The sequence below is a fragment of the Balaenoptera borealis genome (assembly GCF_965194805.1).
Source record: "Balaenoptera borealis genome assembly, chromosome: 6".
NCBI classification, from domain to species: Eukaryota; Metazoa; Chordata; class Mammalia; order Artiodactyla; family Balaenopteridae; genus Balaenoptera; species Balaenoptera borealis.
The window spans coordinates 21,565,395-21,637,483 of NC_138863.1; the positions used below are offsets into that span (position 1 = coordinate 21,565,395).

General features: G+C 38.1%; 2 long non-coding RNA genes across 2 annotated transcripts; one reads left to right on the forward strand and one right to left on the reverse strand.

Annotated features, from left to right (window-relative positions):
- The first annotated feature begins 15,406 nt into the window (after positions 1-15,406).
- On the forward strand, positions 15,407-35,718 carry LOC309631383. The gene is made up of 2 exons (XR_014246238.1): positions 15,407-15,545; positions 15,759-35,718. It is a non-coding gene; the product is annotated as an uncharacterized lncRNA (long non-coding RNA).
- A 27,493-nt stretch (positions 35,719-63,211) lies between these two features.
- LOC309631376 lies at positions 63,212-72,009 on the reverse strand. The gene is made up of 2 exons (XR_014246230.1): positions 70,420-72,009; positions 63,212-66,216 (listed from the first exon to the last, which is right to left on the reverse strand). It is a non-coding gene; the product is annotated as an uncharacterized lncRNA (long non-coding RNA).
- Between the last annotated feature and the right edge of the window lie 80 nt (positions 72,010-72,089).

Sequence of the window (72,089 nt, forward strand, 5' to 3'; positions counted from 1 at the left end):
CTCAGATGATGCTGAATTTGTTTGCCTGTGGACCACACTTTGATATCGATGTAGATATAGAACAGATAGTTTTGAGTGCTGGAGGACAAAGTCTTCAGGATTTTGGGCCTCTTTTTGATTTTTGATTGAAAGCTCTATTAAAGTACATTAACTGAGACAGCTTAACTTACTCTGATGCTGCTCAAGACAACATGCTTGATTTCTATTCTCAGTTCTATCTTGTTTTAATTCTCTGTTCCTCCGCTTACTGTTTTGGAATGCAGTGCTCGGTATGAAATCAAAAAGAACAAGAAAGTGACTAGGTCAGTACTTGCTGAACCAGACAATTCATCTCAAGTGAAAAGCACAGCAACATATTTTCCAGTTCTCTAATTTTCCCAGATTTCTCATTTCTTTTTACAGGTGAAAACTTGGGGTAATCAATTAAACGGTATATCAAATATTGTGATCCAAACACTGTCTGACTCACAGCTTGGGACACACACAAATGCAGCAGACTTAGGGCCAACATTGTATGTAAGCAGTTAGTTGCTGTTTATATCAGCGGTCAAACACTGGTGCTCCAGTGCTAGCTGGAGGACATATTTTGTTTGTTTTGTTTTGTTTTATCTGAGTTTTCTATTTGATGACTGTTATGGACTGAATGATTCTGCACCCCCTGCCCCCCAAATCTCCAAATTCATGTATTGAAGCTCTAACCTCCCATGTGGCTGTATTTGGAGATGGGGCCTCTAAAGAAGTAACTCAGATTAAATGAGGTCATAAGGCTGGGGCTCTGATCCTATAGGATTAATGTTCTTTTTTTTTTTTAATTAATTTATTTATTTATGGCTGTGTTGGGTCTTCGTTTCTGTGCGAGGGCTTTCTCTAGTTGTGGCAAGTGGGGGACACTCTTCATAGCGGTGCGCGGGCCTCTCACTATCGCGGCCTCTCGTTGCGGAGCACAGGCTCCAGACGCGCAGGCTCAGTGGTTGTGGCACATGGGCTTAGTTGCTCCGCGGCATGTGGGATCTTCCCCGACCAGGGCTCGAACCCATGTCCCCTGCATTGGTAGGCGGATTCTCAACCACTGCGCCACCAGGGAAGCCCCCTAATGTTCTTATTAAAAGAGACATGGGAAAGCCCCCCCCACCCCCCCACCCCCCCACCCCCCCACCTCCCCACCTCCTCTTCCTTTCTCTTTCTGGCTCTCTTTCTCCACGTGCATGCACTAAGGAAAGACCCTGTAAAGTGAGAAGGTGTCTGACTGCAAACCAGGAAGACAGCCCTTACCAGAAATCAACCATGCAGGCATCCCAGTCTCAGACTTCTGTCCTCCAGGGCCATGAGAAAATACATTTCTGTTGTTTAAGCCACACAGTCTATGGTATTTTGTTATGGCAGCCCAAGCAGACTAAGACAGTGCTTGCATCCTATTGACCCAGAGTGCTTTTTTAAACTCTGGATTGGTCATTGTGCTTAATATCTTCCATTTGCTCCTGTAGATCTACTCTCCACCTTTCTCCTTCCTCCTCCATTTAGGCTAATTTGGATATTCCATCTGTTTTCTATTAGCAAAACTGATGATATGATTATCAACATTTTAAAAATTGAGAGATTTTGCATGAAAATAAATCTGGATTTTCAGATTCTCATGAGAAAGTTAGATCTGGCAACAGTGTTGGCAGTAATACACTGGCACTTCACTTTTCGACTGGGTGTTAGCTCTCAAGTTGGCCGTGCTTCACTCAATTACTTTACCAGGTTGGCCTCTGTGACTATCTGAGAATACTATCCCTATTTCTCATGAGATAATGTGAAGAGCTATAAAGTCCAGATGCTTGGAAATCTCTTTTACTGGCTGCTGTAGGTGTTGCTGGTAACAGCTCACACCCTTTTCTGGAGTATTGTCCTTGGGGTGATTGAAACCACTTGGCTTGGGAATCCCTAGGAATTTGCCTCCTTCCCAAGACAAGACCAGCAATAAATTCTAATATGGACACCTCCATTCTGGAAGGAGCAAGTATTTATCCTGACCAGGATTGATATGTCTTCCAGAGACGGGCTTGCCTTTACTACCCACAGTGCCTCAGCCAGCCTCAGTCTGGTTCATTGAGCAAGTATCCTGCATAACCTTACATTGAATCAAGGGACCCACTTTATGGTCAAAGAGGTGCAATGACGAGCACATGACCATGGGGTCTACAGGTCATGCCACATACCACACCACCCAGAAGCTACTGGCATGACAAAGCAGTAGAACAACTTCTTAAAGACACAGCTGAAACACCAGCCTAGAGATGACATTTTGTGAGAATGAGTCACTACCCTTTAGGACGCAGCATAGAATTTTAACCTATAATCTATTTTTGGCTATTGCATTGGTCCTGTGTCTTTAATAACTAAAAAATATGGGTCCAGTACCCAAGCTGTAGAAGTAGGAATGACCCCATTCACCATCACTCCCAGTGATCAACTTGAGCAATCTTAGTCTCTGGTTCCTGGAAGGGAAATGCTTCCCCCCAAGAGGCCACCATAAGATTCACTCTAAACCTAAAGCTTTGGTGGCCACCTGGTCACTTCTTGGGCCAGAAGCTCAGTAGGCAACAAAGGAGCTCACACACTGGTGAGGGAAGTTGACCCTGATCACTGCAAGAAGGTAAGACTGTCACTACATAAAGGGGAAAAAAGGAATATGGGTAGTAGCACTTCGGGAATTCACTTCACCATCTCTGGTGCTCCCAGACCCAGTTTTACTGTGGCTAGCCGCCATGACCATGACCTAGTAAGTCTTGGAGTCCAGAGGCTCAAGACCCTTAGGAAGGAAGGTTTGGATCTTCTATAGTTTCCCACTGCACAAGGATCCTCATCTCAGGCCCTTTTTCTAGCTTATCCTAAGATAATATTTTACCCCAAATTAGTGTTCCTCTCCCTGATACTATATTGCAACTGCCCATCTCTCAGCTAACACTTTAAGGGGGATTATGCGAGTTTGCTGAGAGTATGATCTTACAGGCATCTAGAGGAAAGAAAGGTTCACTTCATGCCACTGAGCATTTTGCACATGAGCCCTGAGGCATCTGTATATTTTGAAGACCCTGAAGGCCTATCAAGCTTTAGGAATAGAGTTTACTCCTAATGCAAGCAAAATTAATAAGGTAGTTTAGCTAATTATCCAGAATTCCGAATGTATTCTAAACAAATACCAAAGATCTAAGGTACATGTGTTTTAAAGTTAAATTACCCAAATCACTTCTTTTTTTTTTTTCTTTTTTTTTTTTTCTTTTTTTGGCCACGCTGTGAGGCTTTTGGGATCTCAGTTCCCTGACCAGGGATTGAACCCAGGCCCCAGGGAAAGTGCCAAGTCCTAACCACTAGACCACCAGTGAATTCCCTCAAATCACTTCTTAGGTTCTCTACTTCATACAGCTTACATAGATCTGAAATCAGAAACTTTTGAAATTTGTGGTAACACTCTGCATACTCGTCTTTTTGTCTTTTTTTTAAATTTCAGAGCATGACAGACCTGAAGAATGTGAATTTAATTACTAAGTAAGAATTTTCCAAGTAATAACTATTAGTTTAACTCCTTTCTATGCCAGCTTACAAATAACTTCCAAATTGTGGTATTTTTTCTTTTCTTTCACATTTTAGTCATGTCCCAAATCTTAATTATTTCTTTGAGTGAGAGAAAACTTTGGAATACAGAGAGAAACTCTTTTCTTAAATATATCTTGTTACGTTTGTGTCTAGAATTGCTAGGACATTTGGAAATGACACTTTCTGCCATTACAAATGACTTTGTATAAGCACAAAGCACACAACAAAGAAAAGAGTGACATTTACAATTATGGAGAGGGGAAAAATTCTAATTCTAAAAATGATTCTTTATTTTACTGGTAATAAAAGTAATAGGTGGTGGTGTTTTTCTCCATAACAGTTGCCCGAACTACTCAGTTTTTATATCAGAGTGACATTTATTTTCCTCTTAGATTTCCTCTGGAAAAATGCAAGCATTCCAAAAGTGTTTCTACTTTTTCTTAAAATCATAGCACATTACTTGGAAAATAAAGATTTTCAATGCTTAATATTCACTGTTTTGAAAAAGTTTGTAAATTGAGTTTTTAAAACTATACAAAATCTCTTTAAAGTTTAGTTGAAAACATTAAGTATACTGTCTCCAAAATTTTTGTTTAATTTTAGAGGTTTTTCTCAGTTAAGTCATGGTACTCAATTTCATACATTTTGCTTTATATTGTTAGCCTTGAAAGTATTGTGAACTCAATTTGATTGTTCTATGATATGATTTTTTTTAAATCACCTTTTCCCCTGTGTGATATTACCCAGCTTCAGAATATTTTTTTCAAAACCTCTCTTTCTCCCTGTCTTGCTCTTCCCCCTTCCCTTCCCTCTCCTTTTTCCTTCCTGACCAATTTTATCTGAATACTGTTAGGTGAAGCTGACAAAGGGAGTCATGTGTTCTAGGGGAGGTGGCAGCCATGATGGCCCAGAGCAGCTAGCTGAAGCCCAAGATGGAGAGGAGGACATCCACATGTACAGCTACCCACAATGGGATGCTGGAGCCTGAGTGGGGTGAGGGGCACCTGTGCAAATGCAGGGCCCTCCAGGGGATGTTAGAGGAGCCTTAACAGTGTGAACAGGGCATTTCCTTGGAGAATGGTGGTCCAGAGTTGGGTAGTAAACCCTGAGCTGAGTCAGAAGGATGTCCATTCAGGGGTCGACCTAATACGGAGCACCAAGGGAGGACAGTGTCTACACGATTTGGAGGGTGGGAATGACTGACACATAGTGTTGGAGCCTGGGCAAGTTGGAAATGGTGTCCACAGCTGAGGGAGTTGGAGAGGTTAACATCACTGGCTTGGTCTGGACTATCAAAGTCTGAGTTGGTGTCCATGCAGGAGTAACCCATTACAGGGTGTTGGAATCCAAATAAGTGAGGAGGAGGGCAACCACATGGTGAGTGGGGTGTTGTCTGGAGCCGGGTGGTAGAATCCAAATGGACCGAGGGAGTTATCTGCTTGGGTTACATTTACAGTAAAGAAGTCTGGCAGACACTACCTTAAATGAGGGCTTAATGTAAATAGCACTAGAAATGAGATAAATAAAAATTATGAACCATCTGATAGAATGCAATGAGAAGAAAATGACATCTTCTTCATGATATTAATGTCACAGATGCACAACCCGAAAATCTAATCATGAGGGAACACCAGATGAACCTATGTTGATGGATATTTTACAAAATAATTAGCTTATAGTCATCAAAAGTGTCTAAGTCATTCTCACAAACAGTGCACAAGTTTCTCTTTTCCCCTCATCCTAGCTAACATTTATCTCTTCGCTTTTTGTTGATAGCCATTCTAACATTGAGGTGATGTCTCCTTGTGGTTTTGATTTTCATTTCCCTGATGATTAGTGATGTTGAAGATCTCTTCATGTACCTGTTGGTCATTTGTATGTCTTTGGAAAAATGTCTATTCAGGTGCTTTGGCCATTTTTTAAATTGATTTGTTTTCTTGCTATTAAGTTGTATGAGTTCCTTACATATTTTGACTATTTAACCCCTCATCAGATAGATGATTTGCAAATATTTTCTCCCATTTCATAGGTTTCCTTTTTATTGTTTCTTTTGCTGTGCAGGAACAGCTTTGGTTTGACGTAATTCTGTTTGTTTACTTTTGCTTTAGTTGCTTGTGTTTTGGTGTCATATACAAAAAATTGTGGCTAAAACCAATATTAAGGAATTTTCCCCTGTTTTCTTCTACAAGTTTTATAATTTCATGTCTTACATTTAAGTCTTAAATCCATTTTGAGTTAATTTTTGTGAATGGTGTAACACAGGTGTTCAATTTCATTATTTTGTAGGTGATTGTCCAGTTTTACCAGCATCATTTATGGAAGAGACTATCCATTTTCCATCGAGCATTCTTGGCACCCTTTTCAAATATAAGTTGACCATATATATGAGAGTTTATTTCTGGGCTCTTGATTCTGTTCCATTGGCCTATATGTCTATTTTTAATGCCACACTGTCTCGATTACTACAACTTTGTAATATAGTTTGGAAGGCAGCTATGTTCACCACTATACCATGTAATATAGTTTGAATTCATGAAATCTGATGCCTCCAGTTTTGGTCTCTTTCTCAAGATTGCTTTGGCTATTCAGGTTTTTTGTGGTTCCATACAAATTTTAGAATTGTTTTTTCTATTTCTGTGAAAAATGTCATTGGAATTTTGATAGGGATTGCATTGAATCTATAGATAGCTTTGGATAGCATGGACATTTTAATAATATCAGTTCTTCTAATCCATGAATACAGGGTATCTTTCCATTTATTTGTGTCTTCTTCAATTTTTTCATTAATATCTTACAGTTTTCAGTGTACAGATCTTTTAGCTCCTGGGTTAAATTTTGTCCTATTTTGTTGTGATTGATGATATACAACAGAAGAAGTATCCTATTGTAAACAGGATTCTTTACTTCATTTCTTTTTCAGATAGTTTGTTGTTAGCGTACAGAAGCACAACTGATTCCTACGTGTTGATTTTGTATCTTGCGACTTTACTAAATTCTTGGATTAGTTCTAACAGGTTTTTTTGTGGAGTCTTTAGGATTTTCTGTGTACAAGATCGTGTCATGTGTAAACAGAGACAATTTTACTTCTTCCTTTCCAACTGGATGACTTATTTATTTTTCTTGACTAATTGCTCCAGCTGGGACTTCCAATACGATGTTGAATAGGAATGGTGAGAGTGCGCACCCCTGTCTTGTTCCTGATCTTAGAAGAAAAGTTTTCAACCATTCACCATTGAATATAATGTTAGCTGTGTATTTGTCATATATGGCCTTTATTATGTTGAGGTGTATTCTTTCTATACTCAATTCATTGAGAATTTTTATCATGAAAGGATGTTGTGTTTTGTCAAATGATTTTTGTGCATCTATTGAGGTGATCATATGATTTTTATCTTTCATTCTATTAATGTGGCATATTACATCTATTAATTTGTATGTTTTAAATCATCCTTGCATTCTTGGGATAAATCCCACTTGATCATGGGGTATGATCCTTTTAGTTGTTGAATTCAGTGTGCTAGTATTTTGTTGAGAATTCCTGCATCTATATTCATCAGAGATATTGGCCTTTGGTTTTCTTTTCTTGTAGTAATCATTTCACAATATATACATGTGTCAAATCATCACATTGTACAGTTTAAACTCACACAATGTTGTATATCAATGATATATCAATAAAGCTGGGGAAAAAGGTGTCTGGATCATGGAAGTCAAGGAAAGACCAAAGAACTGTTCTGATTTGACATAGCCTATGGATACATGAAAACTAAATCCAACATGGGATTCTGACTTGGATTTTCTGTACAGAAAGTTATCAGGACAATTGGCAAAACTTGAACGGAGTCTGAGAATTAGAGCATAGTAAAGCAAATTAGTTTCCTAATTTGATGATTACATTACAGTTATGTAAGGGAATGTTTTTGTTTGTAGGAAACGCACAATAATGTTTTTTGAGTGCAATGGAGCATCATGGCACCAACTTCCTCCCAAATGGCACAGGACAGGAAAAAAAAATCTTTATAATTGTTTCAGAGTGAGAAAATTTTTTTAAATTTATCTCTCATAAATTTTATTTTTTTGTCTTTTTTTTAAATTAATTTTTATTGGAGTATGGTCGCTTTACAATGTTGTGTTAGCCTCCACTGCACAACAAAATGAATCAGCCGTACACATACAGATATCCCCTCCCTTTTGGACTACTCTCCCATTTAGGTTACCGAAGTGTATTAGGTAGAGTTCCCTGTGCTATACAGTATGTTCCCATCAGTTGTCTATTTTATACATAGTATCAATCATGTATATGTGTCAATCCCAGTCTCCCAATTCCTCCCTCCCCACCCCTTTCCCCCTTGGTATCCATACATTTGTTCTCTATGTCTATGTCTCTATTTCTGCTTTGCAAATAAGATCATCTATACCATTTTTCTAGATTCCACATATATGCATTATTATATGATATTTGCTTTTCTCTTTCTGACTTACTTCACTGTGTATGACACTCTCTATGTCCATCCATATCTCTACAAATGACCCAGTTTCATTCCTTTTTATGGCTGAGTAATATTCCACTGTAAATATGTACCACATCTTCTTTGTCCATTCCTCTCTTGATAGACATTTAGGTCGCTTCCATGTCCTGGCTATTGTAAATAGTGCTGGTATGAACATTGGGGTACATGTGTTTTTTTGAATTATGGTTTTCTCTGGGTATATGCCCAGTAGTGGGATTGCTAGGTCATATGGTAGTTCTATTTTTAGTTTTTTAAGGAACCTCCATACAGTTCTCCATAGTGGCTGCACCAATTTACATTCCTACCAATGGTGTAAGAGGGTTCCCTTTTCTCCACACCCTCTCCAGCATTTATTGTTTGTAGATTTTTTGATGATGGCCTTTCTGACCGGTGTGAGGTGATACCTCACTGTAGTTTTGATTTGCATTTCTCTAATAATTAGTGACTTTGACCATCTTTTCATGTGTTTGTTGGAGAAATGTCTATTTAGGTCTTCCATCCATTTTTTGATTGGATTGTTTGTTTTTTTGATATTGAGCTCTATGAGCTACTTGTATATTTTGGAGATTAATCCTTTGTCAGTTGTTTCATTTGCAAATATTTTCTCCCATTCTGAGGGCTGTCTTTTCATCTTGTTTATGGTTTCCTTTGCTGCGCAAAAGGTTTTAAGTCTCTCATAAATTTTAATACAAAAAGAATTCATTTTATTACAACTAGAACATTCTGATTAAATTGTCAAAATAATGTTTTTTTCAGGAGGCTTTGTGATAAAGATATCCTGGATCTACCCACTTTTCTCAGTCTTTCCTGTTACTGCCTCTGTCTGAGCCAGGAACCTCCTGCTGTTGAACATGGGCCTGCCTGCTTCCTCCTCTGCCCGCTTATGACCTGGTCTCCACATAGCAACTAGAGTGACCTTCCAAAAATAGCCAGATCTTATACCTCTCTCCTTACACAGCTCATCTAGGCTTCCTGTAACTCTTAGAATAAAATCTTAGGTCTTTACCACAGCCTTTACATCCCTCCCTGGAGCCTCAGGACAGTCTCCTTGCTCTCCCCTCCCACTACTCTTTCTCTCATTCACTGGTGTTGCCTCAGAGCGTTTTGGCTTACTCTGCCGGGAAGCCTGATTCCTCTCTTCTTTGTACTTAGGTCTTGGTCCAAAGGCCACTTCAGAAAGGGTATCTTTGAATTTCCTAATCCAAAGTAGCTCTTTCTGTTCCTATTCTTAGTTTCTATCTTATCAGCTTATCTAGATTTTCTCCATTGAATTTAAGAACATCTGAAATTATCTTCTTTCTGTGTTTCGTGGTGATCTTCCCTAACTAGGCAGAGATCTTGCTTTCCAGCTCACTGCTATATTTCAATACCTAGAACTAAGCCTGGTTCTCATTATGAATGAAAGAATAAATGAATGAATTACACAATGTAGGTTAAGAATACAGGTTCTGTGGGAGTGACTTTTGAATCATGAAAATATTTTTCAGTTCAGAAAATGAAGCTAAATAAAAGAAGGAAATGAATAGCTGAAAATTATAAAAGTCAGAGATTATCATTTAAATAACTTTTGAACAGAGTACTCTGACAATATACTCTTAGTGAGATGAATTTTTACACATCCTTAGTGAAATGTATTCTAAAAACAAAAAAAATCTTGAACTTAGTAGGTTTTTTGTTGGTAATGGTATGCATGTGGTAACTCAAACTATTTTGTGTGTAATATAGAAGAAAGCAATTAATAAATTGTTGAGAATCAAGCTTCTCATTGTGAGAAAAGGAAGTTACAAATATGGATGGATGGGAAAAGGTGAGGAAAAGCCCTATACATTTATTAAGATAATATGAATAATACACATACACACACATATTTCTATTTATATTCATATATATTCTAGGTCCTCTTAAAGGTCCTAAAATCAATGACAACCCTAATTGTGCACTTAAAAATGGTTAAGATAGCAAACTTTATGTTCTGTGCTTTTTAATTAATTAATTTTTAAAAAGGAAAGAAAAAAAACGATGGCTGTCTTTTATCAAAGAATACAATAGAGCCCAGATCTTGGTTTCTAATATCGTTCCTCATTAAACTAAACGAAAGCTCCTTGGAGAAATGGCCAATTCCAGGCCCAGGGTAGGAAAAGTACAAAATAATTGTTGAGGAAAAAAAGCAAGGAAATACTCAAACACTAATAATTATGTTTCAAATGAACATAGAAACTGGTTTGGAAGAGTTTTCATTGTCCAAATTTAGTGCAATTTGAGCATCAAAGAAAGAGGGAAAAGGGTATCTTTACAACAGAGCGATCTTGAGGTTAACCAGATAAGTTGACATTACGTTACTTTTAAAAGAAAAGTAACAGGAGGTACGTGTTATCTGTGCAGTATTTTTTTTTTTTTGAATTTTATTTTATTTATTTTTTGTATACAGCAGGTTCTTGTTAGTTCTCTGTTTTATACATATTAGTGTATACATGTCAATCCCAATCTCCCAATTCATCCCTCCCCCACCACCACCCCCTCCCCTGCCGGCCTTCCCCACTTGGTGTCCATATGTTTGTTCTCTACATCTGTGTCTCTATTTCTTATGCAGTATTCTTGATAAAAATGTTTAACTTGATTTTAATCATAAGGAGACAACCAGACAAATTTATATTGTATGATAACTGGCTCAGTGTCTTCAAAAATATCAATGTCTCAAAAAACAAACAAAGATAGGATGACTTTTTTAGATTATAGGAACTAAAGCAATATGGCAACAAAATGCAATGTCTGATCCTGGATAGAGGAATACAATTGTTCTTAAAGACACAGTTTTTCTGCAAGTTATTTTCAAATGATTTTTCCAAAATACACACATATATATGTATGTATGTATAAATATACACAGACACACACATATATATAATATGTACATACAGAAAGAGAATATAACAAAATATTAACATTCAGTGAATTTAGGTAAATGATAAATGAATGCTCATTGCACTATTTTTTCAAAATTCTATGGTTTACAACTTTTTAAAATAAAAAATTGGGGTAAAGAAGTGTAACATAGACCAAAGACTGCAGAGTCTGCAGTTAGACTTCCTGGGTTCAAATCCAGGCTCTAAATACTAGTTGCAAGACCAGCATTTTTAGATCTGTTTCTCATCTGGGAAAAGAAGGCAATAATGAACCTGCCTCATAGGATTTTTTTTCTTGAGTTGTAAATGTGAAAAATGCGTGCTAAGCACATGGCACAGTTGCTTGATATATAGTTAGTACTCAATAAATGTTAATACTGATTATTGCAGTTACCCCAAAACCTGTGATAGCTCTTCATGAAATAAGACTATCATTTAACTGGTAATGAAATGGTGCATATTTATAAAAATATACTTTTTAAAATTTGTTTTTTCTCTTTTATATTAGTTTTAGGAAAATATATATATAAGATTATTTGTACCTGCATGGAAATGCATCTTAGAATGTCTTTATCTAAGACAAAACTAAATCCCTAGTTTTGTTTTCCTCTGTTGCAAATCAACTAATCTTTTCAACTGTGGAAATGACAGAGCTGTTCATTCATTTAACTGTATGTGACTGACCCATAATAGTTGCACAGGAAATGTGAAATAATGAAGGAATAAAAGAATGAACAAATGGGTAAACTGACTCTGGAAGTCAGATCATCTAACTATACTCCTGACGGCTGAGAAAGCTATGAGCCTCTACTTTCTTCTCTAGGTGTCTGCATCAGTGGTCACTTCCATGTGCTAACTAGATTTGGGGCCAAAGGGCTCCTTTGTGTCCTCCATCCTTTAGTCCTATCCCGAATTTCACTGTCGCTTACTTACTGTTTTTGTGGGCTATGAATGGTTTCTCTCATCTATACTCAGGCCGAGTAATGGGCACAAAGGATTTGTGATTTAAATGGTGCCAAGAAAATACACTAACTTCTCTTCTGGTGGCTTCTAGCTGAAGAGTCATTCATTTATGTGTGGTTTCTGGAAGGAGGATCCCTTGATAGTCCCTGTTACTCATTAACAGGTTTATACAATTAGTTTAACAGATTGAATGGTTTAACAGATTAGTCACTTAACTGGGTCTTGAGAAAACACGACAGTTAAGAACTGGCAGAGTAAAAGGAGAAGATCAAATTCTGGAGTGTGGGATGTTTACCCAAAAGAAACAGCAGTTCTGGTGGCCAAGCCAAAAGGTGGGGCTCTGAACAGCAAGAAAGCAACACAGTTGGGTGGGACGGACTGAGGAAAAGACAGATGAAGGTGCAAAGGACAAACCTCTTCTCTCTTTATTCTAGTGCTTGTCATGCATATTTCAGGAGAGTATAAAGATTACTGAAAGGTCTCTCACCTTCTTTGCCCTCATTTCTCATTACATACCAAAAAGAAATTTAAGCACTCTGATGGAAAATTAATCAAAAGAGGTAAAAGTACATAATGAAGATTTTCCCTCTTCCACTAGACCCCATGGGTTTTTGAGTAAAGTGTGTAATGGCCTAAAACCACAACTTTGTGCCATTCACCCAATGGATTTGAGGAACTGACTTATGAAAAGGCTGAGAGATGACCACTGAGCTTAAATCACATGGACCCTGACACCAAGGTGATCTAAGTCAAGAAAGTAGAAAGCAGTCTCCATTCAAAGGGCAAACAATCTGTCCCAGCTGGAAACACGTGTGACCGAATCACATCCAATGAATTGGTTCATCACAGACTCTAAAGGTTTTATTCTTTGATTTTTAAAATACTCAGTGTTTCTGATTTTTCAAAGTTTGCTCTATCATGGAATTTTTCCAATTTAATATCATATCCAGGAATTGGGAGAAAGGGAGTGCTTCACCATTTACTATCAGACATGAGAAAATTATTTTTGAGAGTCACTGAAGTATGGGGAAAAGGGACACATTCCTGTCAACTGGATTTTCCCCAATACTGCTCACCTCTGTCAAACTCTATGAAAGGGCACTCTGCTGATACACTAATAGAATTGCAGAACTGATGCAAGACAACAAAATATATGGAGCTGTGATTGATACTTACCTCCTTTTGGAAGTAGAAAGGAGCAGTGACATAAGTAAGGTGAAATGGTAGAAGAGCTAAAAATAAAGCTGAAGTCTATTTTTGTCTTACACTTGATTTGGATGAAGTAAGTATTCAATAACACACACCACTTTGAAGAGGATGGAAATGCAATCGTCGGTAGGGTACGTAGTTGGAAAATGTGGCTTTTGGATCACACAGAACTGAACACAAATTCTAGCTTCATCAATACTGGCACTATGGTTAGTTACTTCATGTCTCCAAAACGTAGTTCCCTCAATCACAAATGGCAGTTACACTCATTCCAGGACGAAAGACATAATATATATTCATCAGCAGATAATTTATGACTAGGCAATAAATGGTCACTATTCTCCACAGACAGTTGTCTCAGCCCAGCGTCCCTTTTGACCCTGCCCACCAGGCTCGGTCCCGAATGTAACTGCTCCATGGAACCACAGGCTAAGAATATTCATTCCCTTTCTCTCACCTCACTTTCTATCCCGTCCACAACCTGTTAGAGTGTATCACTGACACATAGGAATTAAGGATATAATAATCATGAAAGGTTTGGATACATTTAGAATAATGACAAATATAAGGTTTTATTTTTAAAGCCAGATTAAAACAAGGGGTGAACTAGTCATTGCTGCTTTTTGTTTTCTATCTGAATTCTCTCAGACTTGAGTTACATCCAAAATCCAGCTTTAGGCCTTAGAAATAAAAAATATTTTCACACAAATGCTCCCTCTTCACGGCGCCTATCTGGAGCCCGTCCTCAACCCAGAAGGAAGGTTTGTCTATTCAGCAGATGAGAACCTTGGACTTGGACCTTTTTCTCTTCCCACCACTTGATCCTTATGTCTGCTCCCCACCTCCTCCTGAACGCTGTCAGAGTGTGACCGTGTTTTGACCTGGTTTTTCTGAAATTCTTGGGAAATGCCTTAATCACTTCCTCTTTGACTACTGCAGTTTCCTCTCATATATTCTTTCAAAATCTTTGCTGGTGAAAATTGTCTTACCCACCAAATTGTAACCAGCCTACCTTTCTTTTTTTGTTGTTGTTGTTGTTGTTGTTGTTTTTAATGAGCTTATTTATTTATTATTATTTATTTTTGGCTGTGTTGGGTCTTCGTTTCTGTGCGAGGGCTTTCTCTAGTTGCGGCAAGTGGGGGCCACTCTTCATCGCGGTGCGCGGGCCCCTCACTATCGCGGCCTCTCTTGTTGCGGAGCACAGGCTCCAGACGCGCAGGCTCAGTAGTTGTGACTCACGGGCCCAGTTGCTCCGCGGCATGTGGGATCTTCCCAGACCAGGGCTCGAACCCGTGTTCCCTGCATTGGCAGGCAGATTCTCAACCGCTGCGCCACCAGGGAAGCCCCAGCCTACCTTTCTAAAACAGAGGCTTCCCATTCTTCCTTGTTTCATATTTTATTGAAAGCCAAGTCTAATTCAGAACCAACCTCTGTTTCTAAATTTGGACTGTACACGAGGATGTCTCTGTAATATTTGCTATTTATTGGGTTCATTCAAGCCATTTTCTTTTTCTATCACTCAATACAGATTTGAGTTGGGAGGTGGTCTTCTACTGGACTTGCCATAAATTCAAAATATTTATTCCAGCCTCAAAGGTTTGAAAAGCGTGAACTCTTGCCTTAAATATTTATCTCCTCGGTTGGTGATGCACTCTGAAAATTTCCTAATCTTCCTGTGAATTAAGGACATCTTAAGATCTGTTTCAATGAGGCAATTTTCCTACTCCACATGGGCTTAACTTCATGCATGCAATCTAATATCCTATTTAAGAGGATATTGTCTGTGGATGAGATAGAAGACAGGAAGAAAATTGATTTATTAAATCTTCGGGCAGGAAAGAGGCGAGTCTGTGGGTCGCGGACGGTCCGGCTGCCCCCGCCTCCTTCCGTCGGATCCACGCTCTCTCGCGGCTGCGCCGGCTTGGCCGCCCGGGAGACAAAGCACCGCCGCCGCCGCTGCAACCGAGAAGGTTCCGGGCCATTACCGGGCCGCTCCCCGGCTCCGCGTCTCCCGTCCCGCCACTGCTGCCGTCGCCCTAGGCCGCGCCGTGAGGTTTTTGAGCACCAACTACATGCCAGGCACTGGAATTCAGACAAAGAACCTCTGCCCTCCCAGAGCAGGCAAAAATGACCCAGATGTAGAAGCAGAGGCCCGGAGAGGCTTAAAGCTTGCCTGGGGTCACACAGCCTGGACACTACAGAGCTGACATTTGAACCCAGAGAAGAGCAAGCTGAAACCAGAACTGAGCAGAGGGCAGGGAAGTGAGCAGTGGCTTGAGAGGTGTCAGCTGAGATGCCTCCTCCTCCAGGAAGCCTTCCGGGATCCCCCTATTCATGCTGTCATGGTGTTTCCACCATTGAAGCACTGAGCACACAGCAGGTACTCAATCTATACTTATTACCTGGATGAACAGTCGCCAAATTGCCCCCAGCTCAGCTCTCTCCTCTCCTCTGTTCCCTGATCTAAACCTGCCTCTGCCTGTAAGGCCTTCCCTGCCTTCTCATTCCTCTCTGGTCTCTCCACTCCTGCCCTCCCATGGTCCCTAGTTCAGAATTCCACATTTCTGTGTTTTTGCTGCATTTTCCTCTCCAGATGGACAGCGACTGCAGACACAATGTCAACACCAAAGCTAATGGTCCAGAGGGAGCGTTGGTTCCCAGAGCCCAGGGGGCACCTACTTCTACAGGTTCTTAGGTGGCTTGTGTGTGTCAGATGAGGCTTCCTCCTCCACTCCTGCCCCCACCTACAACCCGCGGCCACATGCTGAGGATTTCTGACTTCTGACCTCCGGAGCTGCAAACCGAGTGTCCAAAGGACCTGTCTTTGGCTTTACTTTGGAGCAATTAGTTATCCTAACCAAGGAGGAGGTCACTCATCATTTCATTCCCACCTCAAGGACGTGTGGAAAAACTGGGGTGATCGGAAGGTTTCCAGACAAAGAGGAAAGGTCTGTCTTGGGGTGCCATGTGCCCTTGGCTCACAGGTGAATAATGTTTAATGCCACTTAGGGAATTCTCTTGACATTACTGGTCAAGAAAAAGCAAACCTCCTGCAGCTTGATACACGGAGAGACTCACCATCATGGGTTGAAGGAACCCAACCCCCACTCATGAAAACAGTACATAATACTGAGCCCTTATGTGCCACACACTGTCTTATGTGTTTTACATGCATCATTATTCCTGATAATGACCTTTTGAGTTGGCTGCTGTGATACCCCCATTTTACAGATGGGGAGACCGAGGCCCTAGTTACACAGCTGGGAAAGGGGCGCTGCTGTGTTGGTCACCAGAAAGCCCCTCTTGGCATTTATCCATCAGGAGTCCAGAGGGACCCGCCACTCACACACTCCAGTGAGGGGGGCACAGCTTGTAAACTGGCTGGTCTTAGGGCCATGGCCTGTGGCCCCCGATTGGGGCAGGGCACAATCTCAGCTCCTCAGATCTAGACCCCAGAGTCTAACCAGCTTCCACCTGCTGCAATGAGTGGAAAGTGTATTCCAATCCTTCCATCTTCCTTTGTTGGAGCCCACAGCACAATCACCAACTGAGGTGTCCACAGGACCTGGGCAGGTGGTGCAGGTGCAGACAGAGGCAAATCATGGGCATGTGTTCTAACGGGGAGGGCCGCTCCTCAGCTAGCTGCTGTCATGTTGCAATTTGGGCCCTGTGTGGCCAGATCTTACTGTTTTCCAGTGAAGCCAGTAATCGTGATTTTTAATGAAATTAGAACACTCTTTAACACCATACACAAAAATAAACTCAAAATGGATTAAAGACCTAAATGTAGGACTGGATATTATAAAACTCTTAGAGAGAACACTCTTTGACATAATCGCAGCAATATCTTTTACGATTCGTCTCCTAGAGTAATGGAAATAAAAAAAAAAATAAACAAATGGGACCGAATTAAACTCAAAAGCTTTTGCACAGAAAAGGAAACCATAAACAAAACGAAAAGACAACCCACAGAATGGGAGAAAATATTTGCAAATGATGCTACTGACAAGGGATTAATCTCCAAAATTTACAAACAGCTCATGCAGCTCAATATCAAAAAAACAAACAACCCGATCAATAAATGGGTAGAAGACCTAAATAGACATTTCTCCAAAGAAGAAATACAGATGGCCAAGAGGCACATGAAAAGATGCTCAATGTCACTAATTATTAGAGAAATGCAAATCAAAACTACAATGAGATATCACCTCTCACCAGTCAGAATGGCCATCATCAAAAAGTCTACAAATAATAAATGCTGGAGAGGGTGTGGAAAAAAGGGAACCCTCCTACACTGCTGGTGGGAATGTAAATTCATACAGCCACCATGGAGAACAGTATGGAGGTTCCTTAAGAAACTAAAAATAGAGCTACCACATGATCTAGCCCACTCCTGGACATATATCCGGTGAAAAACATGGTTTGAAAGGATACATGTACCCCAGTGTTCACTGCAGCGCCGTCTACAATAGCCAAGACATGGAAGCAACCTAAATGTCCATCGACAGATGAATGGATAAAGAAGATGTGGTACATATATACAATGGAATATTACTCAGCCATAAAAAAGAATGAAATGATGCCATTTGCAGCAACATGGATGGACCTGGAGATGATCATACTAAGTGAAGTCAGACAGAGAAAGACATATATAACATCGCTTATATGCAGAATCTAAAAAAAATGATACAATTGAACTCATTTACAAAACAGAAACAGACTCATAGACATAGAGAACGAACTTACGGTTACCAGAGGGGGAAGGATGGGGGGGGGGTAGATTGGGAGTTTGGGATTGACATGTACACACTGCTATATTTAAAATAGATAATCAACAAGGACCTATTGTATAGCACAGGGAACTCTGCTCAATACTCTGTAATAACCTACATGGGAAAAGAATTTTAAAAAGAATAGATACATGTACATGTATAACTGAATCACTTTGCTGTACACCTGAAACTAACACAACATTGTTAATCAACTGTACTCCAATATTAAATAAAAATAAAAAAAGAACATATTAATACAAAAAAAAAAATCTTCGGGCAGTAAACAAAGACTTCCTGTCTGAGCTCTTTGCCATAAACACAAATAACCCTAAACTGTCAAATCCATGTTAGTAAATCTGAAACTCCCCATTCCCTCCAACACATAGAATGGCTATCTTTTCCTAGCCTTGGAAACAGCTATTTAACTACTTTGTGATTGTTACCAAGTTACTATCTTTACCCTATTAGAAAATGTTTTCTTCTCTGTCTTCTGGCTTAGTCATCAGATTTTTCTCAGTTAGTTTCTGTTTCTGTATCTCCTCTACACCGAAAGACTACATTTCTTCCCACATGCAGGGGAAGGTCCCAATGGCCCATAACCACAGATGTTATTACTTACGGATAGTGGAGAAATTGAAGAGAGAACGTACAACTCATGCTGGTTATTCTGGGTTGTTTGAAAGACTCAGTCATTCATAAACCATCATCCATGAAAAAGCAGGTTCAGGCTATACTTCTATCCAGAGAAATCTACAAAAGAGCTGCCCATGTGAATGCCCATGTGAATGGCTCTTTGGTCACAAATCACATCTGCTTTGCAGAACACCTATCCTGTCATTTTCCATTTAGGGACCTATTTGGAACCAATGTTTCATTATTTTTCATCTATTGTTTATAACTAAATGTGACAGAGCTCTCCTAAATGATGCTTATTCAGAACCCCCCTGAACCCTACTTTCAGCTCCTGGATGATGACTTCCTGTTTATTTGAGTTGCCCCAAGACAGTCTAAAATGATTTTTATGATATGCCACATAATCTAAGTTTTAAATCAGACCTTTCTAAACAATACCCTACAACTTTTGTGAAAGTCTTATGCAGGCGTTTTCACATGATACTCACAAACAGAAAACTAATTTTATTTTAAAATAAAGTTATGTGGTCCTAAAAGTGTTTTTCTAGTGACATAGCCCCCACCACCACAGGAAGAGGAAAAGAACAGACCTTTGATGCACCAGACACTGCATTAGGTGCTTTGTATACATTATCCCAACTTTTCTTCACAGCAATCTTATGAATGATATTAACTCCCATCTTGCATATGAGAAACAAAGTTTCAGAGATATCAACTAGCTCAAGTGGCTGAGCTGGGATTTCATCTAATTCTAATGCTCAGCCTGACTTCATGGGTCACGTCCCTTTCAAAGAAGGTGTTTTCCCTTCCTTTCGGAAAAAAAAAAAAAAATCTACCTAGAACAGGAAAGGAAAAAGGTAAACCAATTCACCTCGAATTTGGAGGGGAGGTGCAAAGCTATCATTCTCCCAAGCTCAAAAGAAAAAAATGTAGTAATAAATTGCTTTTAGTGAAATATATAATGTAGATTGTAAAAGCAATAAGTCAATGATTTTGTTTAAATAATATGAGCACCAAACATATAAACATTTAACACAGTCCTTTTTTATTAGAGCTCTACACAGACTTTTAAAAATGATCATTCTACGCATCTGCTCCACATCTGTAGTCTTTCTGTCTACAACTTTACTGCTGGTGGCAACAACGAAATCACACCATCTCCACTGTTAGACAAATCTAAGAGGCCTCCCCACTGAGCATACTGTTAGGGAACAAAATGGAAGGAAAATGAATGTTTGGGCATATGGCATGGGGGTCAGGAGCAGTCTGTAGAAGAAAAATTGAGAATCCAGAGAGACAGTACCTAACATTTCAGATGGTTGAGGTATCCTAGGCAACAGAGCTATAGACATACTCTGGAATAAGTACAGTTATAGATTGTAATGTTAAGATTCCAAGTTAGAAAGCCCAGTCTGTCTGTAAACTGTTCTATCTGTAATTGATCTGTTGCCCACCAAATGGTTGTTTTTATTGTTGTTTTTTAACTTTAGTCTACAAACTGTGAAATGATAATTACTACTGTGTTTATTCAGATTCAACAGTGAGTGAAATCACCAGTCCACAGAATTAGAGGTAGACCCAACCCACTGGATTGGGCAAAATGCCTCTATTATTTCTCTATGACTGTTAAATCTACGTTATATATTTAACATGAAATGTATATTTAAGTTTTAAATATACATTTATGAATCAATATAAAATATGTCCAGTGTGGAAGGCAAAATAACGGCCCCTAAAGATGCTCATTTCCTAATACCTGGAATTGGTGAATGTTATCAGGTTGCATAGGCCAGGGGAATTAAGGTTGCTAATTAGCTGGCCTTGAGATGGGGCGATTATCCAGGTGGCCCAATGTAATCTCAAGGGTCCTTGAAAGAGAAAAAGGGAAACAGAATAGAGAAGGTCAGAGTGAGTTGATATGAGAAAGACTCGATAATTGCTGGTTTTGAAGATGGAAAGGCGCCATGAGCCAAGGAATGTGGGCAGCCTCTAAAAGCTGGAAAAGGAAAAACAACAGATTCTCCCTAGAGTCTCCAGAAGATAACACAGCCTGTTTTTAGCCCAGTGAGACCAATTTCAGATGTCTGACCTCCAGAGCTGTAAGGTAATAAATCTGCATTTTTGCAAGTGACTAAGGTTGCAGTCATTTGTTACATCAGCAATAGGAAACTAATACACCTACTACAGTCTTCCCTCTGTATCCAGGCAGGATTGGTTCCAGGACCCCCAGAGCATTCCAGAATTCAAGGATGCTCAAGTCCCTTATATTAAACGGGGTAGTATAGTCAGCCCTCTGTATCTGTGGATAAGGAGGGCCGACTGTATTCTGAAGCAAAATGTTAATGAGTATAAAAGTCTGGGTATATTGACTAATAAAGATACTTATATTTTTAGATATTGACAAAAGTATTGTTGATTCCCAAGGGAAGTTTAGTGTATTTAAATGCCATTAAAGATTTTAAAAGGAGGGAAGAGGGACAGTAGCTGAAACAATGAAACAGGATGTAGACCATTGATAATTGTTGAATGGTGGGTGATGGGTACATGGGGTTCATTATACCATTTTACATGCTTTTACTGAATGTTTAAACATGTTCAAAACCAAGTTTAAAAACATTTTTACACCTCCCTCCAATTAAATAACTTTCAAGAGGGGCCCTTTAAGCAAACCAGTACTATATTAAACAAATACTCTCTATTTCTTTTCCTAGAATGAAATACGAAAGACAAAAATCAAAACATTTTCTCTTGTGATTTAATATGAATCCTTTGGTATTGTTATATTTCCACTGGAGATGATAAATACCACATTTTCATAGCAGATGATTTGTTTTCTGCCTAAGTTTGAAAACAAAGTTCTCTGTGCCTACTCAGAGAATTATGTGAACATTTTTGGTTCTATTAGCATAAAGAAATGCTCCTAGTGATGAAAACAGAACAGGAGAAACCAGACACAATGGATTTGTATGATAAAAACCAGAACATAAAAATATAGCATTGCACCATGAAAAAGTATAATACTATCTTGATAAGTGTACTAATTAATCCCACTATTGCTAGCATTATGTAAAAATTATTCCATCTTGCGTGATGCATTCTATCGGAGTCTGAAAAACAGATAAACGGAGACTAAGTTTCTATGAGATTAGTACAACAAAAAATGTAGAAATTTTCCAAAGAATTGGGTGAGTCTTACGACTTCCTTGAGATAATCAAATGACCAACATGACAAGCTACTATAAAGCAGATAGACATTTTTATTTTTTTAATTATTGAATTTATTAGCTTCTTATGGCCTGGGAAAAGGATAAATGTTTAAATCATATTGGTTCACACAGAGATTTTTGCACAGAAGCAAACCTACATACAAGTAAATCCACTAGAAGAATTAGCCAATTGGAATAAAAAAGAAAAAAAGAAGGTCTGCGATTCTTCTGTGTGCTGGTATAATTCTGAGGGTCTTAGCACCTACCTAATTTTAGTATCTATTGTATATTTTTTTCCATCTCTGCTCTCTCTTGATATTCCCTTTCCTTATGCCAAGTAGCAGCAGTATTTTTTGGAGAAAGCAGAGCATCATTCTAAAAAGTTTACATCTAAAGTGCTTATGGAAATCATGTCTCCTTGTCTTAATTTTACTTTCTATGGAAAGTTGGATCATAGATTCTGTGATTCTTGGCCCTTATCTATCCTTCTTCCTTAAAATAAGTTTCTATTCTTATAGATTTATACATCATAATGCAACATTAAGAACCATGACATAAATTTTATCTTCCAATTCCAGGAAAATATAAGACCTAAAAAAAAAAACCATCCTATATTTAAATAACTCCAGGAAAGTTTTTACAAATTCAGCTGTTACCATTTTATCTTTTTAACACTGCCACCACCACCACTGCCACCACCAAGAAACATTTCCCTATATTTGATCTATGCAGTGTGAGAACTTGGCCTCTGGTTCTCTTTGATGAAAACAGAAAACAGCTGGTAACCATTATGTATATTATATACCTTCAAACACTGCAAGAGTGTTATTAGGTTACCTTCTTCCCTTCTCCAAGATAAGCAATTCTGATGTCTTTAACTCTTTCTTGTAAGTTCCATTTCTAACCCTTTCATCAACATTCATGGTCTCTTCTGAATCCTCTCCAAATTTCAGAGTTCCCTTAAAATGTGGGCCCCCAAACTGGAAAGTGCTTCCTTATAAATTTCTGACTAGCGCTGAGTAAGAAAAAGTACCATCTATTTATCCATCTGTCTATTTACAGTTAAGTGATCATGGAGGGACTACCACCATAGACCATAGATGTTGGGTGTATTTTGGTGCTAAAGCAGCATGAACATTAAAAGGGACAAAGCATGTCTGTTTTTGCCTTAAGTTCTTGGCTTCAGTGAGACCACACCTAAAAGGGACCTTAAGACATGTCTAAAACCAAATAACAGACAATGTCTGGTCTAAATCAAAGACAGAGGCATTCTACTGACTCAGAATCATTATCTTGGAAACCACTTGTTCTTACATGGTAAAAGGTTGATTACCTAATTCCATTAGGGGTTGGGGGATGGGGTAGGGGTTTTGTGTGTGTGTGAGAGAGACACTCAGATAGTTCTTCCTTGTTCACATATCTTTGCCAGTCTTAAAATGCAGATAGTTTCTTTGTGAAAATGTATCAGTTTTATTTGTTTCGTTCCATGAAAGAAGCCAAGGTGTCTAACTATACATAGCAAATTTCCCATATTTTAAAGCAAGAACCTTACTCCATTTTCCTTTTAAATGTTCTGCCCATTGCTCTGATGCTCACCTCCTTTTAATTGTCTTTTCTAGTCGTTCACTTTGTTTTTCCCTTCTATCCCTTTATTTTCCCTGTTCTGTTTCCTTCCTTCTCATTCATCGTATCTAATATCTACATACATCAACTGTGAATGGAGCTGAAGAGATCTAGTAAAAATGTGAGGTGGGGTGGAGGAGAAGAGACTTAGTTAAGGACAGAAAGTCGCCACAGTTCACATTTGAAAACATCAAATAGGAACGATGGTATTAGGTACACGTAATTAGGAAGCAACAGAAAAGACAGGAAATAAAGTTATGGAGTGATCAAAACCTGTCACAGCACCTCAGACTCAAACTTTCAACAGTTCAGAATTTGAGATGTTTTTATTCTAAAATGTGTCGTGAGTTGTATTTCATCAAAAATAAAGTTTGGAATAAAGCAGTCCATTTTTAAAAACTTCTCTCCACAGCCTGGGGGAGAAAAATCTCCTAGACTCTCCACTTCAAAAAGAAGCTCTGTTTATTCGTGTGGCGAAAGTGAGAATTAAGCCCAAGAGTCAAAGGAATAGAGAGAAGCATCCCAGCTCTGACAAACCACGGGCAGGCCGGAGTATTCACAGCCAACCTGCTTGGCAAATTGATGTTTGAAAATGTTATGTCTCAAGGGTAGGAAACGCTGCAGGCGGAGTGTTTGTGGTGTTATCAGACAAAAATCTCTGTGTACCTGGACTCGGTGTCCAAGTCATTTCAAACCCCAGGCTTCGCACCAAATTATGTCAACATATGACTCAGAAGAGGCAGAAAGGGAAAAACAGGCACAAAGAAGGCAAAGCTGGGGAGAAAAGAGCAAATAAAAGACATAAGCCAAAGTAAGCCAGCTTGGTTCTGAGGAGAACGGCAAATACATTTTTTTTAACCAGTCAAAGGTAACAGGGGAAGATGAATGTACATCTTCTCATGACTAAACCTTTCTTCTCATCTCAGGGGAACAAGGTGATAATCAGAAAATGTATAAGATGTAGAAAGAGAATTAACATTGCCCTTTAATACAAACCTTTGCCAGAAAGTGCCAATTATTTATATTCTAGTCTCTCGGCTCCAGTGGGGATTTGTGTTAGGTTTTCTGAACAGTTTATAAATATAGTACATTCATTGTTATTAGAAAATGATACTGTGAGGAAAATCAGATCATTTCTTTGGGGATAAACTACTGGACATTAGTCTCTCACATCCCTGGACCTCAGATAGTGGGCCTTGATACTTTCTTCAAATATCATCTGGTTAATTCTAGTCTCAAATTGCACTCACTTAAAATGGCCATACCTGTATTATTTAAAATGCTTCCATGAAATAAGGAAACTTTTATTTCTCTTACTCCCTGGTCAGAATTATCACCACCAGAAAATGCTGACTGAAAGAAAAAATTTTTAATATCTTTTCCAGTATACAATAGCAATTGTGTTTCAGTAAAAGTGCAGTGATTTCTGTTTCTTTTTAAGTACCAGTGCTAAATAAAGGCTATGAACCTCCTGGTCTGGGTCTGAATATAAAGTGGATGTTTTGTAGAGTGTATAACTTATGATGTGTACATAGTGAAGCCATCAGCATGCCTATAGAGTGAATAAGTCCCTGAATCAGTTTCCTGGAAAAAGGTGAGTGTGGCAAAAAAAAGCCTCGAGAATTTGACCTATTTTACCAGACAATTTAGAAAATCCAGTGTTTTTTGCCTTAATATAATATGCAGTGGTTGATCAAATAATCTCAAATACGTACAATAAAATCCTATGTCCTGATTCTCCTGGCTCTGCAGACACAACCAACCATGTAAATACAAGAATATGAAAAGGAGATGAATGCTGGACGGTGGTGAAAAGATGGCAAATTCCATTCAATTAGGCAAGATTGACTTGAGAGTTTAAAATTCTATTTGGAAACTAGTAAGACATTGTAAGAGATATTTTTCTCTTAAAAGAAAAATCTAATACTTTTCATTTTTTGGTATATTTTATACAAGATTCCTAAATATTTCACATGTGTTTCTAGTGAAATTCTGTGCTTTGGGAAAAAAAGGGGGTAATGAAATGTTAATGATTATGAAATGCTAATGACCCAAGGGGTCCTATGTAATAAAATCCATGTTGCTCAATCTGATAAACTGAGAAGGGCAATAAATGTGACTTTTCTAATTTTAACTACCGTATACTTACAGAATAAAATGAGTTGTGAATCCAATTTCTTCTTTAGGACTTTTATTCTAGACATAGTTTCCTTAAGAAACTTGAGAACGAAGGGTGCCCGTGAACGAATGTGGAAACAGATTCTAATGAGTGTAGAAAGGCCGTGCTTGGCTTAGCCGGTAAGGAGGAGACCAGCCACGTCTTCTATTGTAGCAACATCACGGCTGCCACTGCTCTGTGCCCAGACTGTGCCAGGCATGTGACGGCAAAGTCAGTGGCTGAGACACCCTGTAGTCACTGAGGGTCCACATATATCCCCATATATGTTGTGAGTAATGGACTGGCTGTGGCTGATAGTCTGAGACTTTCTGCTTACAAACTGTGTTGTATGGAGTACTAACTGCCATGTGGTAGACCTCTCGGCTTTGCTTGAGTTTTTTAAATTGCTATTCTGCATTTTTCAGAACTTGAGAAGGGGAGGTTTGAGACTGATGTGTGCAAAAAAATGAAGGTGACCGTTGGGTGATGTACATCCATCCTCAAGTGCTACAAAGTAATAAGCAAAAACTATGAACTCCACTCCGGGACCTGAGCAGGTCCTGTGTTTTAAATGGCCATTCTAAAGCAAATAGAAAGAATTTCTGTCAGTGTACTAGCTGTCTGGTATGCACATAGAGCAGGACTTTCATGCATCATGTAGCAATTAAAAACAGAGGACCAAAAATAGAGTTATATGACATGGTTCCTAGCTACTTGTAGAATCTCAGTCAGTGTTTCCTGGATAGGTGGTTGGGTGGATGGTTGAATGGAAGGAAAGAAGGAAGGAAGGGAAGAAAGAAAAGACTGTCATCGCCCCAACAGTTTGGGAGTCAACATTTTCAATACTATCCAGAGTAAATATTTTCCTCTGGACATCAAAGGGAGAGGTTGAAGGAAGGGACCACTGTACTCCAAAATCCTCTCTCTCTTCTTCTTCTCTAACCCCAAATAAGAGGAGGACTGGGGCTTCCCTGGTGGCGCAGTGGTTGAGAATCTGCCTGCCAACGCAGTGGACACGGGTTCGAGCCCTGGTCCAGGAAAATCCCACATGCCGCGGAGCAACTGGGACCGTGAGCCACAATTACTGAGCCTGCGCGTCTGGAGCCTGTGCTCCGCAACGAGAGGCCGCGATAGTGAGAGGCCCGCGCACCGCAATGAAGAGTGGCCCCTGCTTGCTGCAACTAGAAAAAGCCCTCGCACAGAAACGAAGACCCAACACAGCCATAAATAAATAAATAAATAAATAAAATTTAAAAAAACACACACACAAAAGGCTGCTTCTTTAAAAAAAAAAAAAGGCTAAGAGCAGGGGCTTTCACAAAGCTCCACAGTCAGAAGCAATAACATGGCATGTCCTTCCACAAATGTGCCAGTAGCAGCTTTTAAAAAAAAAAAAAAAGAGGAGGACTGATGTGGATGGGTTAAGGATAAGGACAACTTGGTGGCGACAGAACTGTAGAAAATGTGCTGAAGGAAAGGGCTTGAGGTTCAGGAATTTGGGTCTCAGATGACAAAGTTAGATTTCTTAACACTCCATTATCTTCAACAATATTTGATGAATTTGTAGGATAATCTATGTACCTCTCAATGCTATTTAGATATTTGAATTCCATCCGTTCAATCAAAGGACTGTTCTTACTGCATGGATTTCTTTTTTATGATGTTAATAATGAAATCTTGCAACAGCAACTCTTGTCTGAACCAAAATTAATCTTTTGAGTGTCAAAGGAAATACTTTAGTTACTATAAGTTCATGTTGTAGGAGTTAAAGGAGTAGCTTCTTTTAAAAGTTTGAGGGCTTCTAATCACACATTTTTCTCTTGTAATACATAGTTACTGGGGGGAAATTGGAAAATACAGAAAAATATAAGAAATAGAAATTATTTGTTAGATTTCCTTTCAGCGATAAGGAGGGCAATGCCAGTGTTGCCAATATTCTAGTTCTTTTTCTTCCTCTTGAGAATAAAGTTCCCCAAAGTAGGTGGGGCATAAATGAGTTCTGGTCAGTGGTATAAAGATGCAAGTGATGTGTCTCAGTTCCAGACTATACCTTTGCAACTCCTTTCTTCACCTGCCAAATGAATGCATAAAGGAATTCAGTCTCTAGAAGATGGGAAGTGCCTGGTTCCCCAAATGCAAATTGAATGCAGAAAAGTCACCCTCCAATCCTGCATTGGATGATGACATAACAAGTAATAAACTTTTAGTGTTAAACCACAGAGACTTGGGGGGTTGTTTATTACAGCAAGTAGCCAACCCTGACTAATACAGACAATCACTAACATTTCCTCATGGTTCCTTTCAGTCTTTTTTCTATGTATATATTCAGCACAGCTCTGGTTGTTTAAAAATACGCCTTTGTATTCTGAATTTTTATTTAATACTATCGCAGAAGGATTTTCTGTTCTATTATAAATGCTTCATAAATGTAACTCTTAATAACTACATAGTATTCTATCATATGTATATATTACAATTTATATAACCAAAGTTTATTTGCAGATAAGTTCTATTCAGTTTTTTACTGCAACTATATGATAAACATATTTATGCATAAATTTGTGTACACATATCTTTTCATTTTCTTTCAATAGATTGTTAGAATCACTGGGTTAAATAGTGTGAATATTTTAAGTATTGATTCAGATATATACTGACAAACAGTTTTTCCTAAAATCTACATTCGCATCATAAGTGATACGGAAGTGCTTCTCTTATCACAATTTCAGTAGTATCAAGAATTATAATAATGAGTAATTTTAACTAAAATTTCTGTTCTTAACATGGAAACGTGCCTTTGACAACAGGGTTAACAGACTATGAAGAAAATAAGTTGTACAGTGTATGCTGGGTTCTATAGATTATCTGCTTCTTAAGTAGTGGAGCTGCAGATTCCACTATGTTTACAAATTCCAGCATATGAAAGGCAGAATCTTCAAGAATAGGAGACCACTTTAACAGCATAAGCTGTTCAAAATCTATTAGAATGAGGGCAAAGGACTGGGAGATAATATTTGAATAGGACTCTGAAGAATAAATTGGGAGCCTGCCACTCAGATAGGAGGGCAAAGGACACTACAGATGGAGAGCTATATATGCAAATACATGGAGGCATAAATGACGGGCCAAGAGTGGAAAATAACAAGCCCATCTGTCGTTTTAAAACTTTGGAGGATGGCACAGAAGCTAAGACTGAAAAGAAGCTGTAGCCTGTGAAGGGCTATACCTGCCAGGCTAAGGAGTCTGGAATTTATCCTGTAACTAATAGAAGACAGACATGTTCATAACTGAGTTGCTTTTTAAGAAATAAAAATGACTTTGCATCATGTACAAGCCACTTTATAGACATTATCATTTTTGATTCTAAAAACAACTCCACGAAGTAAGTTCTATATTATTCACACTTATAAGGTATGTCAAAATTGAGGTCAGCATCAAGTCACCTTCATGAAAGAGCTAAGATGTGAACCTAGGTCTTTCTAGCTTCAAGCCCATGATCTTCTCATTGTACCATATTGCCTTCTATGCTATAATGATGTGGAGGACAAATTGGAAAAGAAACACAGTAGAGGCAATGCGACATGTTAGGAGGATATTACCTTGTTCAGGGAAAAGAAAATTAGATCCTTAATTAACTATCTCTAGGATAAAGTAGAGTTCAAAAAGCCAAAATCAAAGGAAAGAGATTTTCAAGAAAAGGGGACTAGATTTAACATGGCAAGTACCTGATGGCCTTCTCAAGAGACTTCCAGAAGAGAGGCAGAAGATAGGGTGGGAGATGAGGGGTGGGAGCCAGAGTAAATGGGAGGTGACATTATAGAAATGGTATGAAAGTATGGTTGAGACCCTTATGTCATATCTTCTGTGAGTCCTTTTATATCACTGCTAGGACCACTCATCATAATACTTCAAGATCATAATAATCATAATAATTATCAGAAACTATGTTATGGTTATAGACATATTTCCATTTGTCATCAAAATATACTGGAGTGGAGAAGCCATCTCATAACATTAGGAATTAAACTGCAGAAACTGTAGAAAAGTCCTAGCTTCAATAATATGATAACAGATTTCTCATGACATCTTTGAAAAATTGCACTAAGAAGTATACCTGTGTCATTCCATCTATATCCAGGCACCATAGTAATTTACTCCAAACCAGAGATGAACCTTTTGTTCTAAGGAAGAATAAAGAGGAGAGAGGTTTTAGTCAACTAAGGTACTACTGAATAAATTGTGCATACTATGGACTAATTTAATTATACTGCTACTAATGGTTTATGTTAAACTCTATAGATATAAAAGGACACTGAAGAAAGACCTTAAGAAGTCCCTATATGTAGTGTTTGTACTTAATAAATTTCTCAGTATCCTTAAGATAAGATCTTTGCAAAAATTGGCCTTGTCTATGCCTATTAATTGTTGATCATTAATGACATGACTATAGATGCCCAATCAGTGATACAGAAATAGTTTCACTTATGTCATTTAGAATTTCTGTTATCCTTCAAATCCTTGAATTTCCTCACATTCTAGAGCTTTCTTTCAGAGATCTTATAAAGACTCTACATGTGTGTATCAGTCAGAAAACAGAAGTTACTCTAGACATTTCCAACAGAGGAGTTTAATACAGGAAATGTGTTACACTGGTAACGGAAGCTCTGAGAAGGCAAGTAAAGGATGGTGACAAAACCAGAGGTTAGAAAATTAGTAGCCACAACTACTAGAAGGAGGAAGGGAGAAATCAATGCTACTGAAGTTTCAAAGCCAAGTCCCAATGCCAAGTGGAACCATAGTGGGCAACTCAGTGGGAACTGGAGGCACAGAAGAGACAAAGGAGAGACAGAGCTGTTACTCAAAGCAGAGAGAGAAAAGAAGTACCTTATCTTCTCCCTTTCTCCTGATTTCCAGTCTCTCACTTATGCCTCCTATTGGCCAAACTCTCCAAATGCCAGAGTGCAAGGGAACCTGGAAAGTGGAGCTCCCTCCAATATGCAGAAGGGCAGGGAATGTATCTGAGAGCAAAACAGACAAATGACTAGCAAAAAGCACTAATATTTAAAAAATATGTTAATCATGGGCTCAATCAGAAAGCCTGAATTCACAGAAAAACTCAGAAACATATAAAGAAGAAGAATCTTGGCTTCATAGTTTCCCATAACTGCTGATAATGGTAAAATTCTAATGTCTTTTAAAGAAAGAGGAAAAAATGCTGATAATCTCATAAAAGGAGGACAGAGTGGGCATCCAAATAATGAGGGAAGTTTTGGAACGAGAACTTCCACTGGCAGCTTCTTGGGTTACCCTATCCCTGCTATCAGCATGTAGCCAACTGAGATAAGTATGTGCAATACCAGATGTGATCTAAAGCCAAACAAGACTGAACTTCCCTGGGGCTCCACAGTTTCTACTGTCAAAAGTCTGCCATTCCTGGGCTGCTTTATAACTTATTGGAAATACCATTCTATGGAGCTGGTCTCAGAAAATTGTTGCTTTCTGGGATGTTGTAACATCATTCACTTCCCAGTCAGAATTGGTTTCTTATGTTAAGAATAAATCACAATTTCTTGTCAATGATTCTTCAGCTTATGGTGAGGGAGCTATACACAGAAAAAAAATTAACAGTGGCTGGCTCTGAGAAGTGCTTCAAAGAATATCATCTACATCATGAGTTCTTTCTGAAGTCAAAATCTCCCAGCTGCTCAATTTTCACCAATACAATACAAACCACATTTGAAATAATACAAATATAATACCAACCTAATTTCATTAACTACCATTATCACTATATACACAACGTTGAAGCCACATACCTGGTGGTCATGATGCACTCCCTAATTGCCTAGAGTATAATGAGAATAATAGTATGGAATCTTGAGGTCCAGAACTGACAGTCGCAGGAGAGATCGACACTTCCAGGGAAAGCATTGATGTCAAAAATGTGCTTGAAGCATATTTTCTGCCTGAATAGTTGGATGATTAACTTCTCAGAACCCTAAAATGTTATAATGGTGAAAGAGGGGAAATTCTTGAGGAATTCAAGACACTCCACCTTTCACTCACAAAGTAACAGTTAACATTTACTGAGCACTTACGGCATACCAAGCACTGTTGTACACACTGCGCTTCTCTTAACTCCTTTAAACATCACAACAACTCTATCATTTTCATCTTAGAAGTGAGGAAACAGGCAATAAAAGACCAATTTTCTAATGCTAGGAAATCAGAACTTGCCCTAGGATCACACAAACAGTGTCAGAGACAGAAATGATCCCAGGCAGACTGGTTCGTTCCAGAGTCCATTCTATTAAATATTCTACTCTCTGCCTGTTTCTTCTAGATGGTTATTACATTGTCTTGGCCACCTTATCATGGCACTTTAAAGAGTATTTGCATGAAAGCTTTGGCTTGAATCTTTGCCTGGTGAACTGCAATAGATTTAGACGTTACAATGGTAGATCACGTTGCTGCATGTAAGCCCCCTTCTATCCTATAAGGATTATATTTGCTCAATAGTTGTTACGGATTTCTCAGGACCACATCAGGGAAGAACTATGTTGTTGACATAGAGTCCTGGAATAAGCTTTCAGCCATACCAGCTAGTTGCTATGGATTGCTGTAAACAATTTACCTTAATCAAGTTTAAGGTTTTTTGTGGACAGGAATCTTATCCAAGCTGCCAAAATTGGAGAAAGTCAGGCTGAAGTGGTGATGCTAACCTATAAATTAACTGAATGTTTACCTGAGGAGTTAGTCCACACGTCCTGAGAGACTTCTCTAGCTCATTCTGTGACTCCAAGGTCTATCAAAAGAGCCATTCTACTGCATTACAAATGAGGAAATAACTCTAAACTTGCCACAGTCATATGCTTCCGGCCTACCTGAGGACTTGCTCAATAAATAAGAATATAACTTAGTTACTGCTCTGTCTGTACATATTGCATACTCATCTGCACCCTAAAATTTATTTTTGTTAGAATTATAGAGATAGATCAAGGTAAGATCTGGATCATTCTTGCTTCATAAAAGGTGCACAGGGGTGACATCATCATGTTACTAGCTATGAAGGGGTTCAATCCAAGAGCAAAACTAATGGAAGCATTTTACTACAAACCAATTAATTTTCTTCTAGTTCTAAGGACTCACAAAAACCATAGAGCAATAATTCTCTGGCCACTTCCTGTTCTGAAGTGGTCTCACTTGTTTCTCTCCTCAAAGCAATCACAAAAAGGGAGTTCTATATCTAATAACAAAGGGATTCTAAGTATGCCAGGGACTGCTATGGTTCAGCATTAGTTTTCGAGATGCAATGGAACTCAAATTACATGAGCAATGTGATTTTTAGTGTCAAAGAACTATCTTGCTGAAGGCTCCTCCAGTTATCTATGGCTACATATTGAATTTCTCCAAAATTTAGAGGCTTAAACAACGACAACATTTATTTTGCTCACAAATCTGCAATATAGGCAGAGCTCAATGAGGGTAGCTCATCTCTGCTCCACTTAACATCAGCCCGCTCAAAGGTGAGGGGGGCTGAAATCATCTGAAGACTCATTCACTCACATAAATGGTGATTGATACCAGCTGTCAGCCTAGCTATTAGCTGGGATTTTAGCCAGGACACCTACATGTGGCCTCTTCATGTGGCCTGGACTTCCTCACGACATGGCGGCTGATTCCAAAAGGGCAAGTGTCCTGAGCAAGAGAGAGTCAGGCAGAGGCTGGATTTCCTTCTATGTCCTAACCTTGGAAGTCATGCAATGTCACAACCATCACATTCTACTGTTTGAGACAGTTAGAAAGATGCACCTAGGTTCAAGGGGAAAAAAACAGACCCCCACCTCTGAATGGGGGAATGTCAATGCACCAGTGTAAGAAGAGCACATGGGATGGGATATATGTCGGGGCTGCAATCGTTGCAAAAAACAATCAGGCACAAAAGCCTACTAAGTTTCTTTGCTCATTTTTTGAGTCAGCCCAAACAGAGCAATGCCACTCTCTAGGAGGCTTGCCTTACACTCTCTATTTCTTTGAGGATGCCCATCAAAGTATTTTTCTTACTCCTTTTTGGATTCAAAGAGAAGACTGTCTTTTTCTGTTCCTCTAACATTGGCAAAACTCCATATAAAGTATATATAAGTTTTACATATATCGTATGTCCTACAGAAAGACTGTATGATTGGTAGTTGTGTGTATTGTGTATTATAGACAGTATCTTTTTTACGTCTGTGGTCTTTTGAATAATTTTTGTGAACCAAAGAGGAAATATAAAGGGTTATATGGATTCCATTTTAATATTTATGATTAGCTTTATAATATTGTATAATTTATGTTACAAAACACGCTTGCTGGATGCCTATGCTTTCTTGTTTGAAAATACTATTAGTATTTTCCTCATATCTTTGGGATGTTGTAAATATAATCAAGTTAAAGAAAAAAACCTATGCAACCAGAGGATAATCATTTTATCTTTGAATTTGTAGGTAATAAATCAGATTCTGTCATGGTCAACATTTGTTGGCAATACATGCCAACTAAGATGATTTGGTGAGATTCAGTGCATTGACCGTAGATTCCCAAAGAGGAAAAGAGCTCCAACAATACAGTCATCCCTAGGTATCCCCAGGCCATTGGTCCCAGAACGCCCACAGATACCAAAATTCGTGGATGCTCAAATCCCTTACAGTTGGCACTCCGTATCCTTGGGTTCTGAATCTGTGGATTCAAACAACCCTGGATCGAATCCACAGATGTGGAACCCACTGGTACAGAGGGTCAACTGTATTTCAAGTCAATACTGTGTGTTTATTTGAGGATAGGATGATTACGAAGCTTCCATGCCTTTTGTAAATATTTTGCTTCCATCTAGATTTTGCTAATTGTGCTATATCACATTCTATGAAATATTCTGAATGAAGGTGGAAAAAATCATGGAATGTCTTAAAAAGATCAGATCTCTGTGACTAACACAAGAGTAAACACAGTTGAAAAAACTGATTGCCCTACCCTTAATTCAGAGACTATTACTTAGTGGAAGAAGAAAAAATCTATCAAAGAAGGAGGGTCATTGATTCTAACACCTAATCAGAGAATCTTAAAGAAAAAAATGAAGCAAGGCAAGAACATTTTGGATTTATGGGCATAATTCTGCATAACTCCTGACAATAGTAAAATTCTGTCATATTTTTTAAGTTGGTAATTTTGTAAAGAAAGAAAGAAAAAGCAGGATTTTCCCTAATCTGGTGCATTTGTTTTAGGGGGAAAAATGCTGAAATAGTGTTGTCTTAAAGGAAACACGCTCTGAACATTTGTTGACAAGACCCAAAGGAGGGTTTTTTTGTGGAGGTTATTTTGTTTGTTTCTGTCTTTGTAGTGTCTGTACTTTCGAAAATTCCCCTGGTAACTGAATTTTAAAGACTATTGCTCAAACCTGGTAGGTTTGAGGCAAATTGTTTATGAAAGTGTTGTGAAAATAAAAAAGACTTGAATAAAGCCATCTTTAAAAGTAGCAGCTATGAATTGGAGTGGTTGGAAATTTAAAAAAAAAAATACTTTCAACATAGCCAAAATTGTTAGTGAGTCAAGATAATTTTCGCAAATAGGTGTCTGAGTTTGCAGGAAGGGGTGAAAGAATAAACAACCCAGGGACACAATTATTACAAATTAATGCAAAATAAATAGCCTGCCTGGAATAACCATTACCTACCCACATACTTGCACACATTAGTAATAAGACTTCTGTCAATACCTACCTATAAGTCACTTTCATTCTTTTACAGTTGAACTTGGTCCATGGAGGAGTAGAAGGCAAGAAGAAGAGAACAGGAGGCCATAGTATAATAATTTAGGACTCTACATTTCAAATATTATTTTAATCCCATATATTTTTTCCCCCCCTGAGATTGAATCAGTGTTTCAGGAAATCTTTCCACCTAAGCATTTAGGTAAACTAAGAGAATAAAATAACTATGATCTTTGAAGAAAGGAAGAAAAGAAAGATAAGGAAGAAGGGAGAACATAGGAGAATAAACAGTGAAATGAAGGAAGGCCAAAAAGAAAGAAAAGAGAAAGATTAGGAAATACAGAGGAAAGGAAACAAAAAAAAAAAAAAAAAAAGGAAAAAGGAGGAAGCAAAAAATGAGGATACCGTGAGCCAGGTACTAGCCCATTGCGGCCCACAGACTAGATCCAGCCCATTGCCTGTGTGTATACAGTACCAGCCAAGAATGGTTTTTACGTTTTTAAATGGTTGGAAAAAAACCAAAAGAAGAACAATATTTTATGATACATAAAATTGGTATGTCCATACATAAAGTTTTATTGATTATATAAAAACTTGTGCTCATAAATAAAGTTTTATTGGAACACACCTATGTCCATTGTTACATGTTGTCCAGGGTGTTCTTGTGCTAAAAGAGCAGAGTAGTGTAGTTGTGACAGAGACTATAACCCTCAAAGACTAAAATATTTATTACGTGGTCCTCACAGAAAAAGTTTGTGGACCTCTATAAATATTTATCAAATATCAACAATGTACTCAGCACTACCCTCTATTCAATGGAGGATACAAAAGAAAAGAAAAGAATGAAGACATGGTTTCTATCCTTGGGCACTTACAATCTAGTTGAGGAACGGGAAATTGGTAACTGTTGTCCCTCGTAGTTGATTTCTAGGAACTACAAAAATAGTATTCATGTACGGTTTATTTCTTCTTTTTTTTTTTTTTTTTTTGCAAATGTTAACATCAACTTTACTCACGTTCATACAAAACAAGAAAGGTTCAAAATGACTTTCAAAATAGGAAAGTGTGCAACCAATCTGTGCTACATGCACGGGATGGGATACTATTTAATAATAACAAAAAATAACTTTCAAGCCACCTAAGACACAGAAGTAACTTAAATGCATATTGCTAAGTAAAGAAGCCAGTCTGAATATGGTTTCATATCATATGATCTGATTAATATTAAATTCTGAAAAGGACAAAATTATATAGATGTTAAAATGATCAGTGGTTACCAGGGTTCCATGGGGGTCCAGGGTGTTGAATAGGTAGTGAATGTATGACAACTTTTTTTTTTAACATCTTTATTGGAGTATAATTGCTTTACAATGTTGTGTTAGTTTCTACTGTATAACAAAGTGAATCAGCTATATGTATACATATATCCCCATATCCTCTCCCTCTTGCGTCTCCCTCCCACCCTCCCTATCCCACCCTTCTAAGTGGTCACAAAGCACCAAGCTGATCTCCCCATGCTATGCAGCTGCTTCCCACTAGCTATCTATTTTACATTTGCTAGTGTATATATGTCAATGCTACTCTCTCACTTCGTCCCAGCTTACCCTTCCCCTTCCCCGTTTCTCCAAAGAAGATATACAGATTGCCAACAAACACATGAAAGGATGCTCAACATCACTAATCATTAGAGAAATGCAAATCAAAACTACAATGAGGTATCACCTCACACCGGTCAGAAAGGCCATCATCAAAAAATCTACAAACAATAAATGCTGGAGAGGGTGTGGAGAAAAGGGAATCCTCTTGCACTGTTGGTGGGAATGTAAATTGATACAGCCACTATGGAGAACAGTATGGAGGTTCCTTAAAAAACTAAATATAGAACTACCATATGACCCAGCAATCCCACTACTGGGCATATACGCTGAGAAAACCATAATTCAAAAAGAGGCATGTACCACAATGTTCATTGCAGCTCTATTTACAATAGCCAGGACATGGAAGCAACCTAAATGTCCATCGACAGATGAATGGATAAAGAAGATGTGGCACATATATACAATGGAATATTACTCAGCCATAAAAAGAAATGAAATTGAGCTATTTATAGTGAGGTGGATGGACCTAGAGTCTGTCATACCGAGTGAAGTAAGTCAGAAAGAGAAAAACAAATACCGATTGCTAACACATATATATGGAATCTAAAAAAAAAAAAAAAAATGGTTCTGATGAACCTAGGGGCAGGACAGGAATAAAGACGCAGACGTAGAGAATGGACTTGAGGTTTATTTCTTCTTATTCTTGCTAAACTTGATACCTTGTAAACAGTCATAGTATTAGAACCCATGCAGTTAGAGTACAATTGCATCCTTAAAACTTCTATTTATATCCTTAAATTGTAGTTTAACATCATCATCTACGTTTTCAACAAACCTACAAAATACCACAAATATGCAACACACAAAAGCACAACAAACATACAAAATACCACAAAGGCTTGATCTCGAATAGATAATCCAGCAAAAACAGTGTCCCAGTGAGACAATTCCTAAAAGAGAGGAAAGTTTCTGTAGAAGATGTATACAAACATCTAAGGATTAAATGTGACCCTTTATGTTGGGTTGCTGATTCAAAGGGGACGATATGGGTCACCCTCACCAGGCTAAAATAGAAATAAAATGCCCTCGTGCGGGGCTTCCCTGGTGGCGCAGTGGTTGAGAATCTGCCTGCCAATGCAGGGGACACGGGTTCAAGCCTTGGGTCTGAGAGGATCCCACATGCCGCGGAGCAACTGGGCCCGTGAGCCACAACTACTGAGCCTGCGCGTCTGGAGCCTGTGCTCCGCAACAAGAGAGGCCGCGACAGTGAGAGGCCCGCGCACCGCGATGAAGAGTGGCCCCCGCTCGCCGCAACTAGAGAAAGCCCTCGCACAGAAACGAAGACCCAACACAGCCAAAAATAAAAAATAAATAAATAAAATTTTTTTTAAAATGCCCTAGTGCTCCCTTTGAGTGTTTTCTTTAAAAGTGGCAATTTTTCAACACTCTTAATGGCTGCACTGTCCAATATGGTGGCCACTGACCAAGTGTGGTTATTGAGCACTTGAAATAGGCTGGTCCAATCTGAGATGTGCTGAAATTATAAAGCACACATCCTATGTCAAAGACTTACTATGAAAAAAAGAATGAAAAACATCTAATTAGTATTTTTTTTCTAGACCTTGATTACATGCTAAAATAATATTTTGGATATATTTGGTTAGACTAAGTATTTTATTCAAATTAATTTTGCCTGTTTTTTAAACTTTAAAATATGTGGATACTACAAAATTTTAAATGACCTATGTGTTTGCATCATAGTTTAATTGGACAGAGATGCTTTAACACGTTGATTGAGCCATTGTTAGGTCTGTGTTAAAGAGATAGCTGCATGGCTCATTCCCTCAACTCCTTCGTTGTTCAAATGTCCTCTACTTGACAAGGTCACTCAATGTAAATTACAACTCCCTAAATTCCTGACCTCCTTACACAGCTCTGTTTCTTTTCAATTAACATTTATCATCAACCTAGCTCACTACATAGCTTATTTATTATATTGACTGTTTATGGTCTTTCCCCCCTGCCTCTACCTCTATAAGGCAGAATTGTATCTGTTTTTCCTCACTGATGCATCCTCAGCACATAGAACAGTGCCTGGTACGTGGTAGGCAATTTTTTAAAATATGCTGAATAAATGAATGGTAAATGTTAAAAGAAACATTGCAAAATATTCTAGTGAAATATCTATGGTCAGTATGTGAGGCCTTTAGGCAAGGTTGTCAAAGGGTGGTGTTTTTTTTAACCTGCTCTCCTGTAAGCTTATACCCTCCAACTCATGCCCAGCTCTATCCCCCAGGCCGCTGCCCCTGATGCTGAGACCTCGCTGTTCTTTACTTCCTGCTTCTAGGCCAGCTGAGAGATTTAGGGTTGGGGCACTAGAGATCAGATTTTGGCCCTGGAGCAATATTACTGAGCCTCCCCCATGCAGATGAATTGATATGTAGTATCTTAATAAAATGTTTCTGTGATGCAATTTATATACATGCCCTCATTTAACTGGATTAAAGTGAATATGACAAAGTGAGATTTGTTCATTCACCTCTGAGTTTGAATTGGAAAGTATTACCAGCAGAAGCTCTTAAGAAACAGTATGTAAAACACAGCTGGGAGCTAAATTAATGGCACCAAATACATAATAGTGCAAACCATCAGAAATTGGGCTATAGATATTAATGACACACCAAGCTTTTCCTATCAGGAATAAAAAGAAATATTGCTCTGAAAATGGTCCAAATCACCCAGAAGTTCTTGATTTTATCCAAAACTCATCAAATTCCATATTCTTTTCATATTTCTGCTTAAGTTTTGATACATTAAATCACACCCAAATCATATTTAAATGGAGATTGCTCATGTCCAGGAAGAATTATTGTAGCATCTGTTCATTTATTATATCAAAGTTGTTAATATCCATTCTACTTTTTTTATGCCCCATTTTACCAGGAAGAGAAATGGTCTCATTTTGGCAGTCTTTACACTAAGCCTACTGCTTAGTTTCTTGATGTAAACCTTACATCCAAGTAGAACTGCCAACTCTTATCATGTGACCTAAGAGTCGTACTTGTTGTCTAGTAATATTTCCCCAAGGGAACTCCCAGGCTCTGTGATTGATATCCTCACCATTAGAGAGTCACTCCTTTGTTTATGTTGTATAATCTGGGACAAGACATTTTTATCCTTAGAAGTCTTTGTTGAAACTCATTACTCTGTGGAGTGTTACATATGGTTAAGGTATTATTAGAGATTTATACCTTAGCATAGATTAGTATATCAAATTGTTTCTCTATTTAATTGCCAGTTGACATTGGTGTTCTGAGAGAATGAGGCATACGAGATGAAAACTGATGAGAAGTTCAGGAGATGAGAGAGAGTGCTATATTTCAGAGTATTGAACTTAATCCAAAGTAGAGAGGATTCCTTGGAGAATGGAAATAAAAAGCTTTGGTCAGTCATGAGGAGATTGGGGGCCAGAAGAAGGGAGAGAGATCAGGATGATCAAACAGAGCTGGGAGGTAGGAAGGGGTTATGTAGAAATTTCACTTAGTGCTCCATGGCTCCTTTACTCTCTCATCATTAATACTAGTCAAAATGCCTCTTTTTATTTCAAATTACTGTCTTACCCAAGGACCTGGCAAAAACCAGAAGGTACACTTAAACATTGGAAAATTTGAGGAGAGTCTAATTAAAACCATTTTTTGCAAAGGTGTGTGCAGGGTTTAGGAGAAGCGAGAGGGCATGGTACAGTACCTTGAAACTAGCAACAGAAGGGAACTGTGACCAGCCCTGGGTCTGAAAATGCAAACAGTGGGAAAGAGTATTAGAACTCAGATACAAAACTGGATGAAGAGGTTCCCTGACGTGAGCCGTGGCCTTTGGTAGAGGAACAAAGCCAACCCTCAGCAACCCGGCAGACAAGGAGGTGGGAGAATAAACACGTGGACCTCACACTCCTCCCAGCCTCCAACTTCCTGCTAGAACCTCTGTTGGCCAGACCCAACCTTTAACAGAAGGTCCTGTTAATAGCAAGGGAGCCTAAGCTATTTTCAACAAGGAAGAGAAAGAACCTGTTTCTGTCAACTTTTTATAGAATATTATATTTTTAATAAACTATTCTTCATTTCAAAGTGAGTTCATGCTTTCTTCATCCTCTCCATTGTTAGTCAAGACTTCAGAATTTCTACAGGCACTAAATTCTGGGTTGAAGATAATGCATCATATTGGAATCAATGGAGTACAAATGTAAAGTGCCCCTAACTTATAACAGATTATTTTTTAGTTGTTGCAACTGTATTCAATCAACTGTACCCAAGCAACTGAACTAAACTATTCTAAGTCAAAGCCAAAAAAATGACAGGCTCATGAAAAAATTATTTTGGAAGCTGGAAATATTTGCCTTGGTATCACTCTTAATGTTACTTGAAAATCTTGTACACAGGGACAGACATAGGATACTCACACACACACAAACACACAGACACACCCCTATAGCCAGCAAGCTAACTGGTATTCAGTAGCTACACAGTTCACAATTAAGTGAAAAAAAGAAAAGAAAAAAACACTGCTGTCATGCACAGACAGATGAACAATTGGGATGACAGCTGTATGCCAACAACCTGTGGGTGATAAAGAGCTGAAACGAGATTCCAAGTTAGGTGGAAAATAGGATGTACTTCTAGAGTTGTGTTTTCTATAACCATCAACAAATAAAAGAATATAATATAGAACTTAGAGGTCCTAAAAATTAAAATCCATACCTTGCAAGAATCACTGTTTCAAAGTTCCAATTCTGAGGTTCACTACTTTGCCAATTACAATTCCAACATTTTCCATAAAACAAATGCATAAATTAATTAACAATTCCCAGGAAATAGTGTTGTTTTGAGTCTTGGGGTTTTGTCTATTTATTTATTTATCAGTCTTTGCTTATTTTAGCAAATAGCTTTTTTCTTAACCAAAGAACTTGAAATGAAAAGAACTAAGTCAAGGCAATACTAGATGACGAGTATGGTTTTTTCCATAAAGGCTTTGCTTTTATTCTTGGAAGAAAAGAAAATGACTGTGAGATCAGCCCTTCGACAGTTCACAGAAATTGACTGTAACAGCTCTCTTTGAAGCCGACGTTGAAGCATCAGAGGCTTTTTAGCTCCTATGTTTTGAGCGCTGGTATCCTAACAATAGGAGTATAGGAGATAATGAGTCTCTGTCTCTTTATTTGCCTCTGCTTAATGTTAGCAAAGCAAAGACAGCTAATTTTTCATCCACTGAATACTTATTATTCCCCCAAAGCCAGTGTTCTCACTGAAGAATGACTGGATGTTAATTGAAAGTAAAGGAATTCCCTTTTTAAAAAATCTAATGATTTAGGAATTATAAATTCCTACTTTTCCACCACTGATTACCACTTATATCCAAGATACTGTTACTTCTACATACACTAGGATGAGCATATGGGTTGTTAAGAATGGTGGCCATTGTGATTGGTAAGGGCTCATGATACACCAGTTACTACGTATTTAGAATATTTATGTCCATTTTATATCAAACAACAAAATCCAACACCGTCATAAATAGACTCTAAATACAAAGCTTATGGAAGATGAGAAGTACAACCTTCTTTTCATGTCTCCTCCCACTCCACGCCACATTTTATGGAAACGCTTCAGTATTTATGATCAATGGTAACTGATTTTTCATATTATATTTCTCTTTTAAGAATCACTTTTGGGGACTTCCCTGGTGGCGCAGTGGTTAAGAATCCGCCTGCCAATGCAGGGGACACGGGTTCGATCGCTAGTTTGAGAAGATCCCACATGCTACGGAGCAACTAAGCCTGTGCACCGCAACTACTGAGCCCACGTGCTACAACTACTGAAGCCCGTGCTCAGCAACAAAAGAAGCCACCGCAATGAGAGCCTGCGCACTGCAACGAAGAGTAGCTCCCGCTCTCTGCAACTAGAGAAAGCCCATGCGCAGCAATGAAGACCCAACGCAGCCAAAAAAAAAAATTACTTTTGGAACTTCCTGGCTGTCCAGTGGTTGACTCCGCGTTTCCAATGCAGGGGGCGAGGGTTGGATCCCTGGTCAGGGAACTAAGATCCCACCTGCTGTGCAGTGTGGCCAAAAAAAATAATAATAATAATGTCATATGTCAATTGTACCTCATTAAAAAAAAATCTTAAAATAAAAGAATCACTTTTTACATTTACACTAGGTTTTATAAGTATATTAATTATTTAGATAGCGAACATGTTTTCTGGTCTTGGTATTACCCAGAATCTTTTTAATTCTTAATATTCCCCCCTTTTAAAGTTATGTTTTATTTCTCTGTCTTGATTCATTTTTTGATTGGATGGAGAAATACATGAAGGTTACTTGGGTAGTATACAGGGGAGAAATCCAGGTTTTGGGGGCCTGAAACTTATACAACTTTAGGAGTTCTATTCAAGAAAAAAAATACACAATTATGATTACTCATTTTACAGTATGTAAATTGTAACTTGATAAAAAATTAGGTATGAAAATAAATTTTTATTCAGGATGAGAAATAAATTGCAAAATCTTAAAGTATGAACAAATACTACAAATGTTACAAAATCCAGAAAATAACATAGTATTTATATTAATTAATTGCCTGCTATAGTATATATTTTTCTACATTTTTTACTGCATCTTCTTTATACGCCTCTTCATGACAGCTTTGTAGTATCATTTTCTATACAGAGAAGCAAAAGGGAATTCCTAGAGCATAGTTGATCAAATTTTGCTTCTGATTGCTTATAGGTTCAAAAATTACTTTTAATTTCACAACTTGTTATTGATAATGTGATATAATTTTTTTGAACCCCTGTCATATTTGGGAAAACCACCATCTAGTTTCTTTCATATAGAGCAGAGTAGTTGAAATATTCACAGACTCACTTCAGCTTGTCCATTTCAAACTCTGCTTCTTTACCATTCACTCACTTTGGGGGTTAGGGTTCTTCCCACGGAGATAAAATCTTTGCCTTTGCATCTTGATGTCATGATATCTTTAACTATCGGCTTAACAAATTTTGTCTTTAAAATTCAGAAATTTTATGCTTATGACTACTTGTGGGGTTTATTAATCAGTGTGCTTGGTGTTTTATTAGCCCTTTTGTTATAAAAACCAAATCTTTATTGATTCAGACCTGTGAGTTTTTGTCATCAACTCCTGAAAGTCCCCACATATATACCGAACTACTCAGATCTCTCTTCCAGGTCAGTTGTCCCTTCTCTCTTCATATTATTTATTTTTTTAATCTCTCAGTGCTGGGAGAATTCCTGGGCTGTCTTCCAATTTACTGGTTTTTATTCCTGCCATTTAAACCTGCTATTTACTGCTTCTGTCACCATCATGTTTCACCTCTAAGAAATGTTTCCTGACCTCACACCTTGATATAAATCAAATGTCCTCACAATTTTTAAAATTTTTTTAAAAAATACTTTTGGCCATGCAGTGCGGCACGTGGGATCTTAGTTCCCCAACCAGGGATCGAACGCATTCCCACACAGTGGAAGCACAGAGCCCTAACCACTGGACCACCAAGGAATTCCCCCTCGCAATTTTTAATAATCAAATTAATTACATATTTTCTAAAGTTTTCTTTTGTTTCTTGCACTGTCCATTTTATAGGGGGATTTTGTCAGAGCTTGTATAAATCCCTGCACAGGTCTTTCAGAGTCAGGAGAGGGTAGCAAGGTGCAACTTAGATTTCTGTTGTTGTTGATTTCTTAGTTGTTTCAGAGGATCAGCCTTTTGAGGGAAATAGAGAGTGTGTACAACATTTGAAGGCATCACTCTTGAGCTGATGTCTCTTCTCCTTGGTAATTGTGGCAGCCCACCATTGCCCCATTCCACTACTGGCAATAGCTAATCCTTAAAGGCTAGCGATTACAGAATCCTCCTTCTTCTTTGAATATAATAAAAAATAAATATTTGGTCTTCCTCCCTAGTTCCTGGCACACAGCTCCTAAAACCCTTGCAATCTCCAGTGATAAAAGTGTCTTTCATATGCTAATGAGAAGATCAGTGGCTGGGGAGGTATCAGTAGCTGGGGACCCCTAGATACCTTCTGGTCACCAGAAAAGTCAAGGCATGATTAGAGGGGTGGAACTTCCAGTCTCACCCCTATAGCTCCAGGAAGAAGAGAGGGGTTGTAGGTGGAATTAAATCACTAATGGCCAGTGATTTAATCAATTATACCTCTGTAATGAAACCTCCATAAAAACCTCTAAGCAATGGGTTTGGGGGAGCTTCCAAGTTGTCAAACACATCCCTATACAGGGAGGGTGGTGCACCCCACTCCACGGGAACGGAAGCCCCTGCGTTCAGGATCCCTTCAGACCTCGCCCTGCACACCTCTTCACCTGGCTGGTCATTTATATCCTTTCTCATAAACTGGTAAACCTAAGTTAAATGTTTCCCTGAGTTTTGTGAGCTATTCTAGCAAATTATCAGAACACTTTTATCTTTTCCTGCATTGTAGAATATTTTAAAGAAAATGGAAATTACCCATTTCTTAAGTGTGAAGAGTGCATCCATAAAATTGCCTCCGTCCAATACTTTTTTTGGAATTAAGCTCTCTGAGAAACAGCTGTGAGAATCTCTAGTTTTATAGCCAAGTCAGACAGCGTGAGTAACCTGGGGACCAATGCTGTGACTGACACCTAAAGGGAGGGCACCTTGTGAGACGGAGCACTTAAACCTGTAGGTAGTTAGCAGCAGAACTGAATTGAATTGTGGGACATACATTTGGTGTCACAATTAGTTGGTGTCGGGAGGAAAAAAACCTGACAATGCACCATCCCAGAAAAGTGCCCGACTGGAATGAAAGCCATTTCCTATTTTCTGTGTGTCACAAGTATACTCATCTCTGGGGTCTTAGCTTAACTTACACACACATTTCTTTAAGCGCATCAGTGCTGACCTTTGACTCCAACTCTTTCCCCTGCAGACTTGGGAAGGCCAATTACCTCATGGTAACTTAACCAAATAAACAGAATAGGAAGAAAGTTACTTGTCCAAGAGGATTAACAAAGCAAACTACCAAAAAGATTCATGTATTTAAAATGTCTAAGTCGGGTCCAGTTACTCAGGTTTTTGCTCTCTTCAATCCTTTAGTTATACTCTACCTGTTCTACTTGGGTATTGGCCAACTGCCCAAACCTTAAGAGTATAACCATTTTTCAGTTGATATCTTTAGGATTTTATAGATTATCTTTACAAATAATGATAATCTTAACAGAGATGCCTTTTCTGTTCCATTGCTTTATGTAATGTTGGGCGTTTGCTTCAGATAAACATTCTCTTTTATGTTTAGGAACTGTCCTTCTAGTCTCTAGTCTCAAGTTAAGCACTCAATTTTTTGTTTTTATTTGTTTTAAATGAGTTGGACATTGTGTCATCAGATGCATTCTCAAAATCTATTGATGCTTCAGTGTCAAATAGTTTAACTTTGATCTGCTGATCAAAAACTTATTCACCTTGATGGTATTGAAACATGTTTGCATTTTTAGAATAACCCCTACTTGGCTACGGCATATTATTGTTTTAGCAAAATACTAAAAATAAATTGCTATCATTTGTAAAATTTTGCATCATATTCACAAGTGAAATTGGCTCATGTTTGATTTTTTTAGCTCTTTGTTAGGCTTTGACATACAGAAATATGATGGTTTTGTAAAATGAATCGGTACACTTTTTCTCTCTTTTCCTGCATTATAGAATATTTTACATAATGGAAATTACCCATCTCTTTGTTAAGTGTTAAGAACTCATCCATCAAATTGTCTTAGTCAACACTTTTTTTGGAAGTAAGCTTTCTAAGAAACAGTATTTACTTTTTATAATTACACAAGGAAAACATGTCCATTTATGTTAGTGCTGTCAAAAAATTAAAACTACAGCTCATCAAAAAGTTTATAAAATCATTTTAATATCACATTTCAGAGTGTGTATTAACTTTTTGCCTAGTCTTTTTTGCCTATAATTTTCCAGTATTTGCCTTCTTGTCATTGACAATGCTCACTCCTGCTCCTCATCCAAATACATAAACACAGTGCATTTACTTGACTGTTTTGTTACCTGATTTCTCTCTCTCTCTCTCTCTTTAAACCTAGATGTATGTTGTGAAAATCTTTCCATGCCAGTAAAAGTTTCTAATAATATCATTTTTAATGGCTACCATTTTTTTATGGTAAGGGGGCACTATAATTCATTTAATCAATTGTGGAGAATGAGCTTTTAGACCTTTGGACCTTATCTTTTATAATCACTGCTTCACAACAACATCTTTTCTCAGAATCATCCCCTCCTTTGGATGGCTGAACACTCTCTCCTATGTAACCTGCGATTTATCTCTGTTTACCCATCCTGACAAAAGCAGGAAGAGGTTTATCCATTGCTATGGGTTAAAAGGCTTTCATCAGAAATCAAGTGTACCTGTTGAAATCATTCATCAGAAAAAGAAAGAAAGAAAGAAAGAAAGACAGACAGACAGAAAGAAAAAGAAAGAGAGAGAGAAAGAAAGAAAGGAAGAAAGAAAGGAAGAAAGAAGGAAGGAAGAGGAAGGAAGGAAGGAAGGAGCGAAGGGAGGAGGATGGGAGGAAGGAAGAAAGAAAAAAAGAAAAAGCTCAGAAAATTTTGCATGTCTTTCTCAGATTTGTGGCCCATTAGCTTGTGGACAGGAAGGGAACTCTGTGCCAAAAGCCGTTATCCCCAAGAGCTCTCTTCAGTCAGGGTGGATTCTTTTTCTCCTTGGTTGTGGCAGCCAGCCAGTTGAAGCAGTGTTTCCTTTTCCTAACTGGCATAACTACCCTCATTAGGAGCCAGCTAAGGGAGCCCTGGCTTTGTGCCTAGGAATGGCCGTCTACATCAAGGGTGAGCTCAAATAATTTAAGAGGCATGGCAGGAGTTGTGTTCCGTGTGGGCTATGGCCGCTGTCACAGATATTTGTACCTCAAAGACCTCCCATAGCCCTCCTTTCCTCTAACTCCTATGCCTCCTGAGGTATGAAGTACTTCTGAGATTTTTTCACTTGCTTGTACGTCTGGCTTCTTCTTATACAGTCAATCAAGCGCTGGTTGTTTGGCTCATCATTCAACCCCATCTATCTGCATAACATCTCTTGAGAATTCCATTCAATTTGAACATGTGGGTGGTATGCTTTCCTGGCCTCAGCAATGATCCAGTTTCCTCTGCATTTTCATGGGAATTTAGGGAAAGGGAGGATCCAAACATATGTGCTCAAAGTGTCACCCTGAAACAGAAGCACTGTGTTTTTTCTACGAAAAACAGCTTAAATAATATGCTTTACAAACTAAAAAGATATTCTCTGAAAAATAAAGATTCCCTCCTAAGAGGAGGTTTCATTTAATTTTCTCCTACATTTTCCTCCTTACCTGTTGGAATTCATTATATACCAAGTTCTGACACTTTGTTCCCCGAAAGCAGGATGAAGCCTACTCACTGTACTGAAAGCTCAAGGTGATCAGAGACTGCAGTCTTTGTTCCTCTAGTACCTTGCATAAAATAGGTGCTTAATAAATATTCTTAAATGAATAGAAGGAAAAGCTGTGCACACAACTGCTTCTTTTGCATTGGGTAACATGCAGAGTTGATGACAACACCAAGAAACTTGGGAGCAGAACAACCACATGTAATACTACTATGTCCGTTCCAAAGGTGAGAAGAAAAAGTAATATTCTTCAATTACATAGGCAGGAAGTGGAATACCATTAAACCCAATGTGGGACTCAGGGTCATAATGATAAAATACATCACAGTAGATTTCATAAAAACCTGAACATAGCACATTTTGTCAATTTCCTCTACTTGAAATGTAGAAAAGACTATGTCATAGCAGGGAAGGAGGGAGGGATTATTCTAAGATGATTTAATTTCCCTAAATCTATGAGAAATGTATTTTGGAATTCTCACTGAAAGACTTCAGGTCCTTAGATTTGAAGCTGTAAAAGTTCAGGAAATTGATCTTTTGCCAGGAATTTAAAGATTGCTTTCTTTATTAGGTAAGAACATAATTTCCGAATTTACTAATGCCTTTGGAGCATGAGTCTCTTTAAAAATCTCGAATGTGAAAACTTTTTTTTCTATTTCAAGACATTTAATATGCAGGAGTAGACTTTGTAAATGAAACTTCTGATATTCATCTAAAGTAACTGTAAAAAAATCAATAATAGAGTAATGCCAATTGTCTTACATTTGAAAGAGCTGAAAATGTAGAAAAAAATTGTTACACGGAAGAAAAGATCATTCTTACCAAAAGTTTTTTGAAAAGGCTGTTTTGATAAAAATGACTAAGAATGATATGATGTGATATTCTTTTTAATGAAAAAAAAATCCTTCCATTTGACAAATAATTATTAAGGATCTAGTATATGACAGATACGGTTCTAGATGTTAGGGATAAATAAACAAAAAAATTACCTACAGTCATGGAGTAACATTGTAGTGGGTAGAGCAGAAAGTAAACAAATTAATAACCAAAATATTTATCATATGGTGATAAGTACATGGAGAAAACTAAACAGGTGGGGGGAATGGAGAATACAGAGATGGGGATGGAGGGGGGATTGTATTAGTTTCCCAGAGCTGCTGTAACACATTACAATAAACTAGGTGGCTTAAAATAACACAAATTGGTTATCTTACAGTTCTGGAAGTCAGAAGTCCAAAATGGGTTCCACTGGGCTAAAAACCAAGATGTCTTTCCTTCTGAAGGCTCTAGGGGAGAATCTGTTTCCTTGCCTTTTCCAGCATCTAGAGGCCATGTACATTCCTTGGCTTGTGGCCCCCCTCCAGCAATCACGTCACTCCATCACGTCACTCCAACCTCTGCTTCTGTCATTTACCCTTCTCTGACTCTCACCCTCCTGCTCCCTTTTTAAACAACCCTTGGGATTACATTGTGTCCACCCAAATAATCAAGGAAAGTCTCCCCATTGTAAGATTCTTAACAGGCCATGGATTCTAGGTGACTAGCATTGACTGATCAACATTTGGCAAAGCTAAAACCAGGATTTTCATCTACTCCTCTTTCTGCAGACTATCCAAGTCTCTGTAATGCTCTTTGGCAACACTAAATACTCAGCTCTGGGTATACTATCTTGCTGGGGATGAGTGCTTTAGGGATTGGGGTGTTATCTTGTTTCTAAAAATGATGGATGTAAGGCCAGCGCTATGGAAATCTTGTGTGTCGTATTGACTTTTGGGGTTTTTTAGAAAGTGAGAGATTTGACATTAAACTAATACAACTTCTGAGGTCCTAGAAGAACCACACTCTTTCCTGAAAAAATAGCCCAGGCTGCACATGCTCAAAGAACCTCACCTCTCCCAAGGTACCTGGAGCCCCACACACCAAGACTAATATGCTGAATAATAAATCAGTGAGAATGGCTTTTGAGCTTTAATTTTATGTAAGAATCTTGAAATTTGGGCTTTTAGTTCACAAAGAAAATGACATTTATTGTAGAATTCAATGTCTCTAGATTTAATATCTAAGGATTTTCATTTAAAAGAAAGCTTTGTTTATGGGCTTTAAAACTTCTTCCTAGGATTGTGATCATTGAAAGAATATCATATTTACATTTGGGAAATCTTTAAATGGTTGGAATTGTACTAGCAGAATTTCTATGCATTTCATTAGTGGAATATATTTATATTCTTTGATCTCTGAAAGACTATTTTGGATGACCCCAGATATCCATGTGGGTTTGGAAGAAGAATAATTGAGCATGCAGCCTTGGATACAAACTGGCTTTGGAGTAAACTGAATTAATGCATTGTTCTGACCCACTTCAGAGCTTTCTGGGCAAACTACCCTGCCCACTGGAGGTCCCAAAGGGCTTTTCAATGGAAGGGTGATTGGTATTGGGGATGTCCTATAAAGGAGAAAGCAGGACTGTCCCCAGAGGGAAGCAGCCACACCCCTGGCTGCCCATGGGTTTAATGGTTAATTCAGTTGGTTAAGAGAACTAAGAACCAGAAAACATGAGGTAGGAACTTTTTCTGCATCCATGACATTTCCTTCCGATGGAAGTTGTTCCACTAGCTATGACAGTCCTGTCCTTTCTTCCTCCTCCCCCAAATCCTCAGGGGAAGAGTGACTTACCTAATTGGTAAATTTGAAAAGAATAAATTGGGTACATTCACTGGGGCAGGCTACTCACAGAGACCCCTTTGGGAGGCCTAGGCCAGTGCAGCACTGCCCGGACCCGGGACTGGGTACAAAACTCTGCCCGATTCTATGGTTCATTTTAGGAAATCCATCTGACTCTAATGCCAACTGACATCTAATGCCAACTGATAGCCTTCATCAGTAATAAAGGTGACAGCTGCCTCCCTTATTATTTGTCTTATTTCTCAATTGGTTTCGGAAAATGAAAGAATGAATGATATTTACTAAGCCTCCGAAAGATCACATCAATGGGGAAAGAGGCGTTCTTTCTGCTGGAGTTTCCAAATTATTAGATTAGAAGCCTGGAGCTGCTGGTAGACATCTTATCACTGTATCTGGGGTGGGGTGGGGCGGGGGGAGTCCTTCCTGAAAACAAGCCAATGAGAAGAAGGAAGAGCCAGGAGTATTGGAAAGAGACTATGTCCTGATGACACACATTAATCAACTGTATCCAGCTGTATCTGATGCCCGTGAACTTTGCAGTTATAAGAGCCAACACATTCCCTCTTTTGCTCAGGCCAATTACAGTTAGATTTTGGACTCTCGCATTGAAAGAGATCTGACCAATATTGTTTAAGGATGGGCTGTTTTTCTTGAATCTCAGTCATGAAAACATCTGCTTCTTAACCTGTTTCTGAACTGGATAAAATGTAAATTTCAGAGTTGCAAACCATTAGCTTGAGCTTAAGATCATGGTAGACAAAGTTAGTAGCTGCTCCCAGCCCTACCCCTTTCAGAGATGTTCTTATGGGGTACCTGGAAGGCGCGGATGGCCAGTGTGGTTGAGAAATATAATGTTCCTTTCCCAAATAACGAAAGGGCTGCTTGCTGGGTAACTACATAATGTTATACTTTCTCTTTGGGTTTTTTGTTGTTGTGGGGGTTTTGGTGGGTTTTTTTCGTTTGTTGTTTTTTAGCTTTTGTAGTAAGTTAATTTTCTTCACACATGAATATATATTTGATTTTAAAATGTCTCATCACAGTAGCTTTAGTAGCTCATACTTGAAAGTTTAGAAAGAGTGGCACTTCTCATCTGGGGAATGTTAATGGGAATTAAAAGAAATGTGATAAATTAAATATGCTTCCTTAAAGAAGGTGTCAGAAGAAAAGGCACATTAATTAGAAATTAACAGCACTGAGAGTTTAAAACTGATTTCATGTTTGTCTTATTAACATTTTAGGAGTACAAATATGCCTGTCATCATAAAAGAATTTCCTCAAGCCTCCCTTATCAAGACTCAATTGCAAAGCTGAGATAATTTGCTCTAGGGCAAAAAAAAAAAAAAAAAAAAAATCATGTGGAACAGCAGACGGTGGGAATTCTACTAGAAATGTTCTCCACTAGGATCAGAGCCACTGGATCATATATCTGAAATGGGATACTCACTGTGGTGTATAATGTGGCAATCACAAGGGAAGAAGACAATAGGGTTTAAGAGACCAAAAGGAAATCTAAACACAGACAATTCACTTCACTATGAAACTGGTTGCTTAATGGTTGGTATGTCTAGACTGAATCCACACATAATCATGCAGCAGAACAGGAAGAATTTACCAAAAAATGGGGGTGAGGAACAGGTTACATTTATGACTGAATTTATGAAAAGAAGCCATGTGTAAATTAGGCAACTCCTACTGTGCGTAATTTTTTTTATGTGCTTTTCTTTCTCTCTTTTAAGTCCAATGAATTCCTTAGGTTATTTACACGTTGTTGAATCTACCTCTGAAAATCACTGTCAAAACTGAATGGCTTCTCCTTCAATCCCAGCTCCTGGTGCTTTTTCTACTGACCAGTCAAATGCCCTTGTGGGCCTCACCTCTGTGCCATGTTTCTTGTTGTCTCCTCTGTCAGGCTGCAGAGACCTCTTCCCACACCTACATTCAGACTTCAAATCCTGCCTGTACTTCAACACCATTCCCTCAGGACACAACCCCTGCCTCCAGATTACCCATCACATTCTGCCTGCTCACTGACTGTTTCCATGTGGTTCATCACCACCATACATACTTTATTGATTACTGTGGCTTTATACACAGTTTGGAAGTAGAGTAGTATTTGTCCTCAGACTATGTTCTTTGTCAATATTGTGTTGTCTTTTTAAGTCTGAGGTCTTGCATATAAACTGTAAAATTAGTTTGTCTATATCCAAATAATAACATATTGGGATTTTCAACAAAATTGTCTTGAATCTGCAGACCATGTTGAGAAGAATGGCCATCTTAAAAATAATAGCTCTACTTATTAATAAACATGGAATACGCCTGCATTTAAAGAAAAAAATGGGGGCTTCCCTGGTGGCGCAGTGGTTGAGAGTCTGCCTGCCAATGCAGGGGACGCGGGTTCGAGCCCTGGTCTGGGAGGATCCCACGTGCCGCGGAGCGGCTAGGCCCGTGAGCCACAACTGCTGAGCTTGCGCGTCTTGAGCGTGTGCTCCGCAACAAGAGAGGCCGCGATGGTGAGAGGCCCACGCACCGTGATGAAGAGTGGCCCCCGCTTGCCACAACTGGAGAAAGCCCTCGCACACAAGCGAAGACCCAACACAGCCAAAAATAAATAAATAAATAAATAAATAATTTTAAAAAAAAAACTCACATTACTAAAAAAAAAAACTGGAAAAACTCAGATAAAACAGAAAAACAGCTAAATAAAATGACATAATTTACTTCTGGGGAAAAGTATAGCTAATTTGTGCTCATCCATACTTACCAAATGTTAACTGAGGTAAAACTTTAAATGTTAAATAACTTTAAAAGTTAGCTTCCCAGCATACTCAGAAAAAAAAAAAAAAGGCTTTTAATGACTGTAAAAATGAGAGAAGTTTGATAAATTTTTAGCTTTTTAACTTTATGTCTAATATATGTAACTTGATATGTTGTAGTAGATATTTCTTTAATAAAATTCATGCATAGTGTTGACACTGGAACTTTTTTCCTACACAATCCTTAATTTTTACAACTTTTATTCTTAATTACAACTGATATGATCTATTTTAAAGAGAATGTTTTACATTTCTTTTCCCCCTGAAGAAAATGCAAGTGTAATCTTTCACTGGTCACAGAGGCCTTGCAGGCCAGGCAGCTCAACACACTCCCGAGAAGGATGCAGTATTTAGTAAACACTAGGCATTGTGTTCTGTTTCTTTATTCAATAAATTAAACTGAATGTCCATCTTGTGTAAATCAGTGCCATCTTCATTGTTACTTCCATTATTTTATTAGAGTTTCTTCGTTGTAAGCAACAGAAATCAACTTGGCTATTGTAGACAAAAAGGAATGTTTTGGAAGAATATCAGAGTTTCCTAGAATCAGCATGAAACTGGAGAACTGGGTTTGGGGTCAGACTCTTTTCTGAGCTCCAGACCTGTATCACCTACAACTAGATTTCTTAAAGGCATCTTAGGATCACTTCCTCCCCTTTATAGACAAACTTCTCTCCTTCTGTGGCTCTCCATTGTCCTTAATATAATCAAGTATCCTCAACAAGGCCTCTGTGACCTTAGACAAGTTAAATGTGTCACCTCTTCTAACTTCCCCTTTCCTACCTCTCACTCACCACCCAATCCTCTCCAATCTGGCTCCTGTCTACTTCGTTAGCATCCTTTCATGCCAAGTTGTAGCTTGAATGCCAGGCTAGAGCTTCCCAACTGGCTAGCCAAAGCTCAAAACACTTCTGCAGATTGATGGCAGATATACCAAGATATTGAGCCCTTTGGGATGGCCAAAGGCCCAGGCTGGTCCATTAATTGACTCTTAGGTGTGATGATGTGAAAAATAGCAGGAAGCACTGCTCTACTCCCCTTCCAATTCCACAAATGCATCAGCCTCTCCTCCACTTCAGGGCTTTTATCCATGATTTCCATTGCCTGGAATACTATTCACCAACTCTTCACTCAGCTAGCCTTTGAGACTCAACTTTTACTTCTGTTCTTCTAGGAGGCCTCCCCTGACTGCCAGCATTTGGTTAGCACACCACATCATTCAGTCCCACAGAGCTCTCTACTCCACCTTTTGAAATATTTGTGGCACTTAAAATTACTTTCATCAATGTCTCCCACTCGAGGCCCAGTGGAGCAAGGACTCAGTCTGGTTCACTACTAGATCCCCAGCAGCAAGAACAATTTATTGAATGGACATTCAATAAATTTCTGTGGCTGAATGATTGTTAGCAATCTTGATTTTCCAGATTTAGTTAATACAAATAATAGCAATTACTATCTTATATGAATGTGTTCTTTTAAAGCTGTTTTTATAATTAAAATCCTTTCTTATTCGGAAATTTTAAAAAAGTGAAGCACTGAAAGTAAGAAAATCAACAGCATGCCTAAGGCAGCCCAACCCTCCTGTGGGAGCTAAGTAGTGAGAACTCAGGTTTCCTGCCTTTCTCCTGTGTTAATTAGAAGACGTTTGAGAAAGCTGTGGGCACATCTCTGACTTTGTAAGACTGAAATCCTGTAGGGCAACTAGAATTCTTTTTTCAGTAAACATACATGACTGCCACAGTCAAAGACAGACTTTTTGGTAGGATGATGTATTGGCCTGACCCATTTTAACAATCCCCAATCCCCACATGCTCATATCACTTCCTGCTGGTCTGTTGGAAATTTCAAGCATTAGGAGAGATTTGGTTATGAAAATTCTTGATTATCTGTCATCTATCTACTTTGTGTTTTGATTTGGAAACACATGCCAAAATGTGTTAATTAACTAGATGGGGGGGAATTCTTTCACAATGTATACAGATATCAAATCACCATGATGCACACTTTAAATATCTTAAAATTTTGTCAATTATACCTTGATAAAGCTGAAATTTTAAAAAAAACAAATAAATGTGATTGGAAAAATTTCTTTGGAAAAAAAGAAGAAAGGAAAGGTTAGAAGGAAGGAAGGTAGGAAAAAGAAAAAAAAAAGAGAGAAAGAAAAAAAGTACATCCAAAAAGATAAGGAAAAGGTTAAAAGATGCTTTACTGTTGTGATGGTTAAACAAAGAATTTTTACAATTTTGTGAAGTTGCTGGCTCTCCACGTGGGTTTTTCTGTAATGATTCCTCACAATTTACAGAGGTAACTAGCAGAAGAGAAACACTTCTGGTAAGAAATACAAGGAAGCAAATATAGCAGCCATGTGTAATTCTGATTTCTTTTCAATGCATTATGTGACATTTCTGATTATAAATTGATCAAGATGAGCTTTGGTATGAAAAATTTACTATTATGTAATGTAGACATGTTATTCATAGCAATATGCCAAATGGAAAATGTGAGTGCTTTAACTGGAAAGTGAGTTATTTGGTCTTTCCATTTTGTGTAAATCTTTAAGGCATAAATTAAAAGCAGAAGATATATTGTATGGATTCAGGATCTGAAGACCTCTACTGTACTCCATAAATCTTTCAGCAGCGTTGGAAGACAGCATATTCAACTGGCCAGACGTACACTCTTATCTCTTCCCTAATATTGTTGTTCTACTTTGAGATGATGAGGTTAAAGAAAAATGTACCCTGAAATGGGTATTTCCCACTCTAAATATTCAGCATGAATCCTATGTCCAGACAGGCCTTATTTTTTTTCTATTCGCAATGCCCTGTGTGCTGCGTCATCTTGAAACATTTTTCATTCAGAAAATATTTCAGTCTTTCATGGTTTTGCAGTGTCTGTATGAAAGAAGACTCAGTACTCAGAGAAATGATCTCTTAAATGGCCACTTGAAATGTATTTATTTTCATACCACCTGAATAATTTATGCGGTATATTTTGCTACTCACAGAGAAGAGGAACTCAGAAGGTGATTTTTTAAAGCTAAGAAAGCTGTTTTCCCCCATAAACATCAAGCTAGTACTCAGAATGTCCTTATAAGCAATATAATAGATTAAAAGATGAATATTTAATATATAAGTAGAAATATAAAAATTCACACTTACATTATTGCCGTACACCTTAATGAATAAAAGAACTACAGAGCATGAAACTGAAATGTCAAGATGACAAAACATCCAAAAGGGAAGTAGCTCCATTGGCCTAGAATGTATAAATTATTTCCACCCTAAATATCAGTACAGGAAACCATACAGCTATTTTAAGTTTGAAAGAAAGAATAATTTTCACGTAGCATATGTGACAGTGACAGTGGCAAATATTAAGTGTTTGTGCTGAACTCTCCCATCCTGTCCCATCCTACTGGTAATTGCCAGAATCACCTTCCTAAAAAGCACAATTATGAACATGCTGAGCCCCAAGTTAAAAATGTTAAAATAGTTTAAAACCTTTTTTTTAGAGATATATACTGAAATCCTTATAGATAAATTGATATTATGACCTAGCTTTGCTTTAAAATAATCTGGGGGCTTGGAAAGGAGGGAGGGAGTGGAGGCATAAATGGAATAAGACTGGCCATGAGTTGGTCATTGTGGAAGAAGTGTTCAAGGGGTTTGTAATCAGATTTTCTCTACTTTTGTTTGTTTTATAAAGTTAAAAAAAAAAAAAGACTCAACATTGGCATTCAAATCTCCTATAAGTTGGGCCTAGTGATTTACCTTTCAGGTTTACAGTCAATTTCTCAAGCATCCAAAGCCACGTCAAATCATGGTTGAAATTTTGTCCCTGGGCATATCTTTTCTTAAATCACTGCTTTTGTTCAAGTTGTTTTTCCTTCCTGGAGTGTTCTTCCCTCTTAGCTTTACTTTTGGACTCCATTTTCTGAGTCCGAGTTCCTTCTTCTGTAAAATGATGGGGTTGGACTAGATAATTTCCAAGGTCTCTCCCACCCTATAATTATTGAGCTAGGTGGACCACTCGCTTCTAAGGAAAAAGATCTACTTAGGAATAAAGTCTAATAAGCAGAGGACTTGACTAGACGTGGACTGAGCTGAAACTTAAGTACAGCAAGATCAAGTTATTGAGGGAATTTTGATAAAATCAAGTTTCCCCCCTTTTGTGTATTTTGCCATTCCTGACTTCTTGGAAACATGATCCCAAAAGAAAGCTGTTCTAAATAATCTCTAAGTTTTACTCAGCAATAGATTAGATGATTTCTTGGAGCGAGTTGTGCCTTAGGAAGAAGGGGTAGTTAGAGACTGAAAATAGATCTTATAACTGGTTGTAGGAATTTGACTAAAGAGTGTGAGACTATGAGACATAAAAAGGAAGAATGACTACAGTGGTTTGGCTTTCCATGTACCATATGAGCACTGTTCCCCTTATTTAAAATGACTTGGAGGAAACATTTTTGTTTCATGCATTTCCATTATTAAATATTACCTAAAATTATTCGAAGAATAAAAACTCCTAGCAGCCAGCAAATTTAACAAAAGAGCAATTTTGTTTCTTTCTTTAGTAAGTGTTCTTATTCTGATTATAAAAGTTACACACATGTTAATTGTGGTAGTTTATAATAATTAGAGCAAATTCCCTTTATAATTACTCTTTTCCAAAATGTCTTTAGTGATTAAACCAAATGCCTTTTTGGCATGTACCTCTGCCCCTCTTTGTGAGCACTACCTCTTCTTACCCACCCACCAGGGTGAGCCCCGATGACAGGCATGTTTATGCACTGTGAGCCTGTCTGATGCTAAACACAGTTGATTGGACCAGGAGGTAGAGATTCTCTCCACCAGGATTCTGTAATTGGTACTAAAATTAAATAATCAACCTGGATGGTTAATATGGCAATTTTAAATCTGTGTTAGAACTCTTTTTGTTGATAGTGACAGAAATGAAAATCTAAATGTGCTTAAACAAAATATAAATAATGGGGCTTCCCTGGTGGCGCAGTGGTTGAGAATCTGCCTGCCAATGCAGGGGACACGGGTTCGAGCCCTGGTCTGGGAAGATCCCACATGCCGCGGAGCAACTGGGCCTGTGAGCCACAATTACTGAGCCTGCGCGTCTGGAGCCTCTGCTCCGCAACAAGAGAGGCCGCGATAGTGAGAGGCCCGCGCACCGCGATGAAGAGTGGTCCCCGCTCGCCACAACTGGAGAAAGCCCTCGCACAGAAACGAAGACCCAACACAGCCATAAATAAATAAATAAATAAATTTTAAACTGGTCCACATCAGAAAAAAAAAAAAAAAAACTCAAAATATAAATAATATATTGGGCTCATTAACTTAGAAGTCCAGAGGGATGACGTTACTGCATGGGTGTTTATAGGTGCTCAAAGGACTTCTTCAGGGCTGAGTCTAAGCATTTCTGAGTTCATTTTCTTTGGGTTGTTCTCATTCCCAGGCAGCCTCTTCCCCTATAGAGAAAGTCATCCACCAGTAGTTTCACATCTATGTTCTACCACTTTAGTAATCCCAAAAGGAAGCACAATTATTAGTTAATTCTATAAAAATTCTTAGGAAAGATTTTCATTGGCCTAGTTTGGTTTGTGAGTCCATGAACCAAGAGCAAAGGCTAGAATATGTCCATGCTCTCATTACACAGACCCAAGTCAAAATCCTACCCTTGAGGTCAGCCATGCCTGAAGACCATGGGCTGAAAGTGGAGAAGGATGGTTTTTTAGAGGAAAATTGAGGTGCTTTATTTCATTACAAGGTCATATTAGAAAAAAAAAGGTGATTATTGATTGGTTAATTGGCTGATGCTTAATTGATCTGTGGATTGACCATCTAGGACCGGTCTTGGATTAGTCAGCTCTTGGATAGGAAATACATAAATGGAAAGTTGTTTGCGGAATGGACTGACTGGGTGGCTATACACCCAGGCTTTCTTGGTCTCGATGACTGTGATGTTTTCCCATTCTTTTGACTGAAGGTTGAGACTTAATCATTTGTTGTTGTTCATCTTAGCTTGGACTGTTTTGGAAAAGAATGACTAAGGCACTTGGGTCAATCCAATGATGGTGAAAAAGCATACACAGGGTTCCTTCCTAGTCAAGCTGAATATTCAAACTCAGTTTACCAAGTTCCCCGGGGTGAGCCTCATGTATCAGGAACAATCCTGCTTCTCCAATGTAGCATGGTGGCCTAGCGGTCCAGTGTACCTTGTTGGTTTGTTTGCTTGTTGCTGTGGTCTTAATGTTTATGTTCCCCCAAAACTCATATGTTGACATACCAATGCCGAATGTGATGGTATGGGGCCTTTGAGAGGTGATTAGGTCATTAATGCCCTTATAAATGAAACCTGAGAGAGCTCCCTAGCCCCTTCTACCATGTAAGGACACAACAAGGAGATAGCAGTCTGCATTCCAGAAGGGGGCCTTCAACAGAATCCGACCATGCTGCCACCTGATCTTGGCTTCCAGCCTCCAGAACTGTGAGAAATAAATTCTTTTGTTTATAAGTCATCCAGGCTGTGGTATTTTGTTATAGCAGCCTGAATGGACTAGACACTTGTTTACGTATCTTTGAAGAAAGTGAAATTTACACAGACGTGGTATTTGCCAACAGGCAGAATATATGGATTGTCTCTAGTCCCGGTCACTGTGTAAAGAAGCAGATATAATCAGATTCTCACTTCCACAAAATAAAAACTTTTTATTGGCAAATCTGAAATAATTTAGAATGAATCGACTTCCCCTCTTTACCAATTATAAAAATTCAATCTAATTCATTCCAAGTGAAGCTTCATCTCTAAATCTTTTCTTGATCACTTTGCCTAGTTCAATTTCCTTCCGCTTCCTTTTTCTTCCATCTTCCTTTCCTCCAATAATAATAATAATAATAATAATAATAATGTGTTACTCATTGAGCAATTACTTTGCACCAGGCACTGTGCTAAATGTCTTTCATGGATTATCTCATTTAATCCACTCAATAAGGTAGGCTATTGAAGACAATGCTTGTTTTGCAGAAGCACAGAGAGGCTAAGAAACTTTGTCCAATGTCATATAATTCGTGACTAAGCATGGCATTGAACCTAAACAGTTTGATTCTCAAGACCACACCTTTGGCCATGGCACTACACAACTTTTCACAGCATTTTTCGTCTATACCACTTATCCACAGCACAGTGCCTGCCACGCAGTAAGCACAATGATAAACACTGTGTAAGTGTAAGGCATACAGTGTACTGACTTGATACATGTATATATTGCAAAATAAGATTGATTTTATTTTATCATAACATTTCCCAACTATTTTTAATACTAATTCATAAAATAATGGGTGTTATTTAATAATTTAAAATAAAACTAAGATTAAAATTGAAGTGTATTAGAACATTAACTACATTTAATGCATAGAAAAATCCTTTAAGGCTTTGCAAATACACCCCATCCTTTCATGGGCATCTTGTACCTAAAATTATTTGAAATGTCCCAGGTCATGGATAACACAATTCGGCAATTGAGGATTTTCCAACCAAGACATTTGGGGTCATGTTTAATATACATGGTAGACAGAATTCTAAAATGCCCCCACCCCCCATATTTCCCACTCTAATATGATGAGCCATCAAGACCTGATTAGTTACGTTTAGATGGCAAAAGGGATTTTGCAGATGTAATTAAGGTTATTGATCAATTGACTTTGAGTTAATCAAAAAGAAGATATCTGGGCAGGTCTAATTGATCACATGAGTCCTTAAAAAGAGAGCTTTCTCAGGCTGGTGGCAGAAGAAGTCAGAAAGATTTGAAGCACAAGGATTCAACACACCATTGCTGGCTTGAAGATGAAGGGGGTAACATCCAAGGACTGGGGAGCATCTAGTTTTTGAGAACAACCCCTGGTAACAACCACAAGGAACTGAATTCTTTCAACAATCTGACTGGACTTGGAAGCAGATTCTCCTCCAGAACATCCAGAAAAGATCCCCACCCCATGGTGATTTGGGGCTTGTGAGATCCTAATCAGAGAATCCAGTTGAGCCCACCCAGACTTCTGATCTACTGAACTGTGAGATAATAAATAAGTGTAATTTTAAGCTGCTAAATCTGTGGCAGTTTGTGACACAGAAATAGAAAACTAACGCAGATTTTTATTGATTGACCCATATGAAATTGCCAATATTCACTGTTTTTGCTCTATAATGATTTCATTTGGTTCAGCCTAATATTATTTGGATGTGTTCCATTTAATATTATTTGGTTGATGGGTTCTTACAGCCTTGACATCTTAGGAAGACAGCAAAAACCAATGTTCACAAACTTTACTCACTTCCTTGTTCTTTATTCCCCCAAATGCACACACCAAAAAATGTATCAATATATACGTTGATCGTTTTATGAGTCCTATACCAGAGAAAATGTCTCCTACCTTTAATCATGTTGTTTCTAACTGCTTCTGTTACCAATTATGAGCCATATTATACCTAGTGTCTGTTCTCAGATGTGATCTAAAGTGTTTGACGTCAGAAAGTATGTCTTTATTTCCTATACAATTTTTTGTACATACTCTCTTAACAAATAAACAATGCAATGTTCAGGTTTACAATGATGGCTCTTTGACATGTAAAGATTGTCTGATTCAGTTATGCAGAGTGATATGCAGGGTTTTGTTTTGGCATGACCACTGGGGAGAAAAGATGTTTTACAGTTTACACCATAGATTGAGACTTTTAACGTTTTTTTTCTTCAAAGTAAAAGAGCAGTTGAGGAGTGCAGAAGTTCCCACCCATGTACAGAAACAGAATGCCGAGGGGAGAGCTGATGATTGAGCTGAGAATTCAACGAGCCATCCTTTCAAAACAGCTCATGAAAGCATTTGAGAACAAAAATGGGCTGAGGACTCTTCATCGGCATAAAGAATCCAGGAATCATGTTTTCATTACAAAACAAGTATTTTCCTTTACCACTTATATATGTAGCCCAAACGACACAAAAGTGAACTCAGTGCAAGTAGGTGCAATGTTTTGATTCCACCCAGAGGGTGTTGAGACAGAGTAAGGACCTCACAGCTCCTCCTAGTTGTCATTGAGTGTGGCATTTATTATCGAATCAGGAAGTATGTTTCTAGTGAAGCCCAACTCTACGACGGAATAAAGAACTTAGTCACGCATCCTGACCATTGTGTAACTCAATGTTGCTTCATCCATCCAGATAAAGAAAAGCTGTGATTAATTTATAAATTATAGCCAATTCACTAGAATCCATGCTTCTAAATCCTCAAATTCTTAGGACCATGCTTCCAAATCAATACTGTCCATTCTATGGGCAGCTTTTTTTTTTTTTTTTTTTTTACTGAGTTTCCTCTTATAAATTTTAGAATGAGCCAAGTAATTTTACCAAGATCACTTACAATATTGCTTCAGGAGTAATATTTTCAGAACAAGCAAAGGAACACTAATAGAATAAGACCCTTCATACACACAAGGATCCTTTTAAAATATCTTTAGAAAATAGATATGGTTCTCAACACCTTAATTTGTAAAGAAATTATTTCACATGGTCCCCTTCTTCCTTATTTTAAATGTTTCTGATTCTTTTCTATTATTATAAGCAGAGATATGCTGAGTAGTTTTAGTGTACTTTATTAACTAACATAAAAGAAAAAGAAACTTTGAAAGGGCTTAGCTCTTATAGAATATAACTGAAAGAGAACTTGGAAATCAAGTTCAATAAAACCCAGTACAATACAACCATGAATGAGTCTCCTACAAGTACCATAATCAAGTGACTGTACAGCCTTTGTTTGATTACTGCAGCCCATTTCAGTCTTAGATAGCTTTTACTATTAGAAAGTTCGTCTTTGTGTTGAAATAAAATCTACCTCCCTATAATTTCCGTTTATTGCCATAAAAGTCAAACTGTACTTAAGATTGTAGTTATTCTTTTCTTATCTTACTAGTTATTATTTAATTATAGGTTCATCTGGTCACCGTGAAAATTCTGCTAACATACTCATTGAATCAAACAGCATTCTACACTGTACATCAGTATATATTTCCACTGAAGCAATTTCCACAAGTAAGATTTTAAGTTCCAAGTGGCATGGTGCTAAACTTTGTCTCAGAAGGCATTTCATTACTGAAATTCATTCAAATCCATTTCTGAAGTGTCTTCTAAAACACTCACATGAACTCATATTATGACAATGAATTAAAGCTCCTTTGAGGTCATGTTTTTTTAATTCCTCCAAATAGAAATGTTAAAGCTCAAATGTCAAAGTAAGCAATAGTAATACTAACACAGTTAATATCAAAGATAAATGTTAAACACATGCATACATTTCTTTGCAAAGAACATCTGCAAATGTATAACCAAGAGTGGTTTCATTCTAGACAAATCTGCTTGAAAAGTTGTATCAAATTATTTTACATGCCATATCTTGGCATTTTCTAAGATTTAAAAAATTTCACAAAGGTTTGTTTCTAGAGAATATAACTAGTAATGATTATGACTGTAGATTAAGAAAGGGGACATCTTTACTCTGTACCTAATGAGTTTCCACAAGCACAGTCCTGGTAACTCTCTTTGACATTTTTCTCATTCTGTCTCTCCTCTGGAGAAATGAAGTGACTTACTGAATTTGTAAATTTGGTAAGAAGAACCAGACAAGCCTGCGTTCCTTTTTGCTCCCCTAGGCATGGAGCCTGGCCATTGAAATCTTTATTGCTTCTCTGCTCTTCCATGCAGTTGACCTTGCTGGGGCTGTCACATGCCCTGTGTGGGTCACTCCAGTCCAACGGGACCTACAACAGGCAAATGAGACTCCCTAGTTCTGGGCACAGTTAGCAGACTTACCTGACTCTCATACTGAATCACTTCCTTCATCTTTGCCCCCATCAGTCATTTGTTTAGAACTCAGGCAGGGGAGAGATGGCTACTTTATGAGCTGTACTTCCCACCTCCAGGGATTCCAAATGTGGGACATCATGAAGTAGAGTAACAAAGATCCTTGGATTACTTAAACAGAGAGGAGAAACAGTATTTTTATCCTTGCAAGATGTATGACTTTAGCTCTTCGTCTTTTCTTTTACTTAGAAACAAAAGCAAGTTGAGGATATATAGTATTCCATGCCAAAATGTATATTCTAATATTCTGACATACGCAAAATACGTGCATGAATACTTAGCAGGTGTAATTTTGTCATTATTATTTTATATTCAGATATTTTTAAGTGACATTTAAAAAGTGTAAATTGGTAAGAGCTATTTTATAATCATAAAAGTTTTCACCCAAGGAATAATCTAATTCAACATTTCTGTTTTACAAATAAGAAAACTGAGGCACAAAGAGATATCAGGGTCACACAAATATATAACCAGAGTGTAATTACATAAAAATGCTAATTGATAAATATCATGAAACCAAAAGTCATAAATGCCACTCTGTAGACCACTTATGCATCTTTGCAATATGCTAATGACATAGGCAGATAGAATTTTATCCAGTTTTTATAAAAGAGGATGATTAAGTTATAAAAATAAATACTTTTCCTGCAATTATAAGGCAAATCAAGAATAAAAGTAATAAATAATCTAATTTGTATCAGTGCTTCCTATACCAGATTATACATATTTAGCATTTGACAGTAATTATACACTGAGATGTTACAAAATGTTGGGTTAATTTTCAATACAAAATCATATTTTTCTTAGAATAACAAGGAAAGTTGACTAGACTGTAGTACTACACATTCTTAATCATATTCCTGTGTAGCTAAAAATGAAAATAGTTAAAGCAAGAATCTATAAATTATGTATAATAATTGTCCTTCTAAGAGTTCTTTTTTATTGTAATGGTAATGACAGCTTGTAACTTGATTTTTGAACAGTGCAGTAAGCTCTCCCATCTCACTTTCCACTGCATCCTCATTTTGGTCGTGAACGTGAAATAGGGTCCACATTTTCTCTCATATTGTTTAATGCACTAAGTGGTCATTTGACCCTTAAGGTCTTCTTTCATATCAGCAATTCTGACAGGAGAGCTTTCTTTGAAGTTTGCTGCTTAGGCAAAAGTCCAATATTGAACCAATAGAAAGCATAAAAACGAATCATGAAAATGGACAAGTCATTTGGGAGAATGGCAAAAAAGAATACAGCTTCAAAAATCAAAACAGATTGAGTGTCTAAAATCCCTGGTTGAACAAACCCTTCTATGTGGCCGTGAGAACTGACTTACCCCAGGAATTGTCACCTCTGGCTTGTGGGTACTTCATCATCTAACCTCCCAACAGGTATTGTTTGAGCATCTGTCACGTGCTGCATGCAGCGTTCCATGCTTGGAAGGTGAATACAAAAGAAATGTAAGGATGATCCCTGCCATTAGGAGGCTTATACTTTAGTTCAGGAAAGATAAAACCAAACAGCTGAAACAAGCAGACTACAATTTCAATGGAAATTGAAACCCCTATACCAGGCGTTCAGCAAACCTTTCCCCAAAGGAACAAACAGTAAATATTTTCAGTTTTGTGATCCATATTGTCTCTGTCACCACATAACTCTGCCGAAAGTGGAAGCAGGCATAGACAATATGTAAAAATATGGGTATGGAGGTATTACAAAATAATTTCATTTATGAACACTGAAAGTTGAATTTCATATAATTTTCTCTTATCATAAAATATTATACTTTTGACTTTTTTCAACAATTAAAAAAAAAAAATCTAAAAACAGTTCTTTCTCACAGCCTACCCCAAAACAAAATGTAGGCTAGATTTGGGTCCTAGGTTTGCTGAACTCTGGGTTAGGGTTATCTTAAAAAATAGAGGAATTTAGAATTGATGCATTGAAAGGCATGCACATTTTGTTTCTAGTGTCCATTTAATTTTATTTAATGTAATATATCTGAGGTATAACTTTGTACATTTTTAATAGATGGACATTAGATCATTAGCACATTCTGGAAATAACTGCTAGTCCTCCTTTCTGATTTCTGATCTAGAAATGGAGCTCTCGGCTCACACACTTCAGTAGTTGTGGCATGTGGGCTCAGTAGTTGCGGTGCATGGGCTTAGCTGCTCCACGGCATGTGGGATCTTCCCAGACCAGGGATCAAACCTGTGTCCCCTGCATTGGCAGGCGGATTCGTAACAACTGCTCCACCAGGGAAGCCCCTCTACCATAATTTTTAATAATATCAATATTCAGAATTTCTTCCTGTAATCTTCTTTTTTTTTTTTATTTCTGAGAGTTACTTCTTGCTCTCTGAATACCCACACACATATAGATGACTACTCTTGTTTTATCCTTGTGGTATCTTCTTTTCTCTATATAGTTTCTGATTTGCCAGATTTAATTTGCTTTAGTTTTTCATTTTCTTCTATTCTTTGTATTGTCTCTTATTCAAATCTTTCTGTTTTGTTTTCTATAAGTCCATTTTGATCTTTCTTCAAGACAGAGGCTTTCCTCAACTGCTCGATGATTGTGGGCTGTCCATTCATATCTGGAGTTGAGGCACCGATCTCAAGGTCTGATTGGAAATTCTGTGCACCTGGTGAAGCTTATTGACTGAGTGGCATCAGTGTAGGTGCTTGGGTTTGGGATCCAGCTATTTCATTACACTACAGATCATTCTCTCCAAAGAGACTAAATCCAGAAGGAAATTCTCCCATCTGCCACATGGAGATTAAACATGTAGACTTTCACTCAGTCCTCCTGTTTTCAGCTGTGCTTCACCTCTACACCTTCCTACAATATATTTAGGATTTGCCTGGTTCCATCTATCCAGACAGTAAAATTCCTGGCCCCTACCTGGACAAAGTGAGGGAGGGGTGGACCAGTCCTTGGCTGGGTAGAACAGGGGAGGGATTAAAGATGGTGCCTGGTTCCTTCTTATATAGAGACTTTCAAACACTTCTCAGCCCCACTTTTCTTTCCCACCGTCAGAGGTACCTGGTACCTCCCACTGTTGTGCTTTTTTTGTTTGGTTGGTTGTCTGTTTGTTGTGCTTTTTAAGGTTTCTAGAATGTGAATCAACTTGCTTCTTATTGGCTTCTTCTGTGACCTCAGTTATTACTTCTCTGTCTGCTTTCCTTCTTCCAAAGTTTTGTTGATATTTCTGATCTTCTGTCTTCTTTCTTATTCTCTTTATTCTTGTGGGTTTTTACTGTTGTTATCTCTGAACTATCATATTAGTGTGGTTTCAGGAGAGTGTAGAGGAAATGCATGTGCTTTGTTTTCCTTGTTTTAGTAATGTGCATTTTGAGTGTTACCAAAACGCCCTTTGAAAACAATGCATCAATTTACATTTCTAAAATCCGTGCACATGTATACCTTTTTGCAATGAACACACTTGCCAATAGTATGTAAATCAAATCGTTCCATCTTTGCCAATTTGCTACTAAATTTTACATTCTTTAAGAGTGAGACCTCTGTCTTACCTGTCTTTGTTTCCTACATGCAATGTTTGGCGCAGAAACGTCTGCAGGAAAGAGCATGGACCGAAGAGTCAACCATCTCAGCCCTTCAGCTGACTAGGAGTTTGCCTTTGGTCATGTTATGTTATGGCTCTAGGGCTCCATATATTAATCTGAATTCATTGCTACACTCTTCTTAGCATTAATACTCTAGCTGCATGCATTAGTGTGCTAGGGCTGCAGTAGCAAAGCACAACTAACTGAGTGGCTTAAACAACAGATATGCATCATCTCACAGTTCTGGAGGATAGAAGTCTGAGATAAAGGTGTCAGCAGGGTTGGTTCCTTCTGATGGCTGTGAGGGCAGGATCTGTTCCATGCCCCTCCTCTAGCTTCTGGAAGGTTGATGGCAATCGTTGGCATTCCTTGGATTGTACAAAAATCACCCTGATCACTGCCTTTATTTCCACATGGCATTCTCCTGTGCATGTCTGTCTTAATTTTCCCCTTTTTACAAAGACCCCAGTCATATTGGATTACGGCCCACCCTAATGATCTTGTTTTAACTTGGTTGCCTCTGTAGAGGTTCTATCTTCAAATAAGGGCACATTCTGAGGAACCTGGGGTTAGGACTTCAACATATGAATTTGGTCGGGGGGACACAATTCCACCCATAACAGAGCTCTTAACAGATGCTCAAAATATCTGATAGATAACCTGAATTTATTATTTCTAAATAAATGGTAAATATCAGGAGAGTTTAGCATAGAAGCTGAATTCTGTGTGTGTATACGGAGGGCCAGGAAAAGAAATAAAAATGGAAGCAGACTTACAAATAGCAGGGCAAAACCGATAAACAAAACCCATGCAGTCACCAGGAACAGAGTAGTTCAACAACTGGGCATCTAAGGAAGACAGTGACAGGTCCTGTATATTGGTTAATGTGACAGATAGGCTTGCTGTCACAAAGATGATCAATAGCTCAGGGGCTTAAAGAATAAAGGAGTTCATTTCTTTCTTTTTTTAAATTAATTAATTTATTCATTTTTGGCTGCATTGGGTCTTCATTGCTCTGTGCGGGCTTTCTCGTTGCTGTGCGCGGGCTTTCTCTAGTTGTCGCAAGCAGGGGCTACTCTTCCTTGCCGTGCACAGGCTTCTCATTGTGGTGGCTTCTCTTGTTGCGGAGCACGGGCTCTAGGCTCACGGGCTTCAGTAGTTGTGGCACACAGGCTCAGTAGTTGTGGCACACTGGCTTAGTTGCTCCATGGCATGTGGGATCTTCCCAGACCAGGGCTCGAACCCGTGTCCCCTGCATTGACAGGCAGATTCTTAACCACTGCGCCACCAGGGAAGTCCAGGAGTGTATTTCTTTCTCATGCAACAGTCCCAGGGTCAAAGGTCTAGGTCAGTGGAGAAGCTCTGTTCTTCATGATGATTCAGGACCCGGGCTTTTTCTAAGACATTTTTATCATTTTTTTGGTAAAAGCTGGGTGCTTTCCATGTCTGCATTTCAGCTGGTGGGAAGGAATAAAAAAATCTGGAGCAGGCATGCTGAATGAATTAAGTCCCAGACCCAGAGTAGGGAGACATCACTTCTCACATTCCACTGGTGAGAACTGTTTCCACTGAGATGCCTAACAGCAAGGGGGCCTGTAAAATGTGGTCTAGTTATGCACACTGGGACTAACTGTGGAAGAAAAGCATGGATCTTGGTGGACAACCAGCAGCCTCCACCATACTCCTTAAAGAACTTCAAAGGATAGAAAAAAAAGTCTTCATTCTAGGGCTAAATTCGGTGCTTACTATCAAAGAGTATATAGTGCTATTGGGGAGAAAAGAATCAGTGTAAATTTCTTTCAGTGGGCTATAATAATATGCCAGTCGCTGTGGAAAAGAATATAAGTGTAATCAAAATGAGGAGGAGAAAATATCAGATTGGGTCAAAATAATCAGAGACCTATAATCCTTACTATCGTCACTAATAACCATCATCTTTCTGTTGGTTTTCTCACTTGCACGTGGGGATAGCCCTCATCATCAGTAACAACTTCACACAGAACACAATTTATATCACCTTAGTTAGGTACTACTTATGTAAAATGATAATAGCTCCCATAATTACCTACCAATTAACTTAATAACCATTTAGTTCAACACCTGGAGAAGCTGTGGTTCTAGTATTTGTTTCCTGTGGTGTCTTTTTTCCCTTGAGGATTCAAGCTTAAACTTTCCTCCAGCTTCATTCTTTGACATCATGTTCCAAGAGAAATAAAATGTGTTCTCAAAGAGCAGACAGGTAGAAAAGGATATAATAAGCTAAAAGGAAATATTACAACAACAGTCAAAAAGTTATGTAACACAAAACTGTCAAAAGTAATACTTTTATTGGGCACAAAATAAGAGACATAAAACCGGCTGTCTAAAATGTATACAGAAATTCCAAGTTGTATTTGAAGTAAGGGGTCAGAGGATAGGATTTTTTCGAATTGTTGGTTAGTATATTTAAAACCTCTGAAAACTGAAAGGGATTCTTGCTTCCAGCTAAGACAGAGTAATAGGGAGCAAACTTACTATCTCACTTGAAACAACCAAAGAGAGGGGGAGAGAGAGAGAGAAAGAGAGAGAGAGAGGGGGAGAAACCTCTGGAAAAAGTATATAAAACCATGGTCTTCAAGACACTGGATATCAGGCAACAAGGGACGGTGATCTTTGAGAGACACAAAGCAAATGAGGTAAGAAAAATTTGATAAACTGTACTTAATCAAAATAGAAAACTTTGTACTTCAAAAAAAGACACCATTGGGGAAAAAAGACAAGCTACACACTGGGAGAAATATTTTCAAAGCAAGTATCTGATAAACAACTTGTATCTATCAATAGAATATATAGCATTTTCAAAAAACTCTATATAAAACAAACAGCCAACTAAAAAACAAGGAAAAGACTTAACAGCCACTTCACAAAAGGAGATACACAAACAGCAAAATGCACATGAAAAGATGTTTAACATCACTAGTCACTAAGTAAAGGCAACTGAAAACCACAAAGAGAAGTCACTATACACCTAGCAGTATGGCTAAAATTAAAAACACTGATCAAACTAAGTGTTGACAGGATGTTAAGTAACTGGACTCCTCATACATTGCTGGTGGGGAAGTAAAATTGTACAACTTTTTAGGAAAACCATTCTGCATTTTCTTAAAAATGTTAAAAAATATACCTACTATTTTATGATCCAACTATTCCATTCCTAGACATTTACCCAAGAGAAAAGAAAGTATATGTCCATACAAAGACTTGTACACAATTTTTATTGTAGCTTTGTTTCTAGTCACCAAAAACTGGAAACTACTCATTCAGCAGATGAATGGATAAACGTATTGTGGTATAGCCAATGGAATACTACTCAGTAATAAAAAGAATGAACTATTGATACTAGCAACAGTGTAGGTGAATCTTAAAATAATTATTCTGAGTGAAAGTCAGTACAAATGAGTATATACTGTGTGGTTCCAATTATATAAAGCTGTAGAAAATGCAAACTAATCCATAGTGACAGAAAACAGATGAGTGGTTGCCTGGGGATAGGCAAATCAGGAGGGAGGGATTGCCAAAGGGTGCAAAGAAACTTTGGGAGGCAATTGTTCACTTTCTTAATAGTGGTGATCATTTCTTGAGTGTATATATATATATATATATATATATATATATATATGTGTATATATATATATATATATATCAACATGTATCAAATTGCATACTTTGTGCAGTTTATTATATGTCAACTATACCTCAA